The sequence below is a fragment of the Talpa europaea genome, assembly GCF_964194135.1.
Source record: "Talpa europaea genome assembly, chromosome: 6".
Classification (NCBI taxonomy): Eukaryota; Metazoa; Chordata; class Mammalia; order Eulipotyphla; family Talpidae; genus Talpa; species Talpa europaea.
This window is the reverse complement of record NC_140072.1, coordinates 130,529,493-130,601,581: the sequence shown is the minus strand read 5'-3', so window position 1 is coordinate 130,601,581 and position 72,089 is coordinate 130,529,493. Positions and strand designations below refer to the sequence as shown.

General features: G+C 41.4%; 1 protein-coding gene across 3 annotated transcripts; it reads right to left on the bottom strand.

Annotated features, from left to right (window-relative positions):
- Positions 1-27,128: 27,128 nt before the first annotated feature.
- On the bottom strand, positions 27,129-61,318 carry IPO5 (importin 5; the record flags this gene model as incomplete). Of its 3 annotated transcripts, none has more annotated exons than XM_084235383.1 (26): positions 27,129-27,261; positions 27,877-28,018; positions 29,641-29,869; positions 30,410-30,629; positions 32,060-32,182; positions 33,494-33,549; positions 33,638-33,749; positions 34,559-34,729; positions 35,913-36,011; positions 37,672-37,793; positions 37,882-38,014; positions 39,876-39,959; positions 40,943-41,161; positions 42,195-42,368; positions 42,455-42,544; positions 42,637-42,761; positions 43,635-43,741; positions 45,324-45,411; positions 47,038-47,158; positions 47,239-47,361; positions 49,824-49,928; positions 50,064-50,160; positions 51,770-51,899; positions 53,333-53,525; positions 55,727-55,807; positions 61,229-61,318. In XM_084235383.1, the coding sequence occupies 26 exons, from the start codon at positions 61,316-61,318 to the stop codon at positions 27,175-27,177; spliced, it is 3,321 nt and encodes a 1,106-aa protein (XP_084091509.1). In that variant the 3' UTR covers positions 27,129-27,174. The 3 variants fall into 3 exon arrangements, with proteins under 3 accessions (XP_084091509.1, XP_084091510.1, XP_084091511.1); XM_084235384.1 differs by having other exon boundaries at positions 51,770-51,872; XM_084235385.1 differs by lacking the exon at positions 55,727-55,807 and having other exon boundaries at positions 51,770-51,872.
- Positions 61,319-72,089: the final 10,771 nt, after the last annotated feature.

Below are 72,089 nucleotides of genomic sequence, written 5' to 3'. Positions count from 1 at the left end.
AGGCTTCTACTTCCAGATCCTGTGGGAAGACAAAGCACAGAGACTCTCTGCATGTCACTGCAATGGGCAGGGCTACACCTAATAGCGAGTTGTGTTTTGATTTTGTCTGTTCCCTTGCTTTGTTTCTTTATATTTCATACATGAGTAAAAGCAACCAATATTTTGCCTTTCTCTAAATCTGACTGCAGGGGCCTCCCTGGTGGTGCAAGGGGTTAAGCACCGCACTATGAAGCAATCTGCAGCCTCTGCAGCTCAAATTTGATCTGTGGCTGGCCAGGGAGCTACCCACATGGTGCGGCAGACCTCTCCTGTCTCCCCCGCTGCTCCCCTCAACAGTGTGTTTCAGTCAGTCTGCCTGTTCTGTTCCCCGCTCTGTCTCTGATGAATCCTCTCACCCCCGTGCCCTTGCATCTCTGGCCTGTACCGCAGCTCTTGTATGCATAAATAAATAAATCTTAAAAAAAAAAAATCTGACTGCAGAACTAAGGCTACCAGAAGGGGAGTGTGGGATGAGGAGCAAAGGGGTGAGGGGCAATGGACTGTGGTGGTGGGTGTGTAAAATACATCGGAAGAGGTGGGAACCCCTAAATCATCTACAGTGCTGCAAACCAACATTGCCTCAATAAAAACATAATTAAAATCAATATTTAAAGAGAAAAAAAGTTAAAAATTAAATTTAAAAATAAAGAGAACTGTGAACTAGGCAACTACTCACGTATTACGCGTAATGACCATCACTTCCAGTGAGGTCTTTGGCCAGCTACTTGTTTCTGCTTCAGTTTCCTCATCTGTAAAATGAAGATAATAATGATCCCTACTTCATAAGGTCTTGTTGAAAATTAGATGAGTTATTATTTGTTGTTGACCTCAAACAAGCAAGCGGCCAGTGGATTTATCCAGAAGCAAGAACAAACAATTCTGATCAGGACATTTGGTAACAAACTACACACTAGAATAAAAGACAAAAACTTGTATTTTCTAATGGCAAGAGGGCTGTTATAAAGGAAAACTCCACTGGAGGAAAGCAGGAGCTGGAAGTGTAGGGTCTTGTCATTGGCTGGTTATGGCAGCTCTCACTGAGCTGTTGCTGGGCAGCCTCCTGCTCCCTCCCCTTCGGCAGCCACAGCCTGGCTTCCTGTTGGAGACACCACACCGGTCAGGCTCTTCCTGCTGGGCTCTGGTGTGCTCAGTGCGCATGCCTGGAGCTCTTCTAGCCTCCCAACGTCATGGAAAAATATTTATGAATTTTCACATTTTATTTTATTTTTTTAAGATTTATTTATTTATGCATACAAGAGCTGGGGTACAGGCCAGAGGTGTGTGAGGGGAGAGTATCCACCAGAGACTGAGTGAGGAGCAGAACAGGCAGACTGACTGAAGCACACTGCTGAGGGGAGCAGCTGGGGAGACAGGAGAGGTCTGCTGCGCCATGTGGGTAGCTCCCTGGCCGGCAGGGATCGAACTCATGCTGCAGTGGCTGCAGATTGCTTCATGGGTTGTGTCTTAACCCCTTGTGCCACCAGGGGGGCCCAATTTTCACATTTTACACACATACACACACACACACACACACTACTGTCACAAAGTGTCATCATTATGTTTGCTGCTATATTTCTAATTTTATCAACATGTGGCCTGTCAAACTTTTCACCCGAAATAATATTGTTTGGACTGTGAGATACACATGCGTTAAAAAAATAGAATTCTCTAATACTTATCCCAGTCCCTGAAGACCTTCAGGAATTATACACCTTAGTGGTACTGTTGAGCAATGTGAGTTTTTTTATGGTTCTTTTGTTTATTGGACCTGCCACATTCTGAATGCAGGGTCCTCAGGAATCCTAAGAGTTTCATTGATTTCTTCTGGGATAACTGTTACCTTTTCATTTATGTATTTTGTTAAGAAAAAAATGTGTGGCACCTAATGAATATTACTTTGTTTTCATTACTTACCGTGCCTTTGATTTTAATATGCCAACGCTGCTATTTCCTCGGGCTTTTGTTTGAATTCTGTCTTGTCAGAGAGCATGATTAAAACGCCTGCCTTTTCACATTTGCATAGGCATTCAGTGCTTTCCCAGCTCTCTTTTCTTTAAATGTGTCTTTGGACATAATCCAAAATCCATCATATTCTTGGATTTGTTTTTTAAATTCACCCAGTGACTCTTTCTTTTTAGAGAATTTGTCCCCAGGTGTAGCTGTCACAGGGCAATCACTGTATTTTGTGTGCGTGTGTTACTTTGTGGAGATGTTCTTTGTGCACCCCCGGGTATCAGCTGCCCCTTTGTCCCTGGGCTCCAGTTCCTGCATTTGGCCTGGAAACAGAACCAAGCTCCTGTCTAAGAGGTACCTGCACACCCACTCACCCACTCACACCCACACACCAGGCACACGCACGTGCCCCATGTTCCCGCACAAACCAACAAAATCACATGAGCTCTCACGAGGACTGGGGAGGACACGAGGACACATCTTGTGGTCCTGCCCGCTGTGTGCTGCCATCTTGCCTCCTTTCTCAGCCAGGGCCGCTTCAACCTCTTTGAAGCTCACCCCTCTATCCCTCACCTGGGTGCTCTGGTCTCTCCACCCACCCTAAGCACACATCAAAGCATCTCTTAGAATTTATTCTTTTTCATCCGCCTGGAGTTGTCTTACTAAATTTCAGATATTATAAAATAGGTGGTAATTATTTAAGCAATCAACCTCCTAGTAAAGCCTTGCTCCTAAAAGTGTGTCCCCTGGCAGCCTGTGGGACTCCCTGCCCCACCCCAGACACAGTGAGAGACAGTAATTTACACTCTGCAGCTGAAGACGGCCCGGTGATTCTCACGCACACTAACAGCTTGAGACCCTCTGGCCTAATGCACTTTTCAGCTCTTCAACTTTTTAATAAATTCATCACAAAACAAATAGAACATGTCTTCTTTGGTCCTTAAAAACTGCAGTCATCCAAGTCAAAAGCTTTGAGGACAACCTGGTCTCTGTCCCACCTTTCAAGTCTATCAATGGCCATACCCCGTTGATTGTCTTAATAGAACTCTTATCTGTCGCATTTTCTCTGATCCCACTGCCTCTAGGCCCTCCTATTTTTTTCTTTTGTTTTTTTAAGATTTATTTATGCATACAAGAGCTGGGGTACAGGCCAGAGGTGTGGTGGGTGAGAGAATTCATCAGAGACAGAGTGGGGAACAGAACAGGCAGATCTACTGAAATACACTGCTGAGGGGAGCAGTGGGTGAGTCAGAAGAGGTCTGCTGTGCCATGTGGGTCAGCTCCCTGGCCGGGGATGGAACTCATGCTGCAGTGGCTGCAGATAGCTTTATAGGCTGTGTCTTAACCCCTTGTGCCACCAGGGAGGCCCCTGTAGCGGCAGGAATGGCCACTGAGCTGGTTTTCTATGATCCAGCAGACCGGGTAGAGGAGTCAGAGTCCTTAGTGGCTTTTGCAGGTCTTTTATTGGGGTTCACCAGGCATATGGCAGGCAAGGGTGCTGGGGGGCCGGGAGGCTGGCAGGCCTCCCAACCCCCAGCAAGTCTTCACTCTATCCGGGCTCTCCGGCCTTCTCTGCTTCTCTCTCTGCTTCTGCTGCTGCTTTCTTGGCTTCTCTTTTGGCTTCTGCTGGTGTCCCCGTGACGCCGCCCTTAAAAGCCCAGTCTCAGCCCAGGTGAATCCCATCTACCTATGCCCACACCCTACTCCAGGTGCCGCCATCAGGCCTGCATTCAGGACCGCAAGGATCCATCGTCTATCCTGATGGCGGGAGGGCAGAAAAGCCTGACATTTTCCCTTACCCTACAACCCCCTCCTATTTTTCTTTCCGGATTGCTGTAATCTTTCTACTTGCTCTGCCAGCCTGAAGTCTGTCCCTTTGAATGAAGCTGGAGTATATTTCCAAACTGCGTCATCTTATTGCAGGACTCTCCTGCTTAAAATCCATTTGAACACTCCTCAATGGCTACAGATCCAAATTCTCATGCAGGTACAAGAGCCTCCTTCAAATCCTGCCGGCAGGACCAGCCACACTGTCTGCCCTGAGCTGCACCGGCCCCCTGCCTCACCTCGCATTTTCTTGAGTGGATTCTCTCCCTCTTCCCGGAATTCCCTTCTTCTTTCTTTGCCTGGAAATTCCTTTCTCCCATTGATATTTAGGGTCAATGGCTGTTGTGCAGCCATCCCAGGCTAGGCACGTTCCTTATTAATTCAGGCAGATGAAAAGAGGATTTTGGAACCTTTCGTATCTCTAACATGCCTTTCATGATAAATCAGGCAGACCAGCAGGCATGGAGTCAGCAACTGAGCTCCTCACCCCTGTGAGTCTCCTCTTTTGTGCCCCCCCCCCAGCCTAGGTGCCTGCACTTGCCTATGTGCACACCCCATGTCCGCCGGCTTCTCTGCCCAGGTGTCTGCGATTAGAGGTGCTCGTGCCTATGCTCTGCAAGAACATGTTATCCCGTGTGGGCAATGAAACCTGGGGGAAAGCAAAGCCACAGTAGCCGCTGCAGAGGCTGGTGGTGGGGTTGAAAAAGCCTGCGAACCCCATGTTCTTTGCAATGCCCTCTCCCTGAGAATCTTTGTCTTTATAGTCTGGGACAGATGGCCCTTCCCTGCTGCCTCCTTAGCTTGCATCGAGTCCTGTGACACCTGGTAGGACCCTGCTTACTTTTCTATCATCCCTGTGGGCAACTCCAGGGCCAGGTTTGTAACCTGAGCTCAATTGCCAGCTCCTAGGATGGACATACAGCAAATGGTTGTTGGATAAATAAATGGGCCATTAACCTTGCTCTTATGGACTTTAAAATATGGTCTGTAGTTCCTTTGGAGAGACAATTGGTTTCATTGTCTCCCCCCCTTGTTAAACTGGTAATTTAAATCTTTTTATAGCCTATCGCTATATATTGCATTTTCCATTAAGACAAAAAAGTTATAATTTGCACCATAAAGCCTTCCCCATTATGGTGGCTTAAGTGGGGAAGAGGAGTCAACTATATGGTGATGGGTGGAAACGAGAATCCTGGTGGGGAACACCGGGCAGCAGCATTTAAAAGATACACCTGAAACCTATTATGTCATAAACCAACATTTTACTCCCCCCACCACCAAAAAGACTGTGATTGAAAAATGAGTGTCCCCCGTGAGTCACACTGACAAAGTTATCTGTTCTCTGAGTCTACCTTTGAAATGCAAATTAAATTGTCCATTTTTAATGATCCTTGAAATGACTGATTTTTAATGGTAGTACTTCCTGTTCTTGGGGATTTGCAAAGGTTGCGCTTCTACTTTCAAATCAGAGCAGCTGAGCAGGGTTCCTGACCAGGGAATGATAATGCCTGACACCAAGTGCTCTGTGAACACCTTCCCTGATCTTTCAGTTGTAAAATTGAGGCTTTTTTGTGTTCACATCTCTGAATGGTGACTGGCTCACTCTACTGCCTGCATTAACTTTTAAAAAATACTAATCACAGAACATAATGGTAGCAAAAACCCCATTCACAATAGTAACACATGAGAGAAATAGGTCTGGTCTCTCCACTCACCCTAAATGTTTATTGGAACATTTTGCCAAAAGTAATCCTTTGAATTTACTCTTCTTAATTCCGCTGGAATAAAGGGATAAAGGCACCAGATAATGCATTATAGGCCTGAAATGCCATGCCTGTTGGGATACCAGTGACCTCATAGAGCCCCAAAGTCTTAGAGTAAGTTCTCCAGCTCTTGCCAGATATGCTCCTCACCCAGTGGGAAGCTCCCCGATATTCCTCAGAGGAGCCAATCACACCGGACCATCTCAACCTCTTGTAACTACTAAGTCTGTCTCCCTCACCCCTGCTGGTTCACCTTGTTCTCAGGTGTAGTTCCCATGTGGCCTGCCTGGCATGTGACTTCCTTCCCCGCTCCCTCCCGCCCCAGCCTGGGGGAGTGTGGCCAGAGGCTGTCCATCTCACCTGTCCAGCTTGGTGTTCTGAGTTCAGTGATTTCACATACTCTTTCACCAGTGGGGTGACTAAGAGGTCATCAGAAGAGAGATGTGCAAAGGCTCTGTAAGAAAGCTTTGAAATTCAGCTGGAAGACACAGAAATAGATGTTCCCTGTCCGTGGATAGGATGTCCCCGCTCCTAAGTTAATGGACAAACACAAAGCAACCCAATAATACTGACAAGCAGTTTTAAAGGGTTAGATAGTGTGATTCTAGAGCCTTTATGGAAAACAAACATGCGAGAATAACCAGGAAAACACTAGAAACGTAAAACCGAGGCGAGTGGATTAGCCCTACCAACATTACGATGTATGCTGAAGCCTCTGCTGTTAAAAAAGTGTGGTGCTAGCACACACGGAGACAAATAGACCGTGGGAATAGGATGGAAGTTTCAGAATTAGGCTCAAATGCACAGGGAAATTTAATATATGACGAAGGTGACATCTTGAATCACTGGGGTAAAAATGGAATTTTTAATAATGGAGTTTTAAAAAATTGACTTTTTAATAAATGGAGCTGGGACTACTGCCTAGCCACTTGAGAGCAGATAAAATTAGATTTCTACTTCACACACAAAGCAAACACCAATTGAATGGGACTCTGAATGTAAAAAAAACCCACGCAACTACTAAAAAAAAAAAAAGTGAATTCCTCTTTAAACTTGTTATAGGGAAATCTTTTCTAATTATGTTAGGACTGGTGAGTGAGAATCTAATGCTAGCATAGGTGAGGGAGAGTTTGGCATAGTCTGAAAGTACCTCCCTGGGAGAAAGACTAACAGTGCACACAGCCAACGGACACCACCAGATGCAAGCCGTCAAGCCTAACCTCACCTACAATAAGGTGCTTTGATGTCACACATTTTTTGCATCTGCCACGCAGAGAACACAATGATGTGTCCGTGGTTTGGTGTTTTTGCCCAAAACCCATCACCAATCATGAGAAAACATGAGATTAATTCAACAAAAAATTGCCCAGTGCTCCTCAACGGGCCAAAGTCAGGTAAGGAAAGACTAAGTTGCACAGAGCACAGGGGGCTAAGAAGACACAACGGCTCAGTACATCGTGGGGTCCTGGGGAGAAGCTGGAGGAGAGAAAGGGCAGAGTGGGGAAACCGGCGACGGTGAACAAGGGTCACCGCTGTAGCTAGCGCCCTGTTCTGATGCGAGTCTTCTGGCTGTGAATGTCGTGCCCGGGGAAGAGGCTGATGTTAGGGGAAAAGCTGGGCGAGGGGCATACAGGGTGTCCGAGCTATTTTTCCAACTTTCTGTAAATCTAAAATCACCTCAAAATGAAAAGCTTATCATGATGCATGTATTTTGCACACATAAAACATAGTCATAATGCAATGTTAATTCAATAAGGTTTTTAAAAAATAAATGGTTTAAAATGGCCAGGCTCTATACAGATAGATCAATATCTTTCAACTTGATTTGAGGGTCCTTATTGCCTAGTATATCTTTTTAGTTATAACTGTAATTTTATTTATAATTTAACTTTAATTTTAATTTACTTTTACTGTTGAAGTAACACTGGCTTAGCGTTCTGCATATGATTTGGGGGGCCTCGATTTACACCTCCTCAGATGTACAGCACCACTAAGTATATCTTGCATTCTCTATATCCTGAACTGAAAAAGCATAAAGTAGAAGAAAAAAAAAGTAGCTACTTTTCTCAGCACCCTGAAGTCATGAAACTAAGACCGTAAAACACAAGATCGTGGAGATGGTTAGATGAGCATTTCCAGCACAGAGTAAGCAGTCAAAAGCAGGTGGATTTAGTAAAGCAAATGGGGCTTAAACTTCGCTTCTGTAATGGGCACAAGCTCCTTCCAAGGTTCCCAGTCACGTGACCACCAATTTTGGTGCAATTGGTGACAGTAATATACTTTTGTGTTTTTAAGTAGCCCCAGAACTGTATGACTCTCAAGCTCCACAAATTCTGAAACTTGCCCTACACGTAAGTTTTCATTACTCTGCTTCCTTTCATAAACAGTGAAATCATGTTTTCTACCTACAAGGGGGAACCCAGACAATGCCAGAGGCCACAGTGCCTGAGGAGGGGCCGGGAAAGCACCGGAGGCCACAGTGCCTTTGCACAGCTCCCGCCTCAGGTCACCTTACTCTCGGGATGGAGGACTCACCCAGGGAAAGGCTCCGGCATCCTAAGCGAAGACGCCTCATCTCATTATCCTTCTCCCATTGTAACAGGGTGGTCCCCAAAAAGGGGGAGGTTCCAGGTCTTCTGCCCACCGAAAGGAGGGTGGAGCTAAAGAGAAGAGAACAAGCTGGAGAGGAGAATGGGAGAGGGAGGGAAGCAGGATGGAGCCAGAAGGAGCCCTGGAGGAGGCACATGTAGCTGACACGTGAAGAAACTGCGCTTGCCTTTTGGTCATGGACGGGGTGACACAGATGTGGGTGAGACCCGTGGGGAGGTGACAATGGCGGTTTTTGTCTTGATGTTGATTTTGCTCTTTTCCTCCAGACTTGTCTGGTTGTTTCTGATCCTTTTCTGTGGGTCCCCACTGGAAGGTGCTTTAGACTTGTGACAGGCTTTGGGGCCTTGCTCTGAGCCAATTCCATTTGGGTGGACTTTTATCTATGAGGGGACGGGTAACTTTGGGTGCCTGATTTAGAAACGATATTCTTTGTCTTTTCTGTATTGTTCACTAATTGTATTAAAGTTCCTTCCCAGGGCCTCCTTGGTGGCACAAGGGCTTAAGATGCAACCTATGAAGCTAACCAGAGCCTCTGCAGCACAAGGTCCATCCCCGACCGGTCAGGAAGCAACCCACATGGCGCAGCAGACCTCTCCTGACATGCCCGCTGCTCCCCTCAGCAGTGTACTTCGGTCTGTCTGCCTGTTCTGTTCCCTGCTCTGTCTCTGGTGGATCCTCTCACCCCCACCCCCGCCCTGTACCTCTGGCCTGTACCCCAGCTCTTGTATGCATAAGTAAATAAATCTTAAAAAAAAAAGTTCCTTCCCATTAAAGTCTCATGTTTTGTGTTGCTGCGGCAGATGGCAGGACCTATTTAGAGCAGGCAGGTTTGAGGGGCCTAGGGTGCCCCCTCCCTGCTCTGTAACACCATCACTGCCACTGGCACTATGAAGAAGAAGACTGCGTGGGCAACTTGGCGCGCTGGGTGTGTTCTAAATGCGAGGGGCACGAGTTCCCTGCCTCCTCCCTCACCAGAAGACAACGCTGGAGGGGTTTTCAGCTGTTGGTGAGCAGCTTGAACAAGATCAGGAATGATTTCTTCCCTTTTTGCCCTGTGTGACAAACCTCTCAAACGAACAGCTTCTAAATCTTATTTTGAAGGAAATGATTGTGTTTCAATGCAGACAATCTGAGTTTGTTTGATGTTCTTCAAAGGATTGTTTTGGTTATCAAGGACCCTCGGGAAGAGTTAATCTGGGCAGCTAATTATCTTCCCCAGCGCAGTCTCCCTGCCTCAGGCACTGTCGGTAATGAGGTGTGGGCTTCACGTCAGGCCCCACAGACAAGGTAACTTTGCTCCTCACACAGTCACAAGCTGCCCCTCCATGTCGGCCCTCTTAAAAGTGCATGTCACCAGTCCCAAGAGGACCTGGGTGAGACCTTAGGGCACGTCCATCAGAACCACGGGAAAACCAGCTAAAAGTGCCTAACTCATTGATCATGTGGTTTCAGTGCCTCTGCACAGGGAGGACAAACTTAGAGGATGTTGTGGAAACAGGGAGAATAAAAGAGCAAACATTGTAGATGGAATGAGGGTCTTTCAGTTCTTGTTAGGTGGCTGGTCTGGCCAATAACAATCATCAGTTATATCTTTTCTTGAGTTGGTATCAGTAGGTGGGAGAGTGAGAGAAGAGGCAGAAGGAACTAGGGGCCTGTATCAGTCTGGGCTCTAGAGAATCAGCATGACTAAACTAGGACACAGATATGCATATATGTTTTTTCTTTAAAGATTTATTTATTTATGCATACAAGAACTGGGGTACAGGCTAGAGGTGGGGGTGGTGAGAGGAGTCACCAGACAGAGTGGGGAACAGAACAGGCAGACTGACTGAAACACACTGCTGAGGGGAGCAGTGGGAGACACAGGAGAGGTCTGCTGTGCCATGTGGGTAGCTCCCTGGCCGGGGATCGAACTCATGCTGCAGTGGCTGCGGATAGCTTCATAGGTTGCGTTTTAACCCCGTGCACCACCAGGAGGCCCGGCATGCATATATGTAATAGGAGATCTATCTATTTAAACTTAAGCAACAAATACAAATTACTTGGCTAAAACCAAACAATTCACCAACCAAAGAAACAAGCATGTTTGTAGGATGGATGTAGCTCTAGGCTTCCAGTCTGTGATCCCAGTTTGGGAACACAGAACAATGAATGATTTGTGTCCACGAGGTAGCAGATACACAGCAGCCAAGAGACCTGGATCAAGCCTGGTCATGGGAAGGGGCACATTTAGTGTGGCCTAAAAAATAACAGACTTTTAAAATAACTGTGACTCTAACAGGGAGTTGAGAAAAACTGTCTGTTCGAGCATATATTTCTTCTATGGCTTATGCTTTTGTGGTATTTATTTTAGGGTAACAACTATTATTTTTCTCATATTCTGGTATTTACCCATAATGATTCCTTATTATCTTGATCAAAAAACTTTCCAAATTCTTTTTACTCACTTGCTTAGCCATATCGTTCCAGGTGATAATTCTGGTGGGAATACACAGAACTTGGGATCTAATCACTGCTTTAAAAAAGAATGGCAGATATCAAATAAGCAGTTAATCCCAAACCAGGAATTTAGTTGGCTTTTATCAGGCACTGAATATATAGAAAGGGTTGTTAAAAAAACCTTGCAGTTAAAATAAATTTTAAATAACATTACATGAATAACAGTACAAACCTCCAATGTCATTAAATTTCTGTTTTAAATTGATTACTTGTCTCAACAATGGAGGAGGATCTGAAAAAGATAATACAAACACCCTAATAATTAACCCAGGAGAACCCCACTTGAGAATTATTTGTTATGTATTTTGCCCCAAGGGTTCTAATTATCCATCAGCGCCTGCATTTTTTTGCTTATTTATACTCTGAAAGCTGACCATGGAAGGATGGAGTATAATTGTGACCCATGTAGTGGAGGAAGCTAATCTTCCTCTACCTTTTTAGGTCCTTATGGTTGGAAAATAGTTAGATCCACATGAGTGAGATTAGGGGAGAAAAAAAAATTTAAATTGCATGCACACAAAGTCACACATGAAATAAAGTCATTCCAGTGAGGCTGTATCATCTCTAGAAAGGGGCAAGAAATTGAGAGAAAAACAAAATAAAGAACATTGTAATTTGGGCCTCCCCTGGTGGCACAGCGGTTGAGCGATGGGCTGCGAAGCTGCCCGCAGTCTCTGCAGCACCGGTTCGGTCCCAGGCCACCAGCGAGGGTCCCACATGGTGTGACAGACCTCTCCTATCACACCCGCTGCTCCCCTCAGCAGTATATTTTGTCAGTCTGCCTGTTCTGTTCCCCGCTCTGGCTCTGGTGAATTCTCTCACTCTCTCACACTTCTGACTGTACCCAGTGCTTTATAAATAAATTAAACAAAAAAAGAACATTGTAATTTTATTTATTATTTTTTTAAAGATTTATTTATTCATGCATACAAGAACTGGGATACAGGCCAGAGATGAGGGGGTGAGAGGATTCACCAGAGACAGAGTGGGGAGACGAACAGGCAGATCTACTGAAATACACTGCTGAGGGGAGCAGAGGGGAGACAGGAGAGGTCTGCCTCACCATGTGGGTAGCTCCCTAGCTGGCCGGGGATCAAACTCGTGCTGCAGAGGCTGCAGATTGCTTCATAGTGAGGTGATTTACCCCTTATGCCACCAGGGAGGCCCAGAACACTGTAATTTTTTAAAAAAGGACTTTTGCAGGGTTTACCTCCAGTTGCATGGAGACTACTTCCCAGCCTAGTCTGGGGGTGATCAGGTTGTAAGGCTGCCTCTTCCCAGACTACCACTGCAAAGATGTAGTTCCTGTTTTTAGGAGGTAGATATTTAGGCAAAATCCATCATTGGACTTTCTGTGTGTCCTTAGCATGCCACTCAGGCACATCTTGGGGCAGTCTGTCTGGGTCCCAACACCAGCAACAAAAAATGGTCACATTACATACCTTGAGACAGAGGAGAAGTCCTCCCCCTGGAGGCATCACTAATATAATGAGTGTATTCCTTAGAAAGAGCTTTTATAAGTATTTTTTCCAAAATGATGAAATCCAGTCATTGTTCTCTAACTTTAAAGGCTGCGATGTGATGATACTTTGCTGCCGCCCTAAGGCTCTCACAGTGTCCATCAGAGATAAAAATTTTTAAATTATTTTATTTTTAACTGAGCTAATTTTGGAAGAGAAAATTTTTAAATAGTCTAAAAGATCACTTCAAGGAGAATATAAAAGTCCCATATAGCTACTCATAATGCAAACTTTTGATAGTTTCAATAATTAAGAGACAGATATGTTTTCTTCAACCTACTTAGAACAGTTCATGGATGATGTATAATTAAATTGTCCCATTATAAACAGATTTTGCATACATTTTAAGGGAAAAATTTTTTTTAAAGATTTATTTATTTATTTATTTATTTATACATGCACTGGGTACAGTCAGAAGCGCAGGAGGGTGAGAGAATTCACCAGAGCCAGAGCGGGGAACAGAACAGGCAGACTGACGAAATACACTGCTGAGGGGAGCAGCGGGCGGCAGGAGAGGTCTGCACGCCATGTGGGACCCTCCTCTGGTGGCCGGGGAGCAGCCGGGGATCAAAGCGGCGCTGTAGAGGCTGCGGGCAGCTTCGCAACCCAGTGCTCAACCGCTGCGCCACTGGGGAGGCCCAAGGGAAAATTTTTTTTAAGGTAGTGAATGCTATTAGGTTTAAATAAAACCACGATATATAAATTAGTCATGGTAAATTCCAATTTGTTAATCAACAATTGAGTCTACAAAGTCAAATGAACTGTGCCCAAAAATGTAGCAACTATACTTTCATACTGACAAAAAAGAATTTACTAGAAATTGTCAGGTGTATTTCAGGTATTGAGTGCAAACTATTTGCAAAAGGTAAACAGGCATGCCTGCGGTGACCTAACCGGACACTGGCCAGGTCCACTAGCAGGCCGATCCACAGCTCAGCCTGGAGGCTGGCAAGGTCCACCAGGATGCCACGAAGTCTAGGCCCGGAAGCTGGTGAGTTGACCAGCAGGCCAGCCCAGGGCTCAACATGGAGGCTGCCAAGGTCAACGAGGAGGCCTGCCATTCTGAGGCTAGAGGCTACCATGGTTGATTAGGAGGCAGAACAGGCTTAGCCTGGAGGATTTCTAGGTAAAACAGGAGGTCAGTGGATGCTCACACTTGGGGTTGCTTATGGCAATGAGGAGGCGAACACGCCTCAGGCGGGAGGATCCAGAAGTCACCCAGGAGGCCAGAACATGTTCAAGTGGAGGATGATTAGGTTGACAAGCAGACAGTACAAGGGTAGAGACCTGAGGCTGCTGAGGACGAGGACTTCAGCATGGAGGTTGCCAAGGTTGAACTGCAGGCCGGCCCCAGGCTCAGCCCAGAGCCTGTCTAGGTCGACCTGCATGCCAACCCCTACCTCAACCTGGAGGCTGCCTAAGTCGACCTGCATGTGAGCCCCAGCATCAACCGGAACGCAGCCTGGGTTGATCAGAAACCTGGTCCCAGCCTCAACCTGGAGGCTGCCTAGGTGGACCTGCAGGGCTGCCTCTGCCACAGCCCGGAGGCTGCCTAGGTAGAACCATAGGCTGGCCCTAGCCTCAGCCTGGAGGTGTTAAGTGGTCCTGCAGGCTGGGCCCAGCCTCAGCCAGAACCTGACTAGGTCCACCTGCAGGCTGCCCCAGCCTCAGCCCAGAGGCTGCCAAGCTCAACCTGCAGGCCAGACTGAGCTTCAGCCCAGAAGCTGCCTTGGGAGACATGCTGGCTGGCCCCAGCCTCAGCCTCAGCCTGCAGGCTGCCTAGTTCAAACCACGGGCCAGCCCCAACCTCAGCCCAGAGGCCACCTTTGTCAAATGCAGGCAGGTCCAGCCTCATCCTGGAAGCTGCTTGGTTTACATGCTGGCCGGCCCCAGCCTCTGCCTGAAGGCAGCCTAGGTCCTGCAGGCTGCCTAGGTTGACCCACTGGCTGTCCCCAGACTCAGCCTGGGGGCTTTCTAGGTCTAACTGCAGGCTGGCCCCAGCCTCAGCCCGGAGGCTGCCTTGATTGAACACAGGCCGTCTCCAGACTCAGCACAGAGGTTGCCTAATTCGACCTGCAGCCCGGGCCAAACATCAGCCCGGAGGCTGCCTTGGTTTACCTGCTGGCGGGCCCCAGCTTCTGCCTGAAGGCAGCCTAGGTCCATTAGAAACTAGGCCCCAACCTCAGCCTGCAGGCTGCCTAGGTTGAACGCAGGCCGGCTCCAGTCTCAGTGCAGAGGCTGCCTATGTCAACCTGCTGGCCAGATCAGCCTCAGCTCCACGGTGTCTAGGTTGACTTGCGGCCGGCCCCAGGCTCAGCCCAGAACCTGCCTAGGTTGATCTGCAGACCGCCTTCATCCTCAGCCCAGAGGCAGCCAAGGTTGACCTGTAGGTCGGCCCCATCTTCAGCACAGAGGCTGCCTAGTTCGAACTGCAGGCCCGCCCCAGCCTCAGCTTGGAGGTTGCCTAGGTCGACTTGCAGACCGTAACCATCTTCAGCCTGGACGCAGCCTAAGTCGACCTATCAGCTGGACCCAGCTTGTGCCCGGAGGCTGCCTAGGTCGACTGTCAGTCCATGACAGATGGTCACATAGCAAACCCTGGCCAAGAAGATCTCCTTAACTTCAATCTGAGGAACATTTTCTCCATTCTTGCAAAGCAACTGTGCCTCTGTTTAAGTTTCAATTTAAAAACCATCTTCCTGGGGCCTTCTGGTGGTGCAGGGGTTAAGGACAGTGCTATTAAGCTATCTGATGGTGGCTTGGCCCAGTCCAGGCATCAGATCTGGTTTATCAAGGACAGGAAAGCAGCTTTTAGGAGGTGGCTTTCTCTGGCCTCCATTTATTCTTTATAAAGATGTATTTATTTATGCATACAAGAGCTGGGGTACAGACCAGAGGTGTGGGGGGGTGAGAGGATTCACCAGAGACAGAGCGGGGAACAGAACAGGTGGATCTACTAAAATACACTGCTGAGGGGAGCAGTGGGCAGGACAGGAGAGGTCTGCTGCGCCATGTGAGTCACCTCCCTTGTCGACCAGGGATTGAACTCATGCTGCAGAGACTGCGGATTGCTTCATAGTGCTGTGCTTAATCCCTTGCGCCGCCAGGGAGGCCCATCTCTGGCCTCCTTTTAATAGGGCTTCAGTGATGTCACATTTCACATTCACCTCAGGTGTTCAGTATAATGACCTGGCATTCGCAGATTCCATAAAAAGGTCACCACGATGGGTCTGGTTAACACCCCCCCCCACACAGCTACAAAGCAACTTTTTCTGGCGATGAGGACTTTGTAAGATATACTTTAAGTATTTTAAAATCTTAAATCATTGCCACTAATGAAAAACTTGTGTCATTGCTACAAATAACAGGCAACCATGAAAATAGATTTAAAGCAGAACAATGCTATTACATTTTTAAAAATGAAATGTGATAGTAAAGATGATTAAATTATGAAAACAACATACTTGAAAATATGCTCCCTAGTAAGGGTGGAATGTTTTATCCTGGCTTAGTAACGAAAGGATAGTGATCAGATGCTGCTGAGTTAAAGCTGAAATGAACTTCGACATTAATATGATAATGATTTTTGACTTTTTTATGACAAGCAGTGTGGAGCTTATTAATTTATAGACTGTCATTTATTGGAGATGGCAAAACATATTTATCTCCGTCTTCAACAGTGTTGATTATTCAGAATTAATTCTTGGTAAAAATGATGAAACTTATATTTTGAAAAGTCATTTGCATATTTATGACTCTGGGAGATACATAAGAATAATCTTTCCTTCTAGGGAAGATGTTCTAGAAAACCCACTATGTTGGATGATGTATTATAAACTTACTGTGAGGGTGTGGCCCTTAAGCAGGACACTGGAAAAGATTTATTTCATAGAAGACGCATTTCGAGACAAAAACCATAGGTTAATCATACACTTAAAAAAAAAAAAAAAGTCAAGGGCCTTCCTGGTGGTGCAAGGGGCTAAACACTATACTATGAAGCAAGCCGCAGCCTCTGCAGCACGAGTTCGATCCCCGGCCAGGGAGCAACCCACATGGCGCAGCAGACCTCTCCTGTCTCGCCCGCTGCTCCCCTCAGCAGTGTGTTTCAGTCAGTCTGCCTGTTCTGTTCCCTGTTCTGTCTCTGGTGGATCCTGTCACCCCCCGCATTTCTGGCCTGTACCCCAGCTCTTGTATGCATAAATAAATCTTTAAAAAAAAAAGTCAAATGTCTGGTTAAAAAATTTAAGCTGTGCTAACGAGGTGGGTGGGTAACTTCTCAGAATAGTTCTGAAGCAGACTCATAGCCATCAAAAAGACATGTGTGCATTTCCTTGAGAATGCTAATTTCCTTCCAAAAGGATATGAATTACAGCAAGGAAAAAGAAAAAAACCAGCTCTCCTGGGATCAAGACTGAATTTTCCTTTCCCAAGGGGAGGTGGGGAAGTCAGAGACCAAAGTGGGAAGAGGCTTTTTTATAACATTTTGGAAATCTTCAATTTTGAGCCAGGTACAGGTGGTCTTTTGTGTAAAAGGAAAAAAAAGTTAATTTTTACTTTTTTTTAAAGATTTATTTATTTATTTATTTGTTTGTTTGTTTGTTTATTTATTTATTTATACAAGCACTGGGTACAGTCAGAAGCGCGGGAGGGTGAGAGAATCCACCAGAGCCAGAGCGGGGAGCAGAGCAGGCAGAAGGACCGAAGTCCACTGCTGAGGGGAGCAGCGGGCGGCAGGAGAGGTCTGCGCGCCATGGGGGACCCTCCTCCGGTGGCCGGGGAGCAGCCGGGGATCGAACCGGCGCCGCAGAGGCCGCGGGTAGCTTCGCAACCCAGCGCTCAACCGCTGCGCCACCGGGGAGGCCCAAAAAGTTAATTTTTAAATTACCAAAGTATTTGGACTTTTGTTTCAAAATACCCACGGATTTGAAAATACGTATGCAGAATACGTGGGTATTTTGAAACAAGACAAGAACAAGAACCTGTGCCTTAGCCACTTACCTGCTACTGCTCGGAGCAAATGTCCTTTCAGAAGGAATTAAAATCATCTGGCGCGTGTTCAGAAGAGGCCAGAAGCAGGTTGCCGGCAGGTGCTCCAACCCGGCTGGCTTGTGGAGTCTGGATGACGGGGGTCCAGGGCCTGGGGGCTGAAGTGACAGTATCAGCCCCTCCAGGTGGAGCCCCAGGAGGTCCTGAGCCCTTAGGTCCTTTTATCTCACCGATTTCTCAGAGGCAGGCGCCTCCACACGCAAAAAGGAGGCGCCTCGGGAGCATGGAAGAGAAACTATTGAGAAACCGTAACCCCAGAGAGCGCCAAGGCCGAGATGGGCGGATTGCCAGGGCCCCCCACGACACAACACCCCGCTAGGCCAATGAAGACGAGCAGCAAAGGAGACAGTCTCTGCACCGCTGGTGGAGGGCGGGGGGGTGGGGGGGGTGGGGGGGGTGGGGGGGGCCGCCGGAGCTCCCTGGTCAGGTGGGCAGGGGGCTGGGGCTTGTAGGGTGAGTGGAAGGGATCAGGTTTTTCCTGCCCTCCCACCGTTAGCGTCAAGGATCCACACCTGTGCTCTCACACGCGGGCCTGCCAGCGCTCCTGACAGGGCGCACCTGAGCTGAGAGCCTGAGCACAGCGGTGGCAGAGCCCAGAGGAGGGAGGCAGCAGAGGGCCGTGTGGCAGAGCAGTTGAGATCAGAGAAGAGACCACGAGAGAAGCCAGAGAGCCCGGGAAGAGTAAAGAATTGGGGGTGGGGGGCGCAGGTGAGGGGAGCTAGGAGTCTGCCAGCCTCCTAGCCCCCAGGCCTCCCTGTCTGGCCTGCACCTGGTTGCCTCACTACAAATGGCGCAGGGGTTAGGCAGTGCTAGCAAGCTATCGCCAGCCACTGCAGCACAAGTTCGATGCCCGGCAGATCAGGGAGCTACCCACATGGCGCAGCAGACCTCTCCTGGCCCGCCCGCTGCTCCCCTCAGCAGTGTGTTTCAGTGGATCTGCCTGTTCTGCTCCCCACTCTCCCTGGTGAATCCTCTCACCCCTGCACCTCTGGCCTACACCTCAGTTCCTGTATGCATACATCTTAAAAAAATAAACAACAAATGGTAGATCATTAAAAGCCTGAAAAAGCCACTGAGGGCTCCAGGACTCTTTTCCCGTCTGCCCGGATCATAGAAAAAGTGCTCCGTGCCTTGCCGGCGCTACAGGGCAGAAAGGGACAGAAGGGTTGGATGAGGGACTGCCTGCCCCGCAGCTCCACAGCCCAGGGAGACTTGTAGAAGCTGGGGGGAGGCCGGCAGGTGTCGGAGTGAGCAGCTCCGGGTGAGCGGGACTTCTGCAGACCCAGCGGGCCCTCACTCACCAGCGGTCTGGAGGTGTGTGTCACCGAGTGCAGCAGGGGAGCCACCCTTTCGCAAATCAGTTTCAGGCTCCTCTGCTGTTGTCACTCAGGACATGATTATTATTATTATTTTTTTAAGATTTATTTATTTATTTATTCAAGCACTGGGTACAGTCAGAAGCGCCGGAGGGTGAGAGAATTCACCAGAGCCAAAGCGGGGAGCAGAGCAGGCAGAAGGACCGAAGTACACTGCTGAGGGGAGCAGCGGGCGGCAGGAGAGGTCTGCGCGCCATGTGGGACCCTCCTCCGGTGGCCGGGGAGCAGCCGGGGATCGAACCGGCACTGCAGAGGTTGCAGGCAGCTTCGCAACCCAGTGCTCAACCGCTGCGCAACCAGGGAGGCCCAGGACATGATTATTTTTGAAAAATGAATTATGTCCTAAATCACAAGCTGTAAACCAATGTTTCCCCAATAAAAAATGACACAAATGACTAGTTTCAACCCGTTAGGCGTCGACATCTGTGTGGCTGGTTTATACTTTCATTCCCTGGAGCATTGGGAGGGGTAACCTCCCTCGTGATCATTTCTCGGGGTAACCTCCCTCGTGATCATTTCTTGGGGTAACCTCCCTTCAGACCCAAGTCAAGGCTAAAAACATTGATACCTGTTTTCCTAAAAATACAGGGGTCCTTTCTGACCCCTAATAATAAAGGGTCAGTAAACTATTTGCTTTTTTAATCTGAAAACGCACCGCCATTCCCCTGTAGGTTTTCTGGCACTAGTTTCCTCGGCAAAGTGACAGGCCAGCTGACGCTGAGGGGCTTGAGGAAATCCAGGGGCGGGAAATTAAAACAGCGGCTGCACGCCACGGGACAGACAGAAACCAAAAAGCCACCGTCCCTGCCCTGCACCCCGCCCGGGTTATTAGATATGGTGGAACAGGGGGTCACTGCCTCTGGGGGTTGGGGCCAAAGATCATTTTGCCCCGTCGTCGTCGTGTCATTGTTTACCATGAACCTAATCGCGTCATAGGAACCCTGTCCCGGGCAGGAGCCCACAGGCATGGGGGGTGCAGCCCCCAGCTTCCTTTCTTGCTCGACTGGCCCCTTCTCCTTCAGAGGCCGCTCCGGGCCCCCTGTGACAGCCAGGGCGGGCCGGCTATGGGTGGAGTGCGCAGGGTCAATGCCAGGGGGGTTTCTCAATGAACAGAGCGGGTGCAGTTTGTGTCTGCGGCTGAGTTTGGCAGAATCTAGCCTAAATTGAGGCCAGTGGAGGCACATCCGCCCCGCACTGCTTCACAAATACCATTTCCTACCCCTTCCAACTCTGTGCCCGCTACTGCCCCTCGCTCTCCAGGGCCCCACCTGAAGGCAGACCAGGTGTTTCGCCTGGCACGCACTCTCACTGGAGCCACCACTTTGTTACATAGCTTAACCAAATTCAGTAAGATTCTTCCTGCAGCCTGGTTCGTACTGCTCCACTTCCCATGGAGCAACTATTTTATGACATTGTTACTTACAGAAACAGACGCTTTCCACACATAATTGATGTAATAGCTAATCTGCACTGCCAGGCTCTGTTCCAGGTGCTTCTGTGTACTGTTTACAGTCCTACCACCTGGTAGGTACCACTGGCTGCTTTACAAATGAATACTGAGGCCTGGAGGTTAAGGAGCCTGCCAAGGGGGCAGACTAATAGGGAGCAGGGGAGAACCCAGGGCTCATCTACTCGGGCCTCCAAAGTTGCCTCATCCTGCACTGGTCAGAGGTGAAAAGTCCCCAGTGACCAGCAGTCCCGCGCACAGAACCAGCCCTTGTAGTTAAGGCAACACAACTTCTCAGGTAGGACAAGCTTGCTTTTAGGGACTGTGTATGCTTAAACACAAGACACTGGTTTCCATCAGAACGTTTTCCGGTGCCTTCTCTCCCAACCGTCTCTTGATCAAAGCTTCCATTATTATTCTTTATAACCTTTTAGGCTGCCTTTCAACACACACTTTTTGGAGAACTTGCAAAAAAAAAAAAAAAAAAACCAAAAAAAAAACAAACAAACCCACAACAAAAACACCCACAAAGCCAAAAACCAACACTTGAATTGTTTTGAAAAATCAGTGGAACTTGCGATACCTACCACTGTCCCTGACTTTTAAATTCAACTCAATGTTTTACAATGAGTAAACTATGTACTATTATTATCCCCATTTTACAGAGACAGCAACTAAGAAACAGACGTTAATTTGCCTGGAATCTAAGTATGTGCAGAGATTTTTGAACCCAAGCTGACAGTTTTTTTTTTCTACAAGAGCTGGGGTGCAGGCCAGAGGTGTGTGTGTGGGGGTAATGTGCAAGGATTCACCAGAGACAGATGGGAAGCAGAACAGGCAGATCCACTGAAACACACTGCTGAGGGGAGCAGCAGCCAAGACAGGAGAGGTCTGCTGTGCCATGTGGGTCAGCTCCCTGGCCGGGGATCAAACTCATGCTGCGGTGGCTGGCAATACCTTGATAGTGCTGAGACTTTAACCCCTACGCCACCAGGGAGGCCCCTCTGACAATGATTTTACAGTCATCAGCCAACTATGGTCAGTGTGTTGGCTTTTGTGCTAATGGCAGCTGAGAAGCTGTGATGGATTTGCAAAGTCTAAAATAAAATAGTCTGGTCCTTAATGGGAAGTTTGCTGACCCTGGTCTTTGCCTTCAACACAATGGTGATCCTGCAGGGTCTACCCCAGGTACTACAGGATGTTGTCAAAGCTGCAATTCAAAACTTGGGCATGTCCTGTTATGAAACTTCTAGAAGTAGGGCCTCCCGGGTGGCGCAGTGGTTGAGCGCTGGGTTGCGAAGCTGCCCACAGCCTCTGCGGCGCCAGTTCGATCCCCGGCTGCTCTCCGGCCACCGGAGGAGGGTCCCACGTGGCGCGCAGACCTCTCCTGCCGCCCGCTGCTCCCCTCAGCAGTGTGCTTCGGTCCTTCTGCCTGCTCTGCTCCCCGCTCTGGCTCTGGTGAATTCTCTCACCCACCCGCGCTTCTGACTGTAGCCAGTGCTTGTATAAATAAATAAAAATAAATCTTAAAAAAAAAAAAAAACCAAAAAAAAAAAAAACCTTCCAGAAGTAGGGGAGCTAACTTCTAAACCTTAGCAAATGCCTCAGTCTTGAGTTCCGTTCACCTACATGCCATTCAAGAATTATCTACATCAAGAGGAAACACACAAAGAACTAGAATAAAGGGGATATTTCAGGACACCGTAAGGAACTATTCCTCACCTGGGAATTTGTCTTAAAAAGTATTTCACTTTCATTTTTTAAAATTTGTATTTTTGAGAACAGTTACAAGTTTACAGGAAAAAAATGACCAGTTCTGTTTTTAAAACTAATAAAAAAATGTTTTACATAAAATTCACAGTGCACTGTTTTGGGGGTAATTTTTTTTGAAATAACTGAGCTATGATTTATCTTCAAAATACATTTGTCCAAATATTAACGATGTAAATATGTAGAAATGGGAAACCCAAAAGTTGTCTAGCAAATGACTGTCACAATCACAGTTGTGTGTACAAGAAGATGTCAGCCTAGTCCAGGATAGTTTTAGATTTAACCACCCCGTACCATTCAGAAGCTTGTGTTGGAAATAAAAACCTAAGCCTACTATTCCAGGCAAATCATGGTCTTCTAGAACAGTGGTACTCATTCTTTTATATTGAAAAAAAGAGATGAAGCTTTGGCTATTTCGACTCTGATACAAAGAGGGAGAAGAGTAGTAAAGTGATTTCTACGAAATAGGAGTTTGGAAACAGATGAACTCATAGGCAGAATGAAGCAGTGCTGATGAAGAAAAACATTTAGCTCCCTTACTCAACCTTTCAAATTGCTTGTAATTCCAAATAGGTGAACACTCAATGCTAGATAATAACTTTTAATGCCTATAGCACTACTAATGTGCACCCCCCTCCCCATTTATTATGAGAACAGGTGCATCAAGAACAATTACCCGTTTAGGTAGTCACTGATGGTTCGGTTAATCAAACTACAACTCTAGTTATGACTAAGTCACCTTCCACTACCTAATTCCACTGTCAAATTAACTGAGAGTTTTATTTTTTAAAATGTATAGCACATAACGACATAATAAAAGCTATATACAACAAACCACAGCCAATATTATCCTGAACGGTGAAAAGCTGACAGCCTTTCCCTTAAGATCTGCAACAAGGCAGGGATGTCCTCTCTCATCACTGCTTTTCAATATAATAATGAAAGTCCTAGTCAGAGCAATAAGACAAGAGAAAGACATACAAGGAATCCCAATAGGGAAAGAAGTAAAATTATCACTATTTGCAGACGATATAATATACATAGAGAATCCTAAAAACTCCACAGAAAAACTAATCAAAATTATAATCAGTTTAGCAGGATACAAAAATCAGTAGCCTTCCTATATGCAAACAATCAATCTGAAGAAGAAATTAAGAAAACCATTCCTTTTATAACTGAAACAAACAAACAAACAAAATACTTGGGAATAAAACGAACAAAAAAGGTGAAGGACCTATACAAAGAAATATAAGCACCGGGCCTCCCCTGGTGGTGCAGCGGTTGAGCACTGGGCTGCGAAGCTGCATGCAGCCTGTGCAGCGCCGGTTCGATCCCCGGCTGCTCCCCGGCCACCGGAGGAGGGTCCCACATGGCGCGCAGACGGCTCCTGTCGCCCACTGCTCCCCTCAGCAGTGTACTTCGGTCCTTCTGCTTGCTCTGCTCCCCACTCTGGTGAATTCTCTCACGCTTCTGACTGTACCCAGTGCTTGTATAAATAAATAAATAAATCTTAAAAAAAAAAAAAAAGAAATATAAGCACCATTAAAAAAATAGAAGACACAAAGAAATGGAAAGACATCCCTTGCTCATGGATTAGAAGAATTAACATCATCAAAATGGCCATGCTACCAAAAGCAATTTACAGATTCAATGCTATTCCGATAAAAACTTCAATGACATTCTTCAAAGAAATAGAACAAATATTGATGAAATTCATAAGGAGCCACAAAAAATCTTGAATGGCAAAAGCTCTCCTGACTAAAAAGGAGAACGGAGGTATCACAGTCCCTGATTTCAAACTATACTTAAAGCCAAAATATTAAAACAGTAGGGTACTGGAAACACACACACACCAATGGAATCAAACAGAAAATCCAGAAATAAACCCACATATTTATGGACAACAAATCTCGACAAAGGAGCAAAGAATATGCAATGGAACAAGGACAGTTTGTTCAATAAATGGTGCTAGAAAAACTGGACTGTTACTTGCAAAAGAATGAAGCTAGACTACTACCTCACACTATGCACAAGAACCAACTCAAAATGTATAAAAGACCTGAATGTAAGACCTAGAACTATACAATGTATAGAAGAAAATACAGGCTAAATACATGACACACATCTCAGCAACACCTTTAAAGACGTATCCCTCAAAGCAAAGAAAGTGAAGGAAAAGATAAACAACTGCAATTACATCAAACTAAAAAGCTTCTATACAGCAAGAGACACTAACCAAAACAAAGAGACACCCTACTGATAGGGAGAAAATTTTTGCATACAACTGATAAGGAACTGATCACAAAAATCTACAAAGAGCTCACAGGACTCAACAAAAACAAACAATCCAGTCAAAAAATGGGCAATGAGCTAAAAAAGACACTTCTCTAAAGTGGAAATGCAAATGGCCCACAAGTATATGAAAAAGTGTTCAACCCCTTACAACCAGGGAAGTGCAAATCAAAACCACAATGAGATACCACCTTACACCAGTGAGAATGGCACACATTAAAAAAGCAAGCAACAACAAATGTTGGCGAGGATGTGGAGAAAAAGGAACTCTTCTGCACTGTTGGTGGGAGTGCAAACTGGTCCAACCACTATGGAAATCTGTGTGGAGGTTCCTCAAACTACTAATGGAGCTACCATATGACTCAGCAATTCCACTCCTAAGGAATCTACCCAAAGAACACAAACATATCAATTCAAAAAGATACCTGTACTCCTATGTTCATCGTGGCACTGTTTACAATAGATATGGAAAACCACCCAAATGCCCAAAAATAGATGACTGGATCAAGATGAGGTGTAAATATACACAATTAAGCAATCAAAAAAAGATAAAACTCATGCCATTTGCAGCAACATGGATGGAGCTAGAAGGGATCATACTCAGGGAAAAAAGCCAGAAAGGAAAAAAAAAATATTGAATGGCTTCACTTATAGGCACATAGAGGAACCAACTAAGGGATCAGGAAAAAAATATGATAAAAAGCAACAGGATTAGCAGGCAACCACTGATCAGAGAGGTCCTGTGAGGGCGGGGGAGGGCAACGGTTCACGGGTGAATTGGTGGTGGGAGTTTTACAGGGACTACACAATGATGTGAAAGATAGGAGTAAAAAAAATAAATAATTTATAGCATCAAAAAATACTGCAAATGAATAATGCTGTTTTTTTAATCCTTTATGTATGTTTCAAAATGCCCAGAAAATGTTAAGAGCCATATATTTTTCCCCTTTGGGAAAAATTTAATTTTATCATTACTGGCTGACATGCAACACAACTAAATTTGGCACAAAAACATGAGTGTCCATCTTTCATAGACAAAACGAGGGGTTTCTCTAGCTAAGCACATGGAAGAACGTGACAAGCAGTTGTGAGCCCTGGCTTCTGGGATCATGTCATCTGCAGTTTCATTACCAGCCTTTCCTGATTAACTTCATTCAACACCAAACACTTGATTTCAACCAAGAATGATGTTCCCAGTCTACACTTGATTTGCACCCGAGTGGTGGCAGAGATGTTAAAAGCGGGAGCCGTCACAGGGTTCAACCAGAATCGCGCAGACCCTCACCCGTATTAGATTAGTGCAGTGCTTTCAAATACCAGATGCTCCAAAGTGTGAGCCATTCACTGACCACATCATCTGAACTTAGGCCACTCACAGCACATTTTTAACGTTTTTTCTTTAAGTGTAGTAATAACTTAAAAAACAAGACCTGCTCTGCCAAGGTGGTTGGCACCAGCCCATTAACTGCCCTGGCAAACCCTTGTCTATGCTATGACTTTTGACTCCAACAGGAAGGCAGGGTACAAAGTAGCTCTAACTAGGCTCCCACACAATACCAGGAGTCAACTAGGGTCCCACCGAAGACGACAGCCAAGGGTGAAGTCATCCAACAGGCTGCTCTGCCCGGCGCGGCAGCTCTGAGCTCAGTGTGTGCTGAAGACGTGACTCAGCGGGAGGGATTTTCTAGCAAGTGAACCATCTTAGTAAAGTCCATGTTCCTTTCTCTTTTGTTTCAGATTTAGTTTTAATAAAATAATGCAAATCATTTAAAGAAAAAATCTTTAATTTTAAAATCTGATCTAGGCATAAAATTCATTTTTGTATCATGGGTAAATTTAGTACAAACTATAAAAATGTTAACACTGAAGTTTCAACAGAAATCTAGTAAGATCCCTTAGAAAAATCACTTAAAAGAAACAATAGCAAGTCATTTACTGCTATGAGGTTAATACATAAAGAAAAAAAACATTCACACATTTTACTGAATTTATCAGTAAATCATCTTAACCATAATACTTATCATAAAATTAAAAGTTTAAAAGTTGTGTGTGGCTCTATAGCAACTACAATTTGCAGTGAAAACTCTAGGCCTAATCTTTCTGATCTAACCAGAACAATTCTAGTTTAAAAAAAACTACTGATTGAAATTTGCAAACGTCAAAAGAACACCAATTGTGAAGGAGAAGGTGTATCACAACAATTTAAATTAAAGTAGAAGACAGTAAAAAACCAGGTGCTTTTAAGTTTGAATTGCACAAGGAAAACATTGGGGGGTGGGGAATTCAGAGCCATAGTTAATACTTTAAAAAAATATCATATTCTTATATTAAAAACATTAAATGAAGCCAGACAGTACCAAATTTTTACACAAGCTTCTTTTGTATTTCAATGCTGTTTATTGAGGAGTGAATGAGATACTACTGCCAGACATGCCAACAACACTTCACATTCAAGGGCTGGAAGCTGAGAAGCCATCCAAGTGGAGTCACTGTGTAAATCTTTTGGAGAAAAGAACTGAAAGTGCCACCAAATCAGACATCTTCATGCTGCTTGTGTGTGTCTTCAGCTTTCCCCCTATGCTTGGATCTACTAGTTTGTTGGGTAGAGGCTTCTTTCTACCCTACGAAAAGACTCACACTCCAATTAATAGAATGAACACGATAGCTGTATAACAATTTAACAAACATCTATGATGAGTAACTGATGTTACAGCTGCTGTGTCAAATTTCCTTATGTCTAACGAGAAAAATTAATTTTATTTCCCTTTCACCTTCACATGGGTGGGTTTTACCAATAGAAAAATACTCTTCAGTGCTACTGTAGGACTTACGGAACTTCTTCAGTGGTTGATAGAAATTCATTTAAATGCCATTCTGAGACCCAGAGCTGCTTATCCTGCTGCTGTGGCTGTGCAGAAGAGCAGCCGACACACAATTCTAACGTTCTCTTTTGCTTAAAAACAAAACAAAGAAACAAATAAAAACAAAACGTTTATTTGGAGTTAGTTTTCTGGTGGTGATATTAAGGCCCTTCAAGCAGAGTTCAGGAGCTCCTGTATGGCTGCCTGCTGCTCAGGACTGAGCTGTGCTATGCATTCAGTCCACAATCCTCCAGAAGTCTAGGGGAAAAAAAAACAGTTCACAGGTTTAGCTGGGGTGCAATGGTCATCAGCAAGTATTTTAAGAATTACTGTTATTATAGGTAGGCTATAATAGCAAAAAAAATTACTTTTTTTCCAGGTAGATTGGTTTGATGAGTATTATTACAAAAGCAAGAAATCTGTTTACTTCTTTAAAGTTCATTTCAGTGGACGTTTTCTTCATTTCGCACTGATAAAGTCACATTAGGAAGATGACACAGACAAGTAACCGACATACTTGAATTCAGGGAGTAAAGATCACTAAAAAAACTGCTAGCTGACATCTTATTTATTAATGAAATCCCTCTTTTTCCCTTCAGTTATTACAGAAAAATGTTTACGAGTCTATGCTAAGCACCAAGTAGAAGGTTCAAAATGTCTCTCACATTTTAGATGAAGGTTTGTTTTAATAAATGTGGAGAGATTATAACAAGTATAATCCATTTGAGGCGTGGAGTAGAGATTATAAAAACGAAATTTCCTATGCTCATTAGAATTTATTTCCTTCTTGTAATATAGAATATGGAAGGGAGGTGGGAACAACTCAAGCCTAAGGAAGCATTTCATCTTTCTCAATTGGCCAGATCGGCTTACCTGTACTTGGCGAACGACATTAGCCAGACGTTTGGCACAAGGATCTTCATGTTTAATGGCCTCATGCATTTCTCCTTCTGCAATTATACTGAATATTTTGGGCAGATTGGTATTGTTTGGGCCAAGAACAATTGGGTGATTACTAGCAAGAGGAAAAAAAAAAACATAGATGAAAATTATAGAGAAATCATTCAAGCAATCGTACTTCTCTACACCTTCCCCCAATACTGCATTATAATGTCTTTAAAAGTTCATTATCCATTCACTAAAATCAACTGTCTTTTCAATTCAGTAGGAGGAAAAGCAGTTAATTTCACTTATGAGCTTTTCTGTTTTTCCCAACTAAGGAAAACACTTCGCTTATCTCTTAGGGTGGTTTGAAAGGCCAAATAGAATGCTTTAAGTATAATTAAATGCTCTATAAATAACTTGTGACCTGTCAAAAAAAAATAAGCAATTACAAATAACAATAGTTTCTTAACACATATGTGGATTCTTCAAAATAGACTGTAAAATAAATATGAAATTCAGAAGCATCTATGGGCCAGGAGATTAACTCTAGGCAAGTTTAACAGAAAGAGACTTAACGGCGAACTAGAATTCCAATGTCTAAGAGAAATTCAGAGCAGTCATTTCCAAGTGAGATGATCAAACAGCATGATGGAGATGGGTTACTTAAGAGGCAGGAGCAGGTAGAAAAGTGTGTAGTCTCCAGGAAGGCTAGACATTCCTTAGTGATGTTCTCAGTGGAAAGATTCAAATACAATACTTGAACTTAAAACAGGCAAGTAGATGAATATGTCTGCTGGCTTCCTTTTACTCACTCCAGGAGATGAGCAGTGCTAGTTAGGTTTATTCATGAACTGAAAGTAGTAATTAAAGATAGAGCTCAAACCGGACTAACATTTAGGGGAACCTGGACTTAGAAAAACAGACACCAAACAACAGGCCTTTGATTTGATAGTGTCTATAGACTCCAGGTTATTGCAATTATAGAAAGACTCCTGGGCACAAAACAGCATTAATAATGCCAGAGCCCACGGTCAGATCTTGACTACCCATTTGGCATGCTTTCTTTATACCACCAAGTCTTGAAAATTCTTTGGAAAAACACCAGAATTTTAGAGGGTCAAATAATGGTACTAACAATGTACTGCAATCTTATTCTAATGAAGATTTTGTCAATTATACTTCAGTAGGGCCTCCCTGGTGGCGCGGCGGTTGAGCGCTGGGTTGCGAAGCTGCCCGCAGCCTCTGCAGCACCGGTTCGATCCCCGGCTGCTCCCCGGCCACCGGAGGAGGGTCCCGCATGGCGCGCAGACCTCTCCTGCCACCCGCTGCTCCCCTCAGCAGTGTACTTCGGTCCTTCTGCCTGCTCTGCTCCCCGTTCTGGCTCTGGTGAATTCTCTCACCCTCCCGCGCTTCTGACTGTACCCAGTGCTTGTATAAATAAATAAAAATAAATCTTTAAAAAAAAAAAAACCTGTATTCCTGTATTAAAAAAAAAAATTATACTTCAGTATAGCTGAAACAAATAAATGGCACAGGTAACAGAAAACTAGGGAAGGAACCTTTTTTTTTTTTTTTTTTTTAAAAATCATGCTTCATAATGCCTAATCTGCTGGGGAAAACTCATAATTAGATCCAATGTTTAGGCAGTCTTAACTCGGACATGTTTTAGTAAGATTTATAGATAGCATTATTATCTGAGTGCTGTTTTATTATTAGGGGAGGTAAAAAAGGTCTACCTGTCCATTTTCTCACCTTTCAATAAGGTCGCACAGATAACTGAAAGTCTGAACAGCTTCTTCTTTGTCTTCATGCAGCGGAAGCCAAGACAACCAGTGTGGGAGGACTTCTTCTACATTCACACAATCAGGCTTGAACTTCATAATTTTCCCCACTGCTGAGATGCAGTTCTCTGTAGCATTGACATTTTCTTTGGTCTTGGAATCAGCAGATTGAATAACTCTTACCAGCAGCGGAAGTGCTTCTAAAATAAAACATTTGAATAAGGGTGAGTTAAAAATCTCATTTTTATGCAAATAAACACATATAAACATTTTTTCATGTTAGAGTGTAAGGAAAGTTTTGTCTTCTTGGGGACACAGTCAGAAGGATGAAAGGAGCTGGCCCAGTATGTCAGCAGAACTGCTCTCCTAAGTTACAGTCCTGTGAGAGGTTTCAGCCTCCACATCTATACCCCTCATCACCTCAGGGGACTAAGGTTTTAAAGCTGCTTAGTTACTTCCTGTGCTAAATGTACAGGCCCCCAAGAATGTTTCTCAAGTCGTAGCTAGGGTTGGGGTAGGCCCCCGATCTCCTAATTCCCTGTATGACTAGGGTGGGGAGACACTGATTCCACTCAGATTTCATTTCCATTTCAATGAGAACAATGATGGTGAAGTCTATGTGCTACAGAAGAGATGTTTGAAAAAGGAAAGAGAATAAAGCAGAAACAGGCATATGGTATTTGGGGGCATGGAAAAAAGAGCAAGGCAGGGATAAAGGGAAGCCAAATAGACAAATGTACCTGTACAAAAAGGGCGGTAGTTATCTCCGCCACACTGTGCCATGACACCCAGGCCGTACGCGGCCGCCTGCCTGACCTCTGGGCTGTTGTCGCATACGTACTGGAGCATTGGCCGTAAGAAATACTCTGCATATTTAAATGAGGCTGGACTACAGTGTTCTATAACATCATCAAAGATGCACAGTCCCCATTGTCTGTCTGGCCACGGTCTGTGTGGACACTACAAAAGAGATAGTCTTTTAAGCTTTCAATATCGGAGCACATAAAGAATGTCAGAAAAATAGTACAGAATACCAGCATACATGGATATTTCTGATACAGGAAATGAAAAACAACCTGATAACAACCACTTCTTGTGACTCATCATCCTAAAACTACTACAAGGATTTTGTTAAGTTCAGAAGATTTGAGTGATTTTTTTTCTATTAACACAATCAGACATTACCATACACAAGAAGAGCAGCAGCATACCATATCCCTTTACTTTATAAAAAAACATGACGGTGATGCTGTACTTAAAAAACACAATAGGGGTGTGGTGTAGCGGATTGAACACAGCTCTGTGAAGCTGTCCACAGCCTCTGCAAGCAAGGGTTCTATTCCTGGTGGGCCCGGGAGATTCCCACATGGCGCGGCAGACCTCTCCTGTCTCGAGCGTATTTCGGCTGTCTGCCTATTCTGCTCCCTACCCTGTCTCTGGTGAATCCTCTCACTCTCCCATGCCTCTGGCCTGTACCCCAGCTCTTATATAAATAAAATAAATCTTTAAAAAAACCAAAAACCAAAAACAATAGGGGCCTCCCTGGTGGCGCAAGGAATTAAGTCTCAGCACTATGAAACAATCCACCGCCATTGCACAAGTTCGATCCCCGGCCAGGGAGCTGACCCATATGGGCGTAGCAGACCTCTCCTGACTCACCTACTGCTCCCCTCAGCAGTGTATTTCAGTAGATCTGCTTGTTCTGTTTCCCACCGTGTCTCTGGTGAATCCACTCACCCTCCCTGCACCTCTGGCCTACACCCCAGCTCTGTTTGCATAAATAAATAAATCTTTAAAAAAAAAAAAAAACCACAATAATAAAATCTGCCAAGATTCTAACTTTACAGTACTGATTTAACAGGTTAAGTAATAGTCATGTGTGTCTTCTCTTAAAAAATATACTGTACTATTTTAAAGGCAATAAAGCATAAAACTGAAAGCCAGAGAAGTTCTAATGATCACTTTTAATTTATAATATATTTTTTAAAAATTGGGTATATAAGCCAGCAAAAAGATTGCTGGCTGCACATAACAAGGATATTAACTGAATTCTCTAGGGTCTACTACAAAAAAATGTGATCATTTTTGATTAATAAATGGATCTTTCCATTTATTAATTTAGTAGGGCACTGACAATTTAAAATAATGAAAAAAAATCACTTGCATGTCTTTAGAATTTGCTGGAAGTGATCTATGAAAAATATAAGCAAACTTCAAGTACAGTTGAGTGAGAAAATATTTAGGGCAATGCAGTAGACTTGATAAAAAATTAAAACTGTTAAGTAGAAACATTTTATTATATCTAAGATTCATTTTAACCTAAAAGCTGTAATGAAGAATTCCAGGTCAACAATATCTATCTACAATAACTGTCCAAAAGTAACACTTACAATTAGATTGACAATTAATGGAAGCAGTTGTTCAAACCACGGTAACACCTTCTCCTTGTAGCTACTGAATATCGAGTGTAAAATGTCTGACACTTTGGTCAGAATATAAACATCATTATCATCCTAAAAAAACAAAAACAAAAACAAAACACTCAGATATATTATAAGTGATAGTAACGTTTATTTAAAATATCTAAGAAAATTTCTCATCACTTAAGGGGGCAGAGCAAGAGTCCAGAAAAGGCCACCTCAAAAATTGGGTGCCATGTCTCTTATCTGCTGAAGATTAAAAAAAAGGTGTGACAAATACTGTACTTATTGCAAAGACATTTTAAAAGGTACTTAAAAATGTGTGGTTGACAATTATCCCAGATTCCCAAGTTTTAAAATGAAAAGTGTTTTACTTCAGTATTTTGTCTTCTCTAAGAATGTGTTTAATTGTGGAGCAGGATGATGGGAGATGTAGGTCAGTTATAGTATCTCACCCCTGGGAGCAACATGCATGCCAGCATAGGTGCACCCCATTGAGATCTGGAGTGACCCACACGCTAGCACTGCTCCATCAGGATGGCCACATGCCACACATTCTGGCCCCTAAATGGACAACTAAAATCATGTCTGGTGTCAAGTGATTTGATGAGAGACATGAATAACAAGTGGGGTATTTTATCAACTGCTGTATAGGTATCATTTATAAGGACATCTGCATTACTTTGTGTTCCAGTAGAAAGACAATTGATATTAAAGGGAGATCTGGGATTAAGCCCGACTGTCAACAGTGTGTGGCTTTTTGGTAGTCATTTAAGAATTGAATTTGAGTTTACTCATCTTTAAAATGGTGAAAGCTGGGCCTCCCTGGTGGTGCAAGAGATTAAGCACCGCACTACAAAGCAATCTGCAGCCTCTGCAGCACGAGTTTGATCTCTGGCTGGCCAGAGAGCAATTCACATGGTGAACTCTCCTGTCTCGCCCGCTGCTCCCCCAGCAGTGTATTTCAGTCGGTCTGCCTGTTCTGTTCCTCACTCTGTCTCTGGTGAATCCTCTCACCCGCCCGCCCCCCCTCATCTCTGGCCTGTACCCCAGATCTTTTATTCATAAATAAATAAATCTTTAAAAAAAAAAAAGGTGAAAGCACTTGTCAATATAATTGGTGTTGTGAAAAGCACATAAAGAGAGTGATACCAGGTGAGCTCAAAGTGTTTTGTGTAAGCTACTGGAATAAAACACATACCCAGCATCCCAAACACCAATCAGCTGATTTTTAAATCACTTACATTCTCAAAATTAATAAAACTACACATGCAACTTTTCTGCAAAAGATTACAGATAATATCAGAATGACAAGTCAGATAAATTAGAGATTGCAGCATTTAAAAATCTTTCAGATGCAAATGGTCATATTCTGAAGGGAATGAGGAATGAGGAATAATTTACCTCATCTTGTAGTGACTCTTCCACCTGTTCATCATAGTCTTCATCTTGTCTTTTAACTAAAACACACCCAAATAAATGTCTTTTTAAATGGTCGCCAAAATAGTCAAGGGTTGTATTCAGAAATGAAAGTATAGGAAAACTTACCTTGTCGCAATTCTTGGTTTTTAAAATGTTCTTCAAGTTTAGCTTTCAGTATACCTCCCAATTCTTCAAAGTGTTCATTATTAAGGCATCCATCTCCCATTACTTCAATGCACTAAAATAAGGAAAGCAAAGAAACAACCCATAAGCTTTAATATGAATTTTTAGAGTCAAGAATTAAACTCAACTAAGAAACATAGAAAAATGAGAAAAATTAACGTATTTTCAATGTTACAATATTATTTTTAAAATTGAAAAAATATTTTTATTGTAAACAGGTCCTAGGCATATCTTAAGGATAAAACATTAGGGTAGGTGCTGAGGATTCAAAGATGCAACAGACCCAACAATTTCTAAGCTCAACACATTCATACTGTACAAAGATAGTATTGAAGAAAGTCTGCCTTGGTAGGGCACTGCAGGTAGGGACGCAACAGGAGCAGAGACCTGGGCACATGCATTCTTTGGAAAAATAGCAAATTCTAAATTGCAGGAATGTAAATGGGAATAAGAATGAAGAACTTTAAAGTCAAGAGGTAAGCAAGCTATGGAGCTGTGAGCAACAGTGGTGACCAAGATTATGGGGAGGTGAGTGCCTCCAAGAGCAGCAAGTTACTGCTCGAGGAGACTAAACTGCAAGAAAGGGAGCAATTTATGGAGTAGAACAAAGGCTCTTGCAACAGCATGAAGAGAGAGGGTAACAGGGAAAAATAGGAATTCAGAAGGATTGGACAAAGTGAAGGTGATATCTAAGCCTCTGTAGTTAAACATTAGGTAAAATAATGGAAAGCGACCAAGACAGGAATACAAAGACTGGCTACAATTAAGAAAACACACTAAAAGAACAAGAAACTGCCCAATTTATTCAGCAACAGTAAGAGATGAATGTGCAACCATCTACTCATATTTTTAAAAAACATTCACCTTTGCAAAAGAGTGCATTATTTCTGAGAGGACGTCCGAATCTGGCTCTGTGCCAATGGCCTTGATTAACGCGTCACACATGAAGTGCCACATCTGTGTGAGATATTCAGGACCACGGACTCTTGCGCATTCCAGGAGAAGAGGCATGGATTCTGCTGCTGCCACGCGAACACGTTTCATTGTTAAGGGAATGCAATCCTATCTTCAAAAGACTGTTCTATCATTTTGCTTGTGTAAGTGTTCACTGGGCTAATTCAAGCCAGGCAACTTCTGTTTATCTAGAACTGCTATCCAAGAGCTGTGTTAAATACGACTTGTGTATAAAAATAGCAGTCTCTCTGCCCATAAGACATACCTCCCTGTCTTCTGTCACCTACAATACAGTAGTAATGATGCCAGTGGCACAGAGCACTGGGCCTCCTACAGCTCAAACATAACCCAAAAACGTAGAAACAACTAGAAAAGGAACTGAGATCCTAATAGCCTGTCTCAAGAGGTACTTATCCTCAGACATAAGTTTCTAATAAATACAACTACAGTTAGGACTTCACTGGGAAAAGTATGGAAGAAAAACAGTTCTTCCTTTATTAGGCTTTTCAGTTTCCAATGAAATCAGTTGCCTCTCCCTATCACATACCATTTGTAAAAATATCTTGGGACTTCCTCTTATAAACAATCCTGCTTTGCCCTCTGGCATCCTGGGAAGTCTGCTGGGGTAAAAGACATCAGCGGTGAAGGACTCCAGGACAGGAAACTGCATAAACAACTACAACAAAGGGCTCTGTGGCAGACGTGGGTTTGAGTCCAGATTCTGCTACTCCCAGGGGCTTCTCACCCCTGATGAAAGTGCTTGTGTACACACATGTGTAAAAGCATAAACATGTATTTACACATTTCTCCACCACTGTCATTACGCTAAGGAGAAAAACATTTTAACATGCAGCTCTACCAAAAGATGTTTCTCCCCAAAGGTGCTAGCTATCCACATCCGAAATGCAGGATTCTCAACGCTAACAGAGAGGTGTCAATGAGTCTCTAACCTATTAAGAAATGGCCACTTTCTTAACTTTACAAGCTATTTGGGAAAAGCTGTAATTACATACAATAGTAAACATGTGCTAATTAAATATCAATATTAAAAATCCTTCAGTGGCCCACAGAATATTGTCAACCAGAGGAGATACATTTTCTTTTTCATGTTTCAGGCACAAGAGAACCAAAGGCCCATGTAGAGAACCCAGTTTATAACCTGCAACTACTGTTAGTGCAAACAAAAACAGTAATGGTAATATATATTTGAATGAGTCATCAAATGTAACCAAATCTAAAACTGTGTGTTCAAAATGTAAAGGATATCATCATGGAAGTAAAATTTCAGTAACGGGACCATCAGTTTGACAACCTGCTCGGTGTACTCCACAAAGCCCTCCTTCAATTCCTTGGCATAGCAAACCTGAAAACAATGTGTTGGGAAATCAGTCAAGATCCATGTTAGTTTGCAGGTATTAATATTTATTAATGACAAAATAATAAAGACCATGGAAAGCTGTATCATGCCTAGAATTACATATTTAGAGCTGCACAGAGGACTGTCAAATTACTTTTATTTAAAAAGAATGTGAAATTAGCGACAAAAAAATCCTGAAAACTGAATTGCAGCATATCAGTAAAATATAAATCTGTAGCAAATACCTAAGTTATTTTGTACTTTAAAGAAATTATTTCAACAGTAAAACAAAAAGTGCTATTTTAAAAACTTACTCTCTTCTACTTCATTAAGAGTTGGTAATTTGTATTTGCTCTTCAGAAATTCTTGCTCAGAAAGATAACACAAAAATGTAAAATGTTTATAAATTTTAGCCACGTATTGAAGAGTAAATTCAAGAAACATTTTTAAGTGAATTAGGACATGATAATGCTCTATTAATATAAAGTAAAGTTTAACCAATTAACTGTTCTTTAGATTTATTTTTATTTTTAAAGATTTATTTAGTTATTTATACAAGCACTGGGTATAGTCAGAAGCACGGGAGGGTGAGAGAATTCACCAGAGCCAGAGCGGGGAGCAGAGCAGGCAGAAGGACCGAAGTACACTGCTGAGGGGAGCAGCGGGCGGCTGGACAGGTCTGCACACCTCGTGGGACCCTCCTCCAGTGGCCAGGGAGCAGCCGGGGATCGAACCGGCGCTGCAGAGGCTGCGGGCAGCTTCGCAACCCAGCGCTCAACCGCTGCGCCACTGGGGAGGCCCTGTTCTTTAGATTTAATTGCTAAATTTATTAACATACCATAATCTCAATTCTTTCACTAAAAAAACAACAAAAAATCCCTAAGTGTCTATGACACACACTAAAAAGGAGGAGAAACCTCAAATTACATATGAAAGATAATTATTGTAAACATTTTGATTTTCCTACTCTCTTTTGTTTATATAACTGAAATCATACCAGTTTTATTTTTAATATTGGGAGCATATTTCAATTCATTAAAAAAAATTCCTTGGCTATCTACTATATATAAATCCCCAGACAGACAAAAATCCTTTTCCTCTTGTAGTTTTGCAATTACTGTGAATTACTAATCATCTTCCTATTATAAGGCATTTAAGTTATTCTTTTTTAAGATTTATTTTTATTTATTTATGCATACAAGAATTGGGGTGTAAGCCACAGGTGCGGGGGTGGGGGGTGGGAAGTGGGGGAAGAGGATTCACCAGAGACAGAGTGGGGAGCAGAACAGGCAGATCTACTAAAATACACTGCTGAAGGAAGCAGTGGGCGAGACAGGAGAGGTCTGCTGCGCCATGTGGGCTAGCTCCCTGGCTGCAGCTTGATAGCACTGAGACTTTAACCCCTATGCCACCAGGGAGGTCCTTGTTGTTGTACTAAGAACAGCAAAGTTAAAAGGTTTATCTACATGGTTTCTTTAAGATGTAAAATGAGAAGTGGAAAGGTTTCTACATTTTACTTTTTAAATAATATATTCCCAGCTCGTTTTCCCCCCATTCCCTCTCCTATATCCCCACCCTTCAAAATAATTGAGCATGTATGCAAAGCATTCCTATGAAATGCATATTATCAGTCATAAAACAAAGTTTAGTAAACATAATCATTTACCAGCATCTGGCAAGCAGTTGACTTTTCTTCCAGTCCTGCAGTTTTAATACCAAAACTTTGCTGATCTCCAAGGTTCACAAATTCCCAGCCATCATCATCACTCATATTTTCCATGTCTTGAGCTAGTAACAGGGAAGAAAACAAAATTCACGTTAAAAATAACAACAGAGTGGAATTTTATAATCGTTATGTCCTCATAAAGACACCTACTGTCTAAAAGGGCCACTTCAGGCTTAATGGAAGCTGTCTTCATTAAAGGTCCCATGACCACTGGAAGATACTGCTGAAATTCTTTCCCAAGGATTTTGCACATTCTGGCCCATGCTGAGATCATGTAAGAAATCTTGGGGGGAAATATTAGGGGGGGAAAAAAAAAGAGAACATCATAATAAAAGTCATTTCTCTGTATCATGGAAACAATGTTTACATTCACAGATCTTTAAGCATTAAGTGCATTTTCTAAGGCCATAAAATGTTCAGAAACAATAATGAATTTAAAAACAATTTCTAGTTTTCATTCTCTTCATAAATAACTGCCATGACTTTTTTTTTTTTACTGAGGTAATATTAGTTTATGAAGGTGCACAGGTTTCAGTTGTAGTATCTCACCTTGACACTGTTTTCTACAACATTTTCTACTTCACTTTGTTTCCCTACTACCTAGCATTCCATTTAATGAACATTTATCAACATCCAAGAGACAAAACATCCCTTTCTCAATTTTTTTTTAAAGATTTATGCATACAAGAACTGGGGTACAGGCTAGAGGTGTGGGGGTGAGAGGATTCACCAGAGACAGAGTGGGGAACAGAACAGGCAGACTGACTGAAATACACTGCTAAAGGGAGCAGCGGGTGAGACATGAGCAGTCTGCTGCACTGTGTGGGTCACCTCCCTGGCTGGGGATCGAACCTGTGTTGCAGTGGCTGCAGATAGCTTCACAGTGCTGCGTCTTAACCCCTTGCACCACCAGAGAGGCCATGATTAGTGTTTCAATTTTCTGTGCAAGCGGCTGGGGTATATTTTAAGGCCTCTCACCTCAAATCACCTACAAAGAAACTGGTATGGTTCACTGTGCCTGTAACGCACAAAGTGATTTTTACTTTGCAGTAACTATGTATCTTGTCTGCCTCACTTGCATATGCGCACCCATAGCTATACACAAACTCCCCATTCCTATTAATTTAAAAATCAAAACAAAAACTAAATAACTTTAAGTGTAAAAATAAAGCCCATTCACACCACAAATTATGTACTAGGTGTGTTCCACATGGCAAGCACTCTACTGCTCGCTGAAACAAAGGTGGACAGGTAGGCACAGTCTTTAGAGTGCCCAATTCCTCTCAGCTCTCTACTTCTAGCAATTTATTAATATCCTTCTGGACTTTATATCTCCGTACATATAAAAAACATGCATATTTATATACTATTGTGCAAAGAAAGCAAAAACCTGTACATGCTGTTTATCACACTCCATACTGCTTACTCTTTTCCTATTCAAGTAATGGGGGAAACAATTACAATGTGGTTGGGTAAGATCAAAATTTAATCCAACAATTAACCAGTGCCTGTTATAGGTCAGGCATTATAAACTTTAGATTATGACAGACATTTACGATGTTATTACAATGGTGCCTTAAGTACCCATACCCTGGAGACTTATAAAGGATGTGAACTGTGAGTGAGTTAGCCAGATTGGTGGGGGCGGGTTCTTTCTAATGTGAAGGTATGTTTGTTCACATGCAGAGAGACTAAAACCACTGGGTTTCTGCATTTCTTTTTCTTTTGACAGAAGCGGAAGTCATATGGCTTTCAAAGGGCCAGGAGGCATCCAAATGGAGTTATCTAGTAAGTGGTTGGAATAAATGATCTCTGAACTCAGAGGCTATATGGAAGTCACAAGCACCACAGGAAAACTGAAGCCATGATTGTGAACAACACAGCTCAAGGGGAGGAAGGAAGTAACAGAGACTAGCATAGGACCCTCAAGAGCAGCTATGAGGTGAGAGTCAGGAAAGGCAGTATCTGCAAGGGACTGAGGGAAAAAAAGGGCATGAAAAGTATAAGGAAACCCAGCTAAGAATGTCTCTGAAACAGGGCTTGTTATTCTCTCAAGATACCCATCACCCAAATTTTTCTTAGTACATTTAACTTGCACTATCCAAAACTCCTAAATGGAGCAGAGTGCATGAAGGCTGCTTTACCTGAGGATCATCATCTTCCATATCACTGAAGTCTGTCTGGGTCTTCAGCAATAGCTGCATTACATCTGATGCATCTTGCATGAACTAGAAGAAATTTGTGGAAATCAACACCAGGATCACTCATGTATTTCAGGTCAGAGAGGTTCAACTTTGTTTACAAAATTTATCCCAATAGGTTACATTTCCCACATGGGTCATAATCCCACAAATATCTTGAAAAAGTTTCATCTACATTGCAAAGAACTGAGTGCTCATCCCAGATAAATATATTTGCAGTGAGGGTCAAGCTAAAGTGTAGTATAAAAATATTTCTAAGGGCATCAAATTTCATCTTATGATTTATATATATTTTTAGCAACAGAAGGACAATCCAAACCCAGTAAGAAAATTTTGCATTTCGTAAAACTGATTTCATCTAACTGTGTATGCAATCTCCATTGCATAAACAGGCAGTATTTCCAAGATAATCTGAAAGACAGATATAGAGTATGGAAATAGACATGTTTTATTGGTTAGTTTCTCAGTGTCCCACAGAAAACAATTTATAAGTTAACACTAGTGCTGGCTTTAGAGGAGACCAAGCAGAGAGGATCTATGGGATTCAGAATTTAAGAGGCTGACAACATAGGAACTTGTTTGGGATTAGTTTTGACAACCATGAGATGTTGACTTGGAAGAAAAACACACTGACTAGTGGTCCCTGCTAATTATTTCTTGAAGGGGCTATACGCATATGGATTGCTTTTTGGATTAACAGCAAAGCAAGCAGAATGTTTCTAAACACATGTTGAAATGAGTAAAAGTAAACTCATTTTGGATGATAGGTTTTGAACCTCAGAAAATTCCCAAGAGACAGAATGTAGATGTGTAAAGGAAGAGGTTTCAAGAGCAAAACTGCATTAAATCCCAATGATTAAAAAAAAGGAAGACAATAATTTATATATTAAAGGACAGGATGATGAAAAAAATGAGCATCTAGACACCATTTGTCAGAGGAGGGTCCCTCCATTACTCTCAGTGCCTCCACAGCCAAATTCCATACAATCCATTCAATACAAGCCACTTACTTTTTCCTTCCCAACAGCCAGACCAATGAGGCTGATGCATTCAATAGTTTTTCCTCTGAGAAGTCTGAGCTCCTTTTGAACTGCATTCTCAACAATATGCTTTAGTGATGGCATAAATAAGTCATAGTATGGGACAAATTTTTCCTCTGCAGTATCTGCAACTGATGCAATAGATGTCACAACTTGTTCCAAAACTAACTTGGTGCCTTTCTGAATCAACTAGAAGGAAGACACACAAAATAGATCCATAATGAGAAATTGGAAGAAGTAATCCCTTCAAAAGCTTCTCTGAATAGCAAGCTGAGACCACCCTCCAAAAGTTAGACTGGAGATGACAGGTTTTGGACAAATTTAAGAATTCCCATTGAACTATTTATATGGGCTCTTTTCTGTCAACATAGTGCTCCTTACTTATTTTTGCCTTATCTCAAAGTAGTTAACTTTCCAGCATGTATCTGACTGCTGTTAAAATTTTTGTTCAATGCCTATTCTTACCAATTTTTCCCTTATTTGTTCCCACTATTTGTGTTTTGGGCTGTCATATTATATAGAGGAGAAAATTAACAACATTCAAGTGTTTTTAGGTTGTACTGCTTACGCCATAACAATAAACCTGTTCAGATGACCAGGCTTTATTTAAAAAATTCCATATAATTAAAGCAAAACGGATATTCTCTTTCCATATTTTCTCTGTTTCTGTCACCAAGGTTAGAATAATGGTGGTCAACATTTTTTACTTCTCATCTTTTAAAACTCAAACTGGCAGTAAAGTATTGCTTTAAAGAAGTGTCCTCTACAATCGTCTTCCTCCCATAATTTCTCCTAGTACCACCCAGGCTCCCAGAATAACTGTATGATGGGTCTTGCCCTAAATCTCCTTTTTTTGCTTATGCCTCACAAAGCTACCATGTGAGTTTCCTACAATCATATCACCATGATTTCTTGCAGCAGTTAAGAACATAAAATAGTTCTTCTAATTTTACATGTATCAGTTCAAAAATAATTTTGCCTTGTTTTCAAGACAATTCATGTTGGTTTTACCTAACCTTAAGGCTGAATTTTTTCCAATTCCAGTACTAACCCTTTCTCTGATCAAGTCTGAATTATTCTGCTTAGAATAATCTCAAATGTTCTCCTATTAACTGCTTATTCTTTAAAGCCATGCTGAAAAGCACCTCTTTCTCCAGGTCTTACCCATAAAATTAACCTAAATTAATTTCTAAAGAAGAGGCTTAAAGATCTTGAAACTTACCTCTTGAAGTTTAAGTACCATAATGGAGTGCAGATGTTTCACCAAATTGTCTAGATATGGGATGAGTAAGGACTTAGGGCAATCCTCAGTGAAGTTAATGAGAGCGGCGGCTGCGTGGGCCTGCACTCGCTGATTGCCCTGGTCTTCCATGGTCTGCAACAGTGCTGCAATCACCTGTGAAATTAGATTGTACATATATGCATTCTGCAGCACCACCCTTCTTCATATATAATTGAGTATTTGAGGGGCTTCTGACTTACCTTCTCATGAAATTTCTTTTGGAAGCCAGGTGCAAAATCTGTAGCCATCTGTCCCACAGCATTACAGGCTGCATATCTTACTCGGGGATGCTGAAATAATGTTCCTGTGTATTAGCAAAGGCAATGGCTTCCCAAGGGAAACTATGATACTAACTGTGAATCAAATGTCTGTGAGTACTTACAGGATCCTGAAGAAAAAGCAAAACAAAATTTACTATCTCATTTAGAATTCCTTCCATTTGCTGGTGACATCCTTCACCAATGGCAGATAAGGCCATTAACCCCGCATGCCGGTATTTCCAGTCAGCTATGAAAGAGTTACACATTAAGAGAATAGCAATTAGACACTACAAACAAGTCATTCCAGTATTTAGAAGTACAGCCTTTTTGGGGAAAATATGGAAATATTTTAATATAGCTCTTAGGAATATGGACAGAAAAAGTGCCTGACTGGACAGTTTCTATTATGAGGGAGGTTACTGCACATAACTATTTCTCTTCTAAAAGTTAAAAGGCAACATGGAAGCAAAGAGCTAATCAGTATTTAAATCAATTACTTAAAGTAAGAAATGCTCCCCCGGAGGCTTACTGCAAACAACAGAATTTTGGGTCATACACTGATGGATGTAGGGCAAGCATCATTTCCCTCCAGACAGGGAGCCCAAGGTGCTAAAAAGACTTGCTCAAAGTCACATTTAGCAACAACAAATCTTTACTGAGTTCAATATCATATAGAAAGACCTTTGCCAAGTTCAATTCATTATAAATCACTACTTCATACACAAAAAAATCTATTTGAAAAACTGTCCATCAGTGGAGAAACATCGGTAACTGGTTGACTTGTACAAACTTAGACTCAGTGGTGCCAAAGATGAATAGAATGTTATTTAACAAAAAAATTTGGGGTGGGATCCTCTTTTTTTTTTTTTTTTTTTGGTGGGACCCTCACTGGTGGCCGGGGATAGAACTGGCGCTGCAGAGGTTGCGGGCAGCCTCGCAACCCAGCACTCAACCGCTGCACCACCAGGGGAGGCCCTAGAACGTTATCATTTTAAGTAAAAGTTAGGTTAAACAGACTATAGATAGGCAGACTAGTTTTCAGGCATATTCTAAGTGCTTGTCAGTAATTAAGTTTTAGAAAGTCATACTGCATTATTCTAGCATTTGTAGGATAACTTACGGTTTTGAAGCATTTGCATAATATGTTCCTTTATCATGGGTAGAACCAGCTTTCCACCAAGTCCACAAGCCATTCGGTCTAAAGCACTCTCACCAGCAACTGCATTGCTACAGGCAAGCAAAAAATTATGTATTCAACATATCCAAGAGTAGTATACCGCAGACATAATTCTAAACAATGTTTAAATTCAGATTACAGAACAGCACTGAAAAGAATAATATAAGCAGTCTTTTGAATGTGTGTAATGTGAGCTAAAAGTTCTAGATTTAAAGGAGGGGAGTGCAAATACTTTTTTTTTTTAATCATGATTTACCACGGTTTAAAATGTCCTATGTCTGAATCTTATTTTTTAATAAGATTAATCTTATTTTTTAATTTAATCCTTAATCTTGCCCCCACAGCCTAACCTCAAGACTGAGGCATGAGCAGAGTTGCTAGAAGAGCACTATGTTATCTCATTTCCTGGAGATGTACCCTTTAAATTGATCAATGAACAGAACATGGAACTCTTAAAGGTATAAAGAGAGTAACTGGTTTTCTCTTGCTGTCATTTTATTTACCTTTAAAGAGGTGCACTCCTAAAAAGCATGCACAGGCAAAACTCATTTTTAGTGTTTTCACTGTAAACTGAAGAAATTTGGGCATAAAAACTTTTGTACTATCTTAGAACTGCAAGATTCATCATTTGTCATATGTACAATCTCTAACAGTTCTATGAAGATTACTGAAGTGATCTTTACAAAGGTTTTTAGATGCAAACTCATCTTAAAAATATATTTATGGTTAATCACTCATAGATAATAAGAAAATCTCATTCATCTAGAATCAGAAAAAAGTTTCATAAACTACATAAATTTATGTGGCTTTACAGGGCAAATTAAAGGCAATGAAGTAGCAATTACAGTAATTGAACCAGGCAAAAGAAACCTGGTATGACTTCTTCAGCCCTGACAGGTGATTTCCAGTGAAGGATCACTTTCATATACCTTAAAACAGAACTTAAGCCAGAAACCAGTCATTTTTAATAGGATTAATTCCTGGTTATTTAACATCTGTTACAGTAGCTGACTGCAGCCTTATCAGGGGAGTAATTCCTGCTCTTTTTTGATTGACTCTGTTACAGGAATCTGAATTCAAGAGACCTCCCTAAATTGAGACAAGTAAGACAATTAGGTCCAGTGCTCTGTAACCTAGAGTGCAAAAATCTTGTCACTTGTCATCTCTCTAGTCCAAATTATATTATATTGGGAAAATATGGTATTTCATAGGGAACTGTGCAGGAACAACTATTATAAATGAGATCTATACATACAAAGCCATTAATCACACTAAAACTTTTTTTTTTTTTTTTTTTTTGGTGGGGCCCTTGCTGGCGGCTGGGGAACGAACAGGCGCTGCAGAGGCTGCAGGCAGCCTTGCAGCCCAGCGCTCAACCGCTGCGCCATCAGGGGAGGCCCAATCACACTAAAACTTTACACATATTGTAAAATATACTTTTATGCCATTAAAAACGCTTACAAAACTTGCTACAGAAGAAAACCTAAATGTCCCACATTCCACACTTCAACACTGAATTCAGATTACAGAATCCAGCGGTGAAGAGTTGGTCTGTCATCTTACACTCACTGCCACCTGACCTTGCTCTATTCCCTCAGGAACCTTCAAGTGGAACTCGGAGCATGGGATTACCTGTCAAAGTCATCATCTTCCAGTTCATCTGCATTTGCCCAGTCCTCATCCTCTTCAAGATCAACCATCATTGCTAACATCTGAGGAACTAAAGTAAATAATTAATTCATACCCGAAGACTAATTTTTCACTTTCTCAGTATCACCATTTGCAAACAAGAATTTAAGATTTATAATAGGAATTCCTGTCTCTGTAAGACAAAAAATTATCTGCTTGGGTCACCAACATCTAGCTTGTTCAATTTTCACCCATTCACATTTGCTTGGATCTTGTTCTTTCTAAGGAATAACATGAAGGATAAAAGTCAATCTTCCCAAATCCTACCCCTTACCAGGGATGAACACCATAATCAATGTTTGTCAACCCAAACTATTTTTATACTTAAACTACAGATTTTTAATACCTACATACAAAATATAATACTAATGAGTTTTTATATGATGGTATCAAATTGTACGTATCCTCTGACAACACTGTCTTGACATACATTCAGCTAAATACACTATGCACTATTGTGCTGATGGACATTTTGGTCGTTTCTCAATTTTTTCTTACCACAAAATTTGCTTGGACGGATTCGTCTACTTATCTTCTAGACTAATGTAGGGCATGAAATTGTTATACTACCTTCAATATTACTAAAATCCACAAAATGGCTCTCCATAGTGGCAGTATGAACTTGGATTCTCAGAGGAAGTTAAAAAGGAGGCCCATTTTATTTCACAAGTTGTGAAGTGCCCTGGAGTTATGGGTGATAGCCCTGCCCTCTGTGCTCTGTACCTTCACCCACACTTGATATTGTCAAACTTTCTGACCATCTGTATTTCTGGAATGGCATCTACTTTTATCAGATTGGGCAGTGTTCATTAGTTTTTTATCATTTCTTTAGTGAATTTCCTAGACACTGACACTTTAGTTAATTATGTGCACCACAACTTTTCTTTCCCAGTCTACTGCTTATCTTTTAACTTCTAATTAAAAGGGACAGACATGAATGGTGTACTCGATTAAAAAATTGGTCTTTTTTTGCATTTGACAATTTAGCAATGTTTGCACCTACAGGTTATGATTCAGTCTTAAAAAAATCCTCTTATAAAATGTATTTGTTACTTAGGAGCTTAATCAAAGCAATATTCACTTTTATAGGGTACTTGAGGTTGAGATCTATTTTTTTGCCACAGAAATAATCAGTTTCTACAACAACCTTTGAAGAATTATCTAATTTCTGTTTCCAGGTGAATCTACTTCTAGACCTTTTTGCTCTATTAGACCCTTTTGTCTGTACCTACATCACCAACAAATTCAATCTTCACAGCTGATAGGTGAGATCTCTACTTTGTCAAAATACTTTTGGATACTCCAAGCCCTATACTCATCCTCATTAATTTTGGGATCCATCTATCATAATTGAGAAAAGCTAGTATTTAATTCTTCTATTAGTTTTTCCATCTATTATTCAATTTTCTCCATAAAGTTCTTTTGATTTATTTCTAAGAATTCTAAGTCATGACTGGCATTAAGAGGGTTCAGCAGCAAAGCCACCACTTTGGAGCCGTGCACATGTGTATAGAAATGTAGTTTCCCAGGCTCATGGATCCATCTGATTTTGAAAAGATAGCATTATGAGCATATCTGTGAATTTACATAATTATCACCAAACCTACCTTACAAATTTTCCACATTAATACAAATTATTTAAAGACCTCTGACTTACTAGTCTGTGCAACAATATTGGTATGTTTTCTTAACATAGCAGCTGCTGTCTCCGAGAGGGTCACGATTACTTCAAGGGCAAGCTGGCGTTGCATGTTATTGAGGCTAGTGTCTCCACACAACTATAAAGAAGGCATAATTGCATACATTTAATAATTTAGATTGAGAACAAACAGAACAGTTACTAAAGAATTCAGCTTACCTTTAGACTTAGCTGTAAAGTAGCTTCCAAGTGAGGACGCAAATACTTTGGAACAGTGTCTGCAATCTCAACAAGGGATTTTAGGACCGAATCATCATTCTGGTAGCAAGAGTCATTAACAGCCTAGAAAAGATAAAACAGAAGAAAAAGGTCTGAATTCAAGAGTCACACCAAGAGAAAGAGTACTTTTTGCTAAATAGCTTAGCAATCTACATTTTGCAAACATTCTACCTACAGCCACAAGTATATCTTCCTTCTGGCTACTGTTAACTAAAAACATATAAAACAAAGACTGACATCCAAGGTAAAAGCAAAATAATGAAACTACAGTCACCACAACCTCAAGGAACTCCCCCTATACCTGGCAGGCAGCCCTTTCTCTGTCCCTCCAATTTCCATATCCTCATCATCTTTAGACATAACTACTAGATCCTGGGATACATGTGAAATATCTAATATCACCCAATTTATTTCTTTTTGACATCAAGTTGGGGCACTGTGTGTAGCAGTTAAGTGAGCATTTTCTATCTACCATTGCCTATTTCAGAATGACAGCTCACTAAGTTTTGGCAAATATTTTCAATTACTCTAAATTCAAAGGAAGAAAAATCTGGAATTTGACTTTTAAACAAGATTTCTAGGTAATAAATAACCTATTGAAACAAAATTATGGAACAGTTAATGTTTTGCCACTGAAATATCTTTTCAGTTTGATGGCACGGAGAGAAAAGTTTCTACTAAATCATGCTAACAACTGTATCATGTAGGAACCTTTTCCTGCTCCTCTGAATCCTCTCTGACCCAGGGGCTCTCAAACAGCGTGCTATTTCTCCCAGCAGGTGTTTCCTGGTCATCACAATGACTGATGGCAGGGGTACTAATGTCCTGTGTATCTGTGACACAAATGTTTATGACAAACTAAAAAGAACCTATAATGTATGTAAAATGTTCATATATGTCAGACACACTTACAAAAATTAAAAAACTTGTTTAGACTCTAATTCACAAATTATTTTTTGCTGGTTTCAATCCAATTTTTAAATACTATGTAATAAAGAATACATATTTTGTTTTGTACAGAACTTTACCACTTTTGGAAATCAAATCATCAACAGTAACAGCAAGCATAGTATTTGATTTGTTAATAACACCTCAGATCATTTTTAGCTATTACATTTGTATAGATTACCCACTCTTGTCTCTCACTGTAGTGTTGCCTTAGCATTTACATATGGAAAAGCATGCCATTTATTACATGTTACCACCCCTTTATTTCTTCTTTGTATGTAGTTAAGGGCGACACGTTACTTTTAAAACTTGTGTATGTACCTGAGTTACATTACCCAGGCATTTCATTTTAGTATAGTATATGAGAAGTTACAGCATATTCATTATAAAAAGAGGTTTGGGATCTTCGAAGTCAGAAAAAAAAAAAAAAGACATCTCTATTATCCATCTTATTTTACTTCCCAACTGAGGAAGAGCTATCTGTAAAATAACTACTTATATACCTGGGATTCAATAATGTGAACTAACCATAAACTATTTATAACATAAACACTTAGAAACTCCATGGTTAAGAGTAAAGACTACAGCTCAGGTTGGGTTTGAACTATATGATTCTACCACTCACCAACACTGTGTGACCTTGGGGAAATTTCTTATCCTCTCCTCTTTAGTTTCTCCTTATGTAAAATGGACATTAAATGACATTAAATTTCATAGGTTATTTGAATTATTATTTTTTTAAGCTTTTTTTTTAAACATTTATTTATACAAGAACCGGGGTATAGGCCAGATATACAGGAGGGTGAGATGATTCACCAGAGACAGAACGGGGAACAGAACAGGCAGACTGACTGAAATACACTGTAGAAGGGTGCAGTGGGCAAGACAGGAGAGGTCTGTTGCGCCATGTGGGTTGCTCCATGGTTGGTGGGGATTGAACCAGGACTGCAGAGGCTGTGGACAACTTCACAGCGCTGTGCTCAACCGCCTGTGCCACCTGGGAGGCCCTGAATTATTTTTTTTTTAAAAAGATTTATTTATTTATGCATACAAGAACTGGGGTACAGGCCAGATGCGCCGGAGGGTGGGGGTGTGGGTGAGAGGATTCACCAGAGACAGAGCAGGGAACAGAACAGGCAGATGACTGAAAAACAATGCTGAGAGCAGTGGGTGAGACAGGAGAGGTCTGCTGCGCCATGTGGGATTCTCATGGGCCGGCCGGAATTGAACCCTCCACGCTGCAGAGGCTGAGGACAGCTTCACAGTGCGGCGCTCAACAGCCTGCGCCACCAGGGGAGGCCCAGGTTATCTGAATTAATGGAACTAACCTATGGGGTTATATATTTAAAAATAAGCATCAATTACATCACTTGCATTACAGACAAAATTTACATCTCTAAAATTTTAAGTGACTGAGTCTATCAAAGGCAATAAATGTGAGCACAGTGGGGATTAGAAATTTACTTATTTCTTCACTTTTATATCCCAAAACCTGTGCATTAGACAACTCTAAGGAATGTAAAGTACAGGAAAACCAATAAGGATATAATTATCACCTATCTGTATTGTTGTCTTACCTGTAAGAATCCAGGTAACAAGTCTGCAAAATGTTTGAACAGAGCAACATTATGCTCATTTGCAAGAATAAATGCAGCTGTAGCTCTAGCAGATAATGTCCTGATCTAAAATGAAGAGTAAACAATGTAAAACATGAGAAATTTTTGATGGATTCAAGTTCAAGTTTTCTTAAGATGAATTTTTTTTATCAAGTTAGATTCTACATTCACTTAGTGTTAACATTAATTAAAATTATTTACCGATGGATGTTCCTGATCTTGCATACACTGAACTAACATCCGTTTGATGACGTCTAAATAGTGCTGCTGTTGGTTCCCAAAAATTCCAGGAAAGTTCCTAAAAAACAAAATCCAAAGAAGTCTTAAAAAATCCCCACATTGTATCTTACTTAAATGTCAACTAAGATGACTAGCTTTCTTTTCTATTAAGGTAACACTTTTTTACATCAGTACTTAATATTCTTATCAAACATGTCGGACTAAAATATATGTACTAATTCTTACAGTTGAACCTGCTCATCTTCCAAGGAATGCTTTCTGGGAAAGTGAATGAATGGAAGCAGTGGAGAGGATGACGATGGGAACAGAGGTGACCTGGGTGCACACTACTCCATAACCCATCCCAGGCCCGGTGCTGAATCATTATCACCGCCTCCATAGGAAGCTGACCTGGAGTTCGAGAGCAGGACAAGGCAACAACTGCAGTTTCCTCACTGCAGTGACCACAATTTCTAACAGTATGCTCCTAGCTCCTAGATTTGGTGATTCAGGTATTGCAAGCTGTTTTCTAAATTTGGCAAACAATTCAACTAAAAATTCTTTACTTACTTCTCTACTCAGGATTACTGATAAACAAGATACATTTGAAGTTATGAAGTAGAAAAAGGCACACTATATAACAACCCTCTTCTGATGCTTGCTTAAAAGAATGCCTTACGATCCAGAAAAATTATAAATTATATAGTAAGTGCAGAACTGTGCAGGCCAGAGGTACAGGGGGTGAGAGGATTCACCAGAGGCAGAGTGGGGAACAGAACAGGCGGACTGACTGAAATACACTGCTGAGGAGAGCAATAGGCAAGAGAGGAGAGGTCTGCCTTGCCATGTGGGTCACCTCCCTGGCCCGGGATCGAACTCATGCTGTAGTGGCTGCTGACAGCTTCAGAGTGCTTAGACTTAATCCCTTGCGTCACCAAGAAGGTTCCACAAAAATATTCTTTTTTTAAAAAAAGATTTATTTATTTATACATACAAGAACTGGGGTACACGCCAGAGGTGTGTGTGTTGGGGGGAGAGGATTCACCAGGGACAGAGTGGGGAAAAGAACAGGCAGATCTACTGAAATACACTGCTGAGGGGAGCAGTGGGTGAGACGTGAGAGGTCTGCTGTGCTATGCAGGTAGCTCCCTGACCGGGGATAGAACTCGTGCTGCAGTGGCTGCGGATAGCTTAATCCCTTGCGCAACCAGGAAGGCCCCGCAAAAACTATTCTTAAGATAATCATTCAATTCTCAATCTGAAATATTTGCTTGCAAATACGCAGGAATCTACTATATATTTCATAAAGTTTGGTCACAAAAGACCCAGAAAACAAAGAGGAATTCACTAGCATTTTCCTTCTCTTCTTCCAGATACCATTATTAAAATGGCTTTTGAAAGCTACATTTTGATACTGCATCAATCTCCAAATAAAGAAGTCATCCCAGAATTTTTTACAGACTCACAAAGGACAAAGCAAAGAGATAAAATGGCAAAGGATACTTGTGCACAAAAAGATCACAATATAAAATAAAAAGCTATGTGTTTTTTCAATTTTACTTTCAACACAAATATAAAGTTTATCTAAAGGCACTGTGCTAAATATTTAAATTAGACTAAAACAATGAATTAAAGCTTTGGGCATTCATAACATTAAATTAAAAAAAAAAATATATCAATGCATATACCAGAAAATGTGAAGGGCAGCTTCCCGAAGCCCCATATTTTGAGAGCTGACTGAATCAAAAAGAAACTTCAAACCTTCAGGCCACTGGTTGTTGCCATCCTCATCTAAAAGTAAAGAAATCCAGGTGTAAAATGGTCAAGTTAAAACTTCAGACATCAAGGGTGAATCCTTTCATTTCATTAAGTTGTATTCAAAATACGCAGTAGTAGAAAACGTTAACTTGCTCCATATTTTAAAAAAAATTCCCCTAAAATAAGAGCTTTAACATAAAAAATGGCATCACTATCACCTTATGAAAAGCAATCCTGTGTGCTGGGCTACGGAAGAGTAGGTGATAGCTGTAGCTAGATTTGGAGAAAAAGCGCACCCTACAATATGACAGGTTGAATCTTTGACTGTTAGGTACAACTGCTAGTAAAGAATTTAAAATGCAGGCAAAGCTAGTATTTGGTGACTAGATCTTGAAACCAAAAAGTAATTAATTATCACTTTCAAACTGGTAAAATACAAGAACCCTGAGTCCACAGCAGTACGGATGCAGTTCTAAATAGTACAGGATGTTATCAATGTACTAACTTTTTTAAATAAGACTTTACAATACATTTTTTAATATTCTGCAGTAAGAAAAAGCAACCACAAAAATCCACTGTACCAGTTGAGAGACTCACTGGTTATACTGTTATAAAGAATAAAAACGTTGTAGGAATTACAGATGAGTTACCGTACTTAAAAAAACTTTCCCCAATATTTGCTGAAATTTTCTGAAAGACCGGTGTGCTTACATAGGTATTAACAAATGGAGGAAGCACTCTGAAAAATCTTGGCTATGTTTTCATTACTAAGTGATTTTGAATTAGAAACAATGTCACCTACATAATTTTCTCCTTTCAGATTTGAAAACTTAAAAAGAGCTTCGGCATGTCGGTAGCTGAGACTAAAATGTCAGTGTCATGATTTATTAAGCACAACAGGCACTGTTCTCCTGTTCAGCCCTCAAGTGGGCGAGGTATTCTCTTCAACCATTCAAACTGTCCAATAATTTAAAATCACAAATAAGAATGTCAAAAAAACAAACAAAAAAGCTTGTCAATTACATTATTAATAATTTTGATGTGACCAAAAAGAATTTAAAAGCTGGTAAGGGGCACTTTTAATTCAAACTTTAAAAATAAATGTTTTTGGGTATTTTATGATATATATAACAGCATATGTGCACCTTTATAAACATACTAATTAACAGCAAAAGCACCTCATTTCTAATTCCATTGACAAGTCTACAAAATACATGTATTAGACTTCTTTGAAAATTTAACAGATTAAGGGGGAAATAAAATTGACAATTTTCAGGCAAACTACAAAATTATTTCTCTGAATGAATGTTTTGAACATCAACAGGTAAATGTTGTAAGTGCATTTTACAAATATTGCCAATTTTTGACTCAACTGCACAATCCATAACTACTCTCTAATGGTACTCAAATACTCATTAATCTTCCTCCAGAAAGATTTTCAAAGAGGGATATACTCTTTCTTCTATTATACAGTAATAAATTTGCATACATACCTATTAAATTCCTGGCTAGCTCTGCAGCAATATCACAAATTTTTTTCCTCATGCTAGACTGTGTTTCCATTTGGATAATCATTAGTAGTTCACTTTTGATGGCAGTTTGAACATCAGAAGGAAGAGTTGGATAAACTTCATCAAATGCAGACGATAAAAGACGTCTTAGGAGAACAGCAGCCATTTGTCTAGCCTATAAATAAACATTGTTAATAATTTGTTACCTTATTAGAGAAAAAAATTTCAAAAAACCAGATTCACTCTTCCTTGAAGTATTTTACTACTCTATCTATACAATTAATTTCAAAAGCAGTTAATTTTTTAAAATAGGTAAATACATAAACACTTTTTATTCATGTTAGTCTAAAAAGTTATTTTTGTTTATAGCTGAACAAAAGACATATACATTAGCTCTCAAACAGGAACACATATCTTAGCAATGATAAAACTGTACTTAACTCCTGTTTTTAATGCATTCTTTGGAGAAAAACAAATGCTAGTTCATTGGCATCTTAGATAAAATTCTATCAAATCCATTTATCTTTATGATTCATTCACGCAAAACACCACCAGTTCCTAATACTTCTCCCTGTGTATATTCTTATCACATTTTCAAATTTGTATAACATTTAAGTTAGGCTATGTCTGTATATTTCTTCAAATTATCAAGAGAAGTCACGACAAATGGCATTCTAAAAATCTTAACAAATTAAATCAATTCATTTAAAATATTAAATTTTCACAATCTTTTATTGGGTTGTGGTTACTCATTGTGACTATAAGTAAGATGGTGAACAACATAAACAGTTCAGCTACTACAAATAAAATGTCAATTTTGTCCTCTGTTTGGTTTTCACTGAGAAATCTAAATTACTTTCGGTAGAATGTGAAGTTTAAAAAATGTATGTACAGAAAGAATTCAAAGTGTTTAAATTTGAACAATTCTCCCACACTGATAACTATGAAGTCTAAGATTTTAAGGCTATTTCACAAATCATCTACTTCTTATATCAAATCTAGATTTAAATAGGGTTTAGTAAGTTTAAAAAAATAAAATTTAATATTCATTTTATTCTTGGCATTAAAATTTGTTTCACAGCTAACTTACATCTTCAAGAATTAGAAGTCAATTAATTTTAGAGATTTAAGTTACCTTACATAGATTTGTTCTTTGTAGCTGACATTCATTTTGACTTAAAGAATGAGTATGTTACAAAGGCAAAGATGCACCTTTTATTATCTATTAAACACTGGAGCACTTTATACTGCTTTTCAGGTGTTAACAGAACATCAAATTACCAATTTAAACTGACTGACTAGAAGTAAGGCAAAATACTACATAGAAGTTTAGTGTGACTTCATTTCCATCCTGTGTTAATAAAAGCATCTTACATATAGTTTGTTTGTTAGCAAAAAGTCTCACTTTTACAAATTCTAAATACAATGTTTCTTAGGTGGGTTAAGTTTTCTTAAGTATTTTGACACCTTTTCCCAAAAAAGAGAGTAATGAATTCACATTCAACAAATATGGGAATATTATTTCTGGAAAGAAAAATAAATTAGCTGTTAAATGTATAGAAAAGAACAAACTATAAACTTGAATTTGGTTCAGTAACTAGTAACCTGCTAAAAATCATGAGAATAATGTCTTTTGTCCCTAAACATCTTTAGCACACATTCTTCATTACCTAGAGACAGTTATAAGCATAAAGATTTTAAAGATAGCCGAAAAAATATTGTTTTCAGAAACATTTAGCAACAACGAAAACACTGAATGAAATAAATTTTCTCTTTTAGAAATAAGGGGAAATTTCTTATGGGTGGGGAAATAAAGTTTAGAATTTTTAGGTAATTATTTGAAAGCCATTAACTTTTAATACCTTGGGTACATCATCTTACTTGGGGAAAAAAAAACCCCAAATTATTATTTTTTTATTTTACAAGTTTTTCTCTTTTTCAATTTTTTTTTTTTAAATTATTTTTGCTAGAACTGGGGCATAGGCCAGAGGTGCAGGGGGTGAGAGGATTCACCAGAGACAGAGTAGGGAGCAGAACAGGCGGATTTACTGAAATACACTGCTGCGGGGAGTAGTTGGCGAGACAGGAGTGGTCGCTACGCCATGTATGTAGGTTAGTTCCCTGGCTGGGGATTAAGCTCAGGCTGTAGAGGTGATAACACTGAGACTTAATACCCCTATACTACCACGGAGGCCCAAGAAATTCTCATTTTTAATACAGAGTACTTACTTAAAAAATATTGCGTCTCCAGAGTCCCTTTTAAGAAGTTCAAAGGTCTGGTCATGTGTACGCAGTAAACACCACTTCTCATCATCCACTCTGACCACCACTTAACACCCAGTCGGTTTCATAAGAATGACATTCTCAGATACGTACCTCCTCAGCAGCGGTTGTATTTCTGATTGCTTGTAAGAGAAATGTGATCTTTGACTGGCCTGGGATATTTTCATAGGTTTCCTACATGAAAAAGAAAAATGTTAACGGTTAGAATACGTCAGAAATACACTAATGCTATTGCATAATGCGGAAAAGGCTTTCGTGTGAAGTCATATTAGGTCTGGTGTTAAAATTTTCTCCTGTGACATAAAATATATACTCCATATAGATTAGGTAAGGATATTCAAGGAGTCACTTATTAAGTTCTTTCCTGTCTTGGTTTCTTAAACAGATTTTCCTAATGTATGTGTATATCTCCCCAACTTCTGCTCCTGTGAATAACAAAACATCAGGCCTCAAAACTGTTATGTGAATTGAACGACCATGCTGCAAACTAAGGGCTCACATGGCTTACCTCATAGAAAACTGCTTATCCTAACATTTTTTAGACCAGCTAATGTAGAATTGGTTCAAATCACTGCTACTTACAGCCACCTGAGACAGACCTCAAAGGAAGCAACAAGCCACAGAGCGAAGACTATTCAAAAATTTTAAGCTACATTTTCTTTCAAGTAAGGATTATCCTGAAACCATACAATATTATATATGTAAACAAACAGCCAAGAGAAATTTGGCCAGGAGATTTTAATATCCTTTATTATTATTTTACATTTAGAAACTTAGGATTTTTGGTGACTTAGGACACATTTCAGAGCAAATAGGCTAACAATAAAAAGCTGACAGCAATCAAGACATTGTTAGAGTGGGTCAAAAAATAAGACCTAAGTACATGCTGTCTACAAAATAAGCTGAAGAGCAGCATAATTCATATGACATTAAAGTCCAACAATGGCAGTGTTTTGCTATAGAAAAGAAATCATTACCGTAAGTACATATGGAATTGTTTTCCCCATGAAGCTTCTTAGATAGTTCACACTCATATACCCTCTGAGGGTCTAACGTAGATAACATGTTTAAGTTTAAAGAGCCTGTCTGCTCTACCATGCCAACAGTCTACCTGGGGGTCTCTGGTCACAAGTGACAAGGACAAGAGAGAGGGAAACTGGGTTTCTTTGAATCCACACCTACTTTACACCTGTTACTAAATGCTCCATAGCTCCCTCAATATTGACCAATAAAGAAAGGCTCAGGAGTTAAAAGACTTGCTCAAGATCACAGATAAGAAGTAGTAGGAAAAACTCTGGTCTACTGGGGCCAATTCAAAATCTCTGGGCACTGAATGTTCTCTATGGGTTACCCCCTGGGGGCTGACTCCACTCAACAGCTGATGGATGCAGTGCCACACAGTTTTTAAGCTTCTCAAAAGTATCTCAATCTGGAGAACAAATTCGGGAGAAAGCAGAATTCAAAATCTACTGATAACCTCAAGTTCCTCCCAAGTACATACACACACTGGATCACAACAATGTTGAAAACTGTGACAAGAAGCATTCACAGCTGAGGAGAGAAGATGGTCTGAATTTATTTATCCAGAAATGAGATAATTTATGTAAAGCTATTCATAAGATGATTGCAAAAATGGATATGTACCTTGAGATTTTTCACTTAATCTTTATCAAAGCAACCCAAAAGCTGGTACATCTTTTCCATTTAAGCAGTCTCACAGTACAATAAATGTGTTTTTAATCCTTGTGCCTTTGCTTATCTGTAGATGCTATGAATGTTTAACACTTAAATTTCCAGGGGAATAAAAAAAGTTTTGGAAAATAAAATTCTCTACCAGAATATCACTCCCAGAGGCCTGTTATAAATTTGAGGCTCTCCACCTTGCTCAGCTGGGATTATCATTGTGACAGCTATACAATGCTACTTCTGCTAAAGACTGCTAAACATTATGTCAAATATTAAACTCTACTCCACGACCAATCCAAAGTCAATGGCAGGATGAATCCAAAGTCAAGTCAGATGTCTGAGTGACCTGAGAGAGGGTTCTCCCCACCAGATATGTTTCACTGTGGCAATCCAGATATAGCATTACATCTGCACCACACCATTGGCCAGGGCAATAGTTTAGAAAAAAGAATGTACACTTAAAATCAAAAGTGCAACTTTTTCTGAAACCTGAACAGACTGAGTTTCACAAAGACTGGGATAGTATCTCTTCCTCTTTGTATTCCAAGCATGGAACACATCAGAGTATAGCAAACATAAAGAATAATTCTAATATACCTAATACTAACCTAACTGGGTTCAATGAATTTGACTAATGTAGCAAGTGGCAAATAAAAAGCCAATTCCATTTGATTCCACCACACGCAAGCACAAAATGTAAAGATTTCACCTCAGCCCCTTTTCCTACCCACAAAGGAGAAATGCTAATATGTACTAATCGCCCTCATTCCACAAATAATTATGGGTGCCCACTTTTACATGAAAAGGTAAAAGAAGAGACAAACCACCTTACCTATTTAAGATCCTCAACATAGTTCTCAAAAATCAGGTATATTTTCCAATACATTATCCTCCAAATCTCACTAGTGAAGTTCTATATTATAATCAATGAAGAACAAAGTCAATGGGAAATAATACACGAAACCCATGCGGATGATTAAGAAAATACTTTAGCTATGTTATATAAAAATGTCTAGTCATGAATACCATTGAATTTTTGATTACTCATCAATTATTCAATTGTTTATTCAATGTTAATTATTGTATGTTGAAGGCATTTAAATAATTTCCTCAAATACCAGAAACACTCTTGTAGAGCTAAAGAGAAATATCCTTGAAGATAAAATATATATACACACACATAAATCCTACCAAATGACATATAGAGTGGAAAAGTTCTGTAACTTAAAAAAAAAAAAACTTTTAAAGTCCTTTTTTGATTTCAACTATAAAGCAATAAATGTTTTACTGTATTTGATTTCAATTTTGAATACAGGTAACCTCAGTTAACAGTTTAGCATTTTTGTGTCAAAATTTTTATTTCGACTGAGTAAATTACAAAGATAGTTACTGAGCCTTTGCAAATTCTTCAGTTCAATTTCCCTCCCTATATTTGTTGTATAATTTAGTTTGATTACCTGGTAAAGGTTTATAAGCCAAAAAAAGGGGGCGGGACTACATTAGAATATTAATTGCAGCCATTTCTTTTTTCAAAATTTTGCCTTTCTAAGAAGCTCTACTTACAGACCAATGTCGTGCTTTATTACATGGTGGCAGGGTTTGTTGTATAATTTAGTTTGATTACCTGGTAAAGGTTTATAAGCCAAAAAAGGGGGCGGGACTACATTAGAATATTAATTGCAGCCATTTCTTTTTTCAAAATTTTGCCTTTCTAAGAAGCTCTACTTACAGACCAATGTCGTGCTTTTATTACATGGTGGCAGGGAGCTTCCCCTGACACCTTTTTGGGATCATTTAAGAAAATTCCATATTACATTAATTATTTTACATATTAGAATATTCTCAGGATATTCTAACAAAGTAAAAATATCTGAATGTTCTCACTAGGAATAAAGAAGCCAAGTAAGTAACAGTATTTTTTCCAATTGTTATCGATGAGAATATGTGCTGAATGCTGCTAAATATCCCCAAAGTGATGGAAGTGATAAAAGATTTACAACCGGCACCAATGGAATTCAAGGTAAACCAGACACGGGTGTTTAGTTCAACAGAAGAGATTCCTACCAGGCTTGACAACAGAGACTTAAGCAACTGGAGGAAAGAGGGAGAATTAAAGTAGCTTACTAATTACAATGCTGCTGTACTTTGTAACACATGGAAATTTCTATTATGGGTTGGGATTAAGAACTTATTTTGGTGAAAAATTATCTCTACAGTTAGCGCAAAGCATCAAAATGTCCTTATAGGCATCATCACATCCCACAGAGGAGTGCAAATGCACATGACTTCTAATGACAAGTGCTACCTTAAGTCTTCTACATACAAACCTGGTTAAGTCTGGAAGACACATCTGAACTCCTATGTACTATACAATTTTTAAGAAGCAGGACACTGGAAATCACAATGTTCATTCATCAGGGACTGGTTGATTAAATAACACATTCACACTATGGAATAGCACACTGCTGCTTGAAAAAACTCCTATGTGGCTACATGAAAATACAGTGAGTGAAAAACCCAAGTTGCACAGTAGGTGAATGCATACATATACATGTACTTGCAAGGGTATTTCAGGGAGAACTCACAGGACACTTAAAAAGTGGGTTACCTTTGGATAATGGGGTAAAAAAAAAACCTACTTGCACTGTTTGAATTTTTACCCCAAATACGTATTACATGTCTAATAAATAAATCAAAACTCATCAGAATAAACTTAATAGGTGTTTAAAGTGCTTTTTCGCACAGCACTAAACTTCAGTGTTTTAGATGCACTTATAGAACCACTAAGGGTGTCCAGCATCTACTGAAGCTACTGAAAATACGAGGTAAGGACACTGTGATTTTTGAAGTCAATTATAAGCCCCACAAGACCAGGAGTCCAGCAAAGAGCCTGTCCCCCAATTTCACAGTTATATGTAAAATAAGTTTTTGGCTCCATAAAAATATCTAACAGCATCCTTCTTGGAATCTTGTAAAAATCTTCAATCACCGGGAGGCAAAGCACTCCAGGCAGAATCAAGCCCGGAGTCAGCTGCTGATAACACCCTCAGAAGACCTGGAAAGTTCCCGCCCTTCTCTCCAAGTGCCTCCCGGACCGCGGGCGGGGAGCCGGCCCTGACAGCACCTCCCCGCCCCGGCGACGGGGTGCGCCCGCCGAGGCCGGCAGGCGCCCCGCAGACACACTCACACACTGACCCTCGCCGGGCAGCTCCCCATCTGCAGGCCAGAAGCCCGAGGTGCTTGGGAGAAAAAAACAGATTCAGGTGAAATTGAATGAAACTGAAGACTTGCAACCTGCGGCCCCGACCCAGGGACACGACGGAAGTCCCAGGACACCCCATTTTTATGGAGCCCACAAACCTCCAGAGACCCAGTAAAACGTGTCTGAGGGCAGCGGCGCCGGGAAGGGGGGGCTGCTCGGAAAGCGGCCTCGGGCAACTTCGCCCGCCGGGGGAGCGGGGAGCGCGGCGGCCGGCGCGGGCCCGCGCGGGGGGCCGGCCGGCTCCGGGGCGCGCGGGGGCAGGGCGGGCCGCGCTCGGGCTCGCGCGCCGGAGGGGCGGGGGCCGGGCGGGCCGGGGCGCGGGCCGGGGCCGGGGCCGGCGGGTGGGGGCGGCCGCGGGCGCGGAGGAGACGCCCCCCGGGCCGCGGGCCGCGGCGAGGGGCGCCCGGCCCCGCCCCGCCCGCGCCCGCCGGCGGCGCCTGTCAGCGGCGGCCGCACGTGTGCGGGGCCGGCCGGGGGCAACCGGCGGCCGCGGCGGCTGCACGGCCGGAAGGCCCGGGCGGCGCGGACCGCGGGCGCCTCACACGTGGGCTGCGCGGCCGCCACCCGGGCGGCCCGGCCTGCGCGGCCGCGGGGACAGGCGGGCCGGGCCGGGCCGGGCCGGGCCGGGCGCGGGGCCGCTCGCTTACCTCTGCCTGTTTCCGGACCACATTGTCGGGGCTGAGCAGGTTTCCCAGCAGCAGGTAGAACTGTTGCTGCTCCGCCGCGGCCGCCGCCATTGCGCTAGGCGTGAGAGAGAAGGAGGGAGGGAGACGAGCCGTGAGGCGCGCGGCGGCCGGCGGGAGGGGCGGGGGCGGGCCCAGCGCGGGGACCGGCACCAGCGGCGGCGCGGGCGGGGGCCGGGCGGGAAAGGGCGGGGCAAAGGCGAAAGGGGAGGGCGGGGCGGGGCCTCGCGACCCCTCACCCCGCCGCGGCCGCGGGCGCCGGCGCCTCATTGGCCGGAGGGGCGGGGGGCGGGGCCGAGGCCGCCTCCTCGGGGGCCGCGCCGATTGGCCACGCACCCCGCCGTGCCGTCACTGGCGGCGCGCGGCCGGCCGGCCGGCCGCCCGGCGGGGCGGGCCGAGGACCTCGCGGCCTGGCTGGGGCCCGGGCTGCGACGCGGGGTGGCGGGAGGGGCCGGCTGGCGGGCCCGGCCGCGGCGAGGGGCGTGAGGCCCGGCTGGGGGGGAGGGGCCAGCTCCAGAGCGCGGGAGATTTCGGCGCCGCGGGCGGGCCGGCCTCCTCCCCCTCAGCCGCCCGCCGGCCCCACCCCGCGGCCCGTGGGGCGCCCCCCACCCCCGCTCCGGCCGCCGTGACCCCCAAGGATGGAGCCGCTCGGAGACCCAGTTCCCGCTTCGACCCCATCCCTGGGTCCCCCGTCCCCTGGCTCACTCGGACCCCCCCGATCTCCCCCCGGACTCTGTGACTCAGCCGCCCCTTCCCCCCGCCTGGCTCACCGTGACTCACGCGCTGGGCCCGGAAGAGGGGTTACTCAGCCCGGGCCCCCCCAGGCCTCCGCCCCCTGCATGAGGTGTCCCGAGGCATCCACGTGGCACACAGGCCGCCCCCCCGCCCCTCCCCCCGGGACCGCGGCCGTTCCCGGGAATTCCTACTGTGGGGGTGCCATTCTTGCCAAGGTTGGGGCAACTTGAGAGAGACAACCCCCCCCTCAAGCCGCACTGGTTTGTAGGAGGGGTCCCCCTCAGTAAGTGTGTCCTGACCCCGCCGCTAGCCGGGGGGCCGCGGCCAGCTTCATGGCCCGCTCTTAGGCGTGGATAACACCCGCTCTGCTTTCCTGGCCGAGCGGCCAGAGGCCGGGAGTGCAGGGTCCAAATGTTAACGGGCCCTGGCGTGGAGCCCCTCCTGTATCCACTGCATGGGGGGACTGGAGAATAATTCATTTTTGCCTCAAAAGGACATCCATTCCTGGCATTCGTGTCATGGGGGCGCGAGATGGACAGTACTGCCCTTAGTGTGGCAGCCCATAGTATTTAACTTGGGGTTCAATTTGCTGTCAACTGCTCTGCTGACTTTCTGCTCTTTGTTTTTAGGTAAACGATTTTTAACCTTGGCTGTAACATTAGAATTATCTCAGCCACTCACTCTGTCTGGAATCTCTGGGCTGAGGCCCTGGGAATCGCACACAACGTAATTACCCTGAAAGATATTTTAAAGGTTTCTGATCGATCGTGGCGAAAATGCCCTCCGAAAGCTTTTGCTGGGACAGTGATGGGGGTTCTCTACAGGGGATCTGCAGGTCTATCTTGGAAGAATTGGTTTCTTAGGAGTGACAATTTGTCATTCCCAGGATTCCCTATTTCTTCAAAGACAGACTGTTACGTACATTAATTAAGAATAGTTTTTAAAAACTTGATTTTTTTTAGTTGTTCAGCAGTGGGCACATCTGGATTCTGGGAAGGCCTTTCCCCACTCAAGGTTAAGATTTGGGGAATTACATACTGAAACAACCATTAATGACTAGGTTACTAATGAGATAGGATACATTTCCTACAGGCTTGCTCAGGGTTGGCTAGCTCTCCGGTTACTTTTAACACCTGCTGTGGTTTATGTTTTCATTGGCAAGCACTCTGTAATGACATGATTTTGTTGATAATTATTATATAATAAAAATTCCTACATCAATTTGTTGATCTGTCAAAATGGGAAGCTTATTTTTTGATTCAGCAAAGCATAAACTTATTTCAGGCTAGAAACAAAACAGTTCCGTATTAGTGGTAACATACACTGCTCGAACAGAGAATGGCAGCCTGTCCTCATTTTAATATTGTAAATAGCCTATCAAAAGGGAAGGAGAATTTTTTTAGGGTAATGAATAAAAAGCTCATGAGAGAGGAGAAATCCCTGTAAACTGGGGGTGGATAGGGGACATTCTGACAATGAACACCAGCTATGGTGACCAGAAAACCGTTCAAGTAGCAACTGTTTTCAGCAGCAGGCCTGCCATCTTGGGTAATTTGTAATGCTCCTTCTGGGAGTTTATTGTATTTAGAAATCCATTTCCTTGGGAAAGAGTCCTGTTTGTTTCATGAAAATTAAGGTCTTTCCCACAAGAAGATAACTCAGATATTGTATAAAAGCAGTCTCCAAAAATGTAGATTTACTTCTCAAGGAGATAAGATGGTATAAATTAAAGAATCTTGAACTTGAGTCAATTTGGCCTTTAATCTCATACTAGTTGTATGAACTTGAGTTAATATTATAATATTACATATAATATATAATAATAACAATATTCCTAACCCTCAATTTCTCATCTATCATATGGCAATAATAATGACTGTTAAGGTATAATAATATAATCACAAAGTTTTAACATTAAGTTATAATGTTAAGTGAAATGGAGGAGTACAAAACTTTGAGTCTTGCTGGATTAGTTGCCATTGCTCTGGGCAATGAACTGTGAATCACCAGCTTCTGTAACAAACTAAATCAAGAGCCCTAGTGGAGTTCTTTAGCAGCTCTAATTTCTTTTGTACTTACTAAAAAGTGTGGCTTTCTAGGAATTTATCCTAAAGTAACTGAGGCTTACACATTTAATGAAAAGGATGTTTCCTATAGTAACTATCTATATAAAACAATAGCGAAAAATCAGAAACAGTCTAACTGGCCTAATACAGTTAACTAATTAAAAATATTAGCTATTGCTATATAATTCTTTAAAGCCTTTTAAAATGAGGTTAGATTAAAAAATTCACAGATACTGAAATATGCTCACAACACAATGTGAAAAACTAAGAAAACTATGCATGGAATGATCCTTTTTTTTTTTTTTGAAAAAAGGTCTAAATAGGCACACTGAGTCTAAATAGACCTTTCTGCAATAATGGGAGTTGTTATATTTGATTCATTGGTGCAATAATCAATAGTGTCTTTTCCCTCTCAGCTTATTAGACCTGAGACTGTTAAGTTCTATTAAGTTCTGGGGGGTTACTTACTTTGAGCATTAACAACCCCTTGTGAAAAAAAGATGAGGCTGGGAAACTAAAAGACTAGAAGTTTCTCTCGACTTATATATGTTATCTAGGTAATTTATGATCACTGGCATTTGTTAGAAGGCACTGTACGGTCTGGTCATGATCGTCTTATGATACTACAGGAGGCAGTACTCCTAACAAGAGCGCATCAGAATCTGCTCCAGCCACTGCTGGTTTATGAGCTTCCATATTGATCAGAATGTTCTAGAAATGGGAAGAGGCTAGAGAAATTAGGTTTATAAAACCTCTGTGAAAGCTACTCTCAGATGGGGTAGAATTTGGTCTTTTTATTTCTCTATTTTGTAATTGAAAGTAATTGCATTACATTCATTTTACATATTCATCATTGACAATCAATGTGTTTTTACTATATTAATTTTACCACTGAAATTCCAAGTCCTCCACCAAAGAATTTGGTCTTGTCTGTCATTTCTGGTCTATTGGATGCTGAATGTAAATAAAATAAGATTCTTTCAAATGAACAACTCCGTACTTTTTTTTTTAAAGTTGCCCCAGGACTTCAAAAGAACATGTGCTCTCTGCATCATAACTTATATACCATATATATATATATCTCATAATAGTCTGTATCATGAGAGTTTGTTTAGATCTTGTGAATGAACATATTGTAGTCTGTAACTGTAAAAAGATGTACCATGATGGTATTATTTCAGGTATTTGTATTAATAGTTGACATAGTTCAAAGAAAAAATAATTGGCATTATTTTCTCATCTGCAGAATAGGAGTAATACTTAATGGTTTTGTGAAATGTACATAGTATGGAGTTTGCATAATAGTTACTCAATATTGCCAGCTATTATTCATGAGATGGGCTTGGGGTTGAATAAAAAATAGCATGTAGTTACTGTTAAAGCTACATGTGAGGTCGATGTGTGAATCACACTTGTGTGTGTATAAAGTATCTTTGTAGATTTTGTGTTACCCTCCCAATTATGTAGAGTAAAATGATATGTGGAATGGGTTAAGGATAATTAATCAACACTTGACTGATAAAGATCTCTTTCAAATTTTGTTACCAAGATAAGAGCCAGCAAAAAGAATAAGACCTTTTGCAACGTTGTTCACTGGAAATAAAAATGCTGAACTATTCACATTTCTTCAGCTGCTTTTTATCAAAACTTTCAAGCCCCTGCTCTGAAGCTGTCTGTTACAAAGCATCCCAGTGGGAAAGTGGAGGCTGCACATTCCTGAAGTGCATTGCATACAGTAGTTCCTCAGCAAAATCGCTTAGGACAGGCTGGGGAAATTTGGACTCAGCTTTTTTGCTTCTTCTCTCATGGTTTTATAAGTGAAATTCACCCAATGTCCAGAGATGATTTGATTCATTTCAGAGAAGCATTGCTGTTTTGATGCTAGGAGCACAGGCTTTAGAGCAAGCCAGAAATAGAATTCAGATAGTGATTTCCCAACTTACATGCTCTGTGACATGGCTCAAGTTCATTAACCTCTTTTAGCCCCCGTTTCCTTTTTTATGAAATGAACATAACAAAAGTACCATTCAACATGTTTTAACATATTTGGCATATTACCTGGCATAGAGTAAACGCTTAATAAATGTTAGCTGATATTACTTTTGCGGATTGAAACTCCCAAAATCTGTAAATTTAATTCAGATTGCACATCTACCGGTTAGGTTGTTACATTTTGACCCTCCTTTTATAAATAAGCAGTCTTGTTATAATAATGCATAATAATTGGTTTAGTAAGAAACCAACTGTGGGTGTGAGCATTACATATTATGTTAAGGCTATTTTCAGTTTTAAACGATGATGCAGTTGAACTGTTCAATGTGGTAGCCGCTTATCACTAGCCGAGTGATCATTTGAAATGTGACTACTTCAATTCAAAGTGTGCTTTAATTGTAAAATATACATCAGATTTTCTAAGACAGTAGGAAATTAACAATAACTAACATTAGTCACATGTAGAAATGATAATGTTTGGTTAAAAATATTCATGGATTTATTGTTTTATATAATAAATTATATATATTTTAATATAGAAAATATATTTATATATTAATGAATTGTAATTATTAATTGTATTAACAATTTGTCTTTTCTATTGTCACTTTAAAATATGGCTACTGGAAGCTTTGAAATTAATTATATGATTTGCATTTGTGCTTCATATTTATATTTGTATTTATTTTGGACAGTACTTTGCTAAAGAATCCTGGCTACCCCATAGCTATCTTACATACTTTGTTCATTTAGATTGAGGAAATGACTTACCAAATGAAAGTCAATTACCTTATACTGCTTTCTGTTGCTTCCAGTTTTCCAATTTGATTCTCAGGGATTTGGAGACATGGCACAGTACTTTCTGAGCAGTGTTCCTTGCTTAGGAGTTTTCTTTCCCTGCTGGTTTGACATTAAACAGATTTATGGATCTTTAGAAGATAATTAAGATTCCAGGCTTGATCCTGTAGAATAAATCTTTATCAGTTAATTAAAGGCCTCTGAGTAATAACTGGGAAAATGGAAGAATGCCTTTTATTTTTTGATGTTGATTTTTTAAAATATGTGGTAAATGGACCGTAAATAACCACTATTTGTTGCATTTTAATACCTGAAGTAAAAATATACTTATCAGAATACTATAGCTTTTAAGTTAAATGTTTTTCCTTAGAACACAGATAGGTTGAAAACAAAAGGATGGGCTAATATATGCCAAAAGTGGGAAATGGAGTGAGTAAATCAAGAAGGTGGATTATGGCATGGTGAAGGGTAGAATTGAACTTTAGCTGTGAACTTAATGTAGAATCTGTACCTGTTGATTCTCAGTCATGCACATCTGAAACTTACATGTTATAATGCATTGTTATTGCAATTAAAAAAAAGTAAATTTGAGAAGGTATATCATGTAACAGTATATGAACAAGAGCTGAAATGGATATACTAACATCAAACAAAATAGACTTTAAGACAAAATTGTTATCAGAGACAAAAGACGGCATATTATTATGATAAAAGGGTCAATCAACCAGGAAGACCCAACAGTTATAAAAACATGTACCTGTTAATGGAGCTCTGAAATAGATAAAGCAAAAACAGAATTGAAGAGAGAATTTCAATGAAATAGTTGGAGACTTCAATTTCCACTTTCAATAATGGATAGGACCACTGGCAGGAGATCAACAATAACAGAAGACAGGAAGAAAACAGATAACCTAAACGACATCTGTAGAGCAGTTCATCCAACACGTACTCTCAAGGGCAAAGTGGGCATTTTTTAGGATAGGCCATGTATTAGAGCATAAAACAAATCTTGGTAAATTTAAAAAGATTGAAGCCATACAAAGCATGTTCTATCCACAGTAAAATAAAAGTAGAAATCAAGAACAAAAGGAAACGAGTTCACAAATCCAAAGAACTTAATTAGCAGCCTCATAAATAATAAATGGATTGAAGAAGAAATCACAAAAGTAATGAATTAGGCACTTATTTGAGATACAGAAAACAAGATAAAACAAGATACCAAAGATACAAATACAAAACACCAAAATTTATGGGATACAAAGAAAGCCGTGCTCATGGGCAAACAGTTGTAAACATCTACATTAAAAAAGAAGAGAGATCTCAAATTGACAATCTAACCTAGTTATTTTAAAAAACGGCAAACTAAACCTAAAGCAAACAGAATAATAAAGATAAAAGATTAATTAAGTGAAATAGAAAATAGAAAAAACAACAAAAAATGTTTTTTTGAAAAGATCAACAAAATTCACAAACCAGATAGACTAGAGTAACCAAGATAAAAAGAAAGGGCACTCAAACTACTAAAATGATAGGAAAAAAGAGAGGTTTCCAGAGAAAGAAGCAATCTGTTTCAAGGCACCAACATAGAAACACCTGCTGCTTTGCTCTGCAAAATTCACATTCAAGACTGCAACTCTTACCTGAAGTGGAAACTTGGCCTGTGGTATAGATTTCAAGATGTGCCAACCCCCACAGTCACATGAGCTAATTTCTTTGAATAAATCTGTGTCTCTATATCCTACTGGTTCTATTTTTCTGGAGAACCTTGACAAATACAGATTTGTCACCGTCATTGCCACTATCATTTCATGTAAATGAAGAATCTTTTCAAGAAATATTGCTGGCACACCTGGATAGCCACATGCAAAAGATTGAAGCTGTATCTGTACTTCACACCATATACAAATCTGAAAATGGAGCATAGACCTAAAAGTCAGAGCTGAAACTATTAAATTCTTAGAAGAAAATAAGATTAACAAGATTAAATCTTCAAGGTCTTGGATTTGCCACTGGTTTTATAGACACACACCAAAAGCATGAAAGACAAAAGGAAAAAATTGGCCAATTGAACTGACTCAAAATCAAAAACTTTTGTGCTTCAAAGAAAACCATCATGAAAACAGAAAGAATGAGCGAACACATTTAAATGTCCTCTGATATGGAACTTATATCCAGAATATATAAAGAAGTGTTAATGTTGAGTAACAGAGAGGTAACCCAATTAAAAAAATGGCAAGACATTGAAGCTCTTTCCCTAAAGAAGATATACAGACGCAAATGGCTAATAAGTACCTGCTCAACTTAATTAGTCATTAGGAAAATGCAAAGCAAAACTACAGTGGGATACTACCCCTTACCCACTAGGATAACTGTAATAAAAAAGAGACTAGCAAGTATTGTTGAAGGTGGAAACGCTGGAACCCTTATTCATTGCTACCTGCAGTGTAAAATGGTGTGGTCAATTTGGAAAACAGTTTGGCAGGTCTTTGAAAGTTAAACATAGAGTTACCATGTGACTCAGCCATTCTAAGTATATGCTCCCGAGAAAAGGCAACTGATGTCAACACAAAAACTTGTACGGGAATGTTCATAACAACATTATTCAGAATAGACCAAAGGTGGACTTAATTCAAATGTCCATCAACAAATGATGGTATGTCTGTTTAATGGGATGTTATTTGGCAACTAAAAGAAGGGAAGGATGGGTACATGCTATAACATGCAAAGTGGAAGAAGCCAGACATAAAATGTCACACGTATTTTGGTTCATTTACGTGAAGTGTCCAGAAACAGTAAATCTAAAGAGATGGGAAGTGGATTAATGGCAGAGGGGCCAACGTACGAGGTGGGGATTGACTTCTTATGGGTTTGGAGTTTCTTTGGGAAATGAAAATGGAATGTGATAGGGCAATGGACATGCAACTTTGAATGCACTAAGTGTTCAATTCTATACTTTCAAAGGGTGAACTTCATGGTGTGTGAGTTCTAGCCCAGCAAAATTTGTCTTTTAAAAAATGCTTTTGCTTAGAAATCTGAAGAAAATCGAATTGTTTGTACTGATTGATTGTACAATTGAATTGTACTGATTGATTGTTTTCTATTTTCACAATACTTTTGACAATATGAATAGATGATAATATTCATAACTCTCTAGCCTGCTGAGCATCCCATAACCATTATCTGGAGGAAAGGAAATAGAAAAATTAAAAAATGGTTTAGTCTATATCTTTTTTCTCTTCTATTTGCTATTTATAGCAAGTATCTTAGAGTTTGGAAACCATGACATACACGTTTTACCTAATGACTTATGATGACATAGCGAAATTATCAGTTATGACATAAGTTCATATCAGATTTGAACTCACGGGCAGGTTAGGTATTTAATGACCTACTGTTAATCAGGAAGTAGGAAAGAAAGATTTTATAATAGTTCGTATTCTCAATTCCACATTCTATGTGTCATACTGTCTTATTGAACAATTTACTGTGTTATTATATGCGACATTACATTTATTCCTCAGCAAGCATTTATTGGGCACCTGCTATGCAGCCAGCACTGCTAGGTGGTGGGGAATGAATGGTAAGCAAGGGTGCTGGGTTTCTACGTTAATGGAGCTGAGAATCTTTTTGTTTGTTTACTTGTTTAAAAAAAACAAACGAAGATTTATTTATTTATGCTTACAAGAGATGGGTGTAGGCCAGAGGTGTGGGGGTGGGGGTGTAGGCCGAAGGGTGAGAGAGTGAGACAGAGTGGGGAGCAGAACAGGTAGATTTACTGAAATACACTGCTGAGGGGAGCAGCGGGGAGACAGGAGAGGTCTGCTGCGCCATGTGGGTAGCTCCCTGGCTGGGCATTGAACTCTGGACGTAGTGGCTGCTGACAGCTTCATAGTGCTGAGATTTAACCCCTTGCACCACCAGGGAAGCCCAGAGCTGAGAATCTTTTGAAGTCCACAGCAAGCAAGTAAATGAGTAGAGAAGATAATCTCAGAGTGACCAGTGAAGAGAAGATAATGTGGTCAAGAATAACTGGTGTAGAGTTGGGTGTAGACTTTTGAGAGGAAGTTATGTTTGAACTGAGACTGGGAAGATGAGGAGAGAAGTGAAGATGGAGAAATTCTCCCAAACAGAGAAATCAAGGAGTAGAAAATGCCCAAGGCAAATATGAGTCAATCAGTCCAGCAGGGAAGGAATGCCATGGTGGGAGAGGGTGGAGCTATGAGGGAAGGACCAGGAGGTGGGCAAGGCCTGTCAGCTGGGGCACTGTGGGATTTCAGTAGTTTGACTTACCCTGAGTGCAATGGGAAGCCTGGGAGGGTCAGGAAGGACTATGACTGGTTTAGCAGGTCATTTAACATTTCAGCAGTTTTAACAGATCATTCTGGCTGCTTTATAGGAAATCATCTGCAGGGGAGAGCTGGGAGAGCTCTAGATGGTGATAGAAGCACTCCAGACCAGAGAAGATGTTAGTGGGGGCTGTAGTGATCAACTGTGGCCAAGACGGTCAGATTGAGGTATACTTTTCCTTTGGGGTGCAGAGGTGGATCCAAGTTTTATGGGCCTCAAGATATATATACAATTTGAGAGTCCTCTTTAATCAAAATAAGCTTGACCCAGTATGAGAGGAAGAAAAGGCCTTGGAAGGGTCCTGTGAATGTGAAGAAGCTACAGTTTGAGTTTCACTGACTTGACTATAAATCCTCCTCTTGATGGGGTTGAGACAGAGAGAAATGAAGGGTGCCTAACTTTTGGGTCTGAGCAGTGAGGATTCTGTTAACTTGAAGGTGTGTTTGGGTAGGGTCCGAGGGAAGAAAAGAACTGGGTTTTGCTCATGGTAGCTTCCAGATGCCCAGTAGACATCCAAGTGGTGATGTCAGCAGCAGTTGAACAGAGGGGCCCGGAGCTCAGGAGGCAGGCAGGGCTGGAAAGAGCAATTACAAGTGACCATTTTCATGGCATTTGAGGCTTTTGAGGTGGATGGCATGGCCTGGGAGGAGAGAAGAGGGCTCAGAATGCAACCCTGAAACATTCCAGCACCTAGAGTTTAGGCAGAGGTGGTTCTAACTCAGAAATAACACAAATAAAATCATAAAATCTTCATAAAATCTTAAAATCTATTTAAAAATTAGTGGTAGTATACTGAACATTAATCACCTTAAATTCTAATCTTTTGCTCTCTAATTGCAAGGGTTTAACAGCCCTGGATCCATCCACAGTGTAAGGAGAGCTGGAAG